General features: G+C 40.0%; 1 long non-coding RNA gene across 2 annotated transcripts; it reads left to right on the forward strand.

The window, feature by feature from the left end:
• Positions 1-8103: 8103 nt before the first annotated feature.
• LOC139083564 (uncharacterized) lies at positions 8104-38116 on the forward strand. Of its 2 annotated transcripts, XR_011540401.1 has the most exons (5): positions 8104-8322; positions 10605-10831; positions 21804-21985; positions 34666-34811; positions 37700-38116. It is a non-coding gene; the product is annotated as an uncharacterized lncRNA (long non-coding RNA). The 2 variants fall into 2 exon arrangements; XR_011540400.1 differs by lacking the exons at positions 8104-8322; positions 10605-10831; positions 21804-21985 and having other exon boundaries at positions 34450-34811.
• Positions 38117-72089: the final 33973 nt, after the last annotated feature.

The following is a 72089-nucleotide window of genomic DNA, read 5'->3' on the forward strand; positions in this document are numbered from 1 at the left end:
GTTTTTAGGAAATACACACTAAAATATTTTGAAGTAGAGTGGTGTCACATCTTCAACTTTCTCTCAAATATTTCAGAAAAAAATATGTGTATATGCAGAGTATATATACTTAGAGAGACAGAGGAGAGAGATGGAGAGGAAGAGAATGATAAAGGTACTGTAGAGAAACTGGATTAACGGTATACAGGAATTCTTTACACTATTTTTGCAACTTTTTGGTAAGTTTTGTATTATTTAAAAACAAAAGTATTTTAAAATTAAAAAAATGAAACACTGATGCCTGAATCCTGCTCCTGGAGATTCGGACTTACTTCCTCTAGGATGGAACCCTGGCTTCAGGACTTTAAGCTCTCTCCAGCTGATTCTTATGTGCAGGCAGGGGTGAGAACCACGAGCCTATGCCGACCCTGGTGTCTAGAGATACAGAATCTCTAAGCTACCCATCGTTTACGGAAATTGTTGGAGTGGAGGGCGTTGGGATTAGAGATTTAAAAAACAAATCATCTCTGAGAAGAGCAGTTCAGCATTGTCCTAAATACAGACACTCAAGGGCCCAGCAGGTCCTATAAACGTGTAAAGCAGCAGAACACAAGATAACAGGGAATGGTGAGAACATGTCTGAATTAAAGTCATTTAATTCTCCTGAACAATCCAAAATTGGCAGGCCAATTCGAGGGCAGTAGGTCAAATTGTAACATCTGAACCTGGAAGAATAGAGAAGCATGGTCATGATTTACAGGCATAGAAATTAGACAGTACTTAGATTCCTCTGAAAATATTCCTATGGTCTCTGTGGACCAGAGACTATGTTTAGGCAGCAGGTTTATATTAAATTTAGCAAAGTATATATTTAAGAAAAATTTGGATATAAGATACTATGTCTTTGATAACCATTTCCATTAGGCTAATGTTGGCTGCAAATAACATAAAACCTCAACTTAAACTCGTTTAAACAATAAAGCAATTTAATATCTAACAACACAGGCAGTCTAGCAGCTTAACAATGTCCTCAAGGAATCTGGGTTCTTTCATCTCTCTGTTCCATCTTCTTTAGTCGGTCACGTTTGCCCTCTAGCTAAGTTCCCTCACAGTCCCAAAGGGCAGCAGAAGCTCTAGGCCTCACATTCAATTGTGGCCACATCTAGGAAATGATCTTTCCTTGCTTTTGCCTGCTAGAAACAAAGAAATCTTTTCCAGAAACTCTTAAGTAGATTTCCCCTTATGTCCCAATGTCCTAAATTGGGTCACATGCTCATTCCTAAGCTAAGCATTGAAAAGAAAATGGGATTTCCAGGTTGGACTTAGACTAAATAGTCTCTGCCTTGAGGATGGGGTCATTGTCCCTTGAGATATGAGGGCAGCAAGATGGATACTACTACAAACTTGGGGTGGAGGTAAGGAATGAGCATTAAGTAGTCAAACAGTAGAGTCTGCAATAACTGTTTTTAATCAGACATTTCTCTGAGATTAAGTCAGACTTTCACATAAGACGGTGTGGTCTGTGTAAACAATCAGTCCAAGTAGAGAGACCGGCAAATTAAGCAATTTAAAAATTGAGAGATGTGGAATGCAGTGAAAAAAAAGCACAAGACTAACTAAGAGATTTGGCTTACATTACCCAGCTAAATGACCTTGATCGAATCACTTTATTTTTCTAGATCTCATCTATTTTTTTCACCTAAAAGATGAGAGTTGGGCTGGATGGTGTTTAAGATCATTTCCAACAATAACAGCCCATTAGCCTATAAGCACTGTTTACTAAGCTCTCCGTAAGAGAAATGAACTGAAGAACTTGCTGTTTGTGAGGATGCCTCTCAGAGTAAGTATTTCTACAATGCAGACACAAAATGAGAGAAAGGCAAATACTTTACAAGCAGAATTAGAACCTCCAGTTTTTTCTCTGGCATGTAAAGAACTTGGAAGTCACCACTCCATTCCAACAACAAGTAAAAAGATGGTTGAACAAAGAGAAAAATTAACCACTCTTCTTAGATTTGTCAGAAATAACATCAATGGCAAACTGATGCGCCAAAAATTGGACTGATAAACAAGTGGATACAGAGAATCACAACTTGCTAAACAAAAACCCACAAGTAAAGGCTTCTCAAGAATCAGTGTGAGGGTAGGAAAACTTAAACTGCAACCAACAAACTGCTGGGGGCTCAGCATGGACAACTCCAGAGGGAGGGGCCCAGTCATAGGGGAGCCCCCGACACTTTTGTAAATTTAACCTGCAAAAGCTCTACCAGATTCTCACACTGAAGATTGGAGGAAAATCCCCTTGTGCTTCCTGCAGATGGAAGGGAAAGTAACATTTTGAAATACTCCGAGTGTTCTGTTCTTAATAAGGTCTGCCCTCAAGAGAAACTATTTTACCAGAGCATAAACTATCAGGGTTTTTTCAGAGCATAACTGACTTGAGGGAAGAGAAATACCCAACTCTAGCCTTTCATGTCAGAGAAGGGAAATACCCAACTCCAGTCAACAATAGCCATCCTGTACCACTTAAAGAGATGGGAAACCTAGAGGCACTTGTGAAGTTCATAGCTAAGGGGCACAGGCTGACTAAAAGACTAAGATCTAATCATAGGATTAAAGAATGCCTCCCCTCTCCACATACCTTACTACCACTCCACAAAAGGCCTATTTACCAGTGTACCAGTACATCATGTCTGGCTTTCAACAAAAAATTACAAGGCATACTAAAAACCAAAAAATACAGTTTGAAGAGACAAAGCAGGCATCAGAACCAGACTCAGATATGGCAGGAATGTTGAACTTAGACTGAGAACATAAAACAACTATAATTAATATACTAAGGGCTCTAGTGGATAAGATAGACAACATATAAGAAAAGACGAGGAATGTAAGCAGAACGATGGAAATTCTAGGGAAGAATCAAAACGAAATAATAGAGATCAAAAACACTATAATAGAAATGAAGAGTGCTTTTTGATGGGCTCATTAGAGGAGTGGACACAGCTGAGGAAAGAATTTCTGTGCCTGAGGCTATGTCAATAGAAACTTCCAAATGGAAAAGCAACAAGAAAAAACTGAAAAAAAAACCCAAAACAAAATAGAATATCCAAAAACTGTAGGACAACTATAAAAGGTATGATGTCTTCATGATGGGAAGACCAGAAGGAGAAGAAAGAGAGAAAGGATCAGAAAATATTTGAAGCAATAATGACTGGAAATTTCCCCCAAATTAATGTCAGATATTAAACCAGAGATCCAGGAAGCTCAGAGAACACTAAGAAGAATAACTAAACTGTTCCTAAACTATGCCTAAAACTACACCTAGATGTATCATATTCAAACTGCAGAAAATCAACAATAAAGAAAAAAAGTCTGGAAAGAAGCCAGAAGGAAAAAAACCTCTTACCTATTGAGGAGTAAATAAAGTCCACCTTCCATATCACAGCTTCCAATCCATGGATTCAACCAGCCATGGATCATGTACTATGCTTATGGTTTATGATTCATGTTTTGTTAAATTTGTGCATATGGAACCCTCATATATAAAGGGCCAACTAGGGGACTTGAACATCTGCAGATTCTGGTATCCATGGGGGGGGGGGGGGGCGGGGCTCCCAGAACCAATCCCCTGTAGATACCAAGGGATGACTGTATAAGAATTATATCTAACTTCTCCTCAGAAACCATGCAAGCAAGAAGAGAATAGAGTGAAATATTTAAAGTGTTGTGAATAAAAACCAACCAACTTAGAATTCTGTACCCTACAAAATTATCCTTCAAAAGTTAAGAAGAAATACAGACTTTCTAAGACAAAAATTGAGACAATTTGTTGTCAGTAGACATGTCTTGCAAGACACGTAAAAAGAAGTTTTTTAGAGAAAAGGAAAATTACATAGGTCTGAAACTCAGATCTACGTAAAGAAAGAAAGAGCATTGGAGGAGGAATAAGTAAAGGTGGAATAAAAACTTTCATTTTTCTTATTCTTAATAAAATTCTTATTCTTAATTGATCTGATAAATTTCAAAATAATAATATTAATGATGCATTCAAGTACATATGCTTGTATATGCTTCTGTATAAGGGAAATGAATGACAGCAAAAATACAAGAGATGAGAAGGAGCAATTAGGATTATTTTGTTATTATAAGGTCCTCACACTATCCATGAAGTGGTATAATGTTATTTGAAAGTGGACTTGGATTAGCTGTAAATGTATATTGCAAACTCTAGAACAATCATTAAAAATGTAAAAAAAGAAGTATATTTGATATGCTAAGAAGAAGAGAAAATAGAATCATATAAAATGCTCCATTAGAACTACAAAGAGAAGAAAAAGAGTGAAAGACAAAAATAGGAACAAAGAACAAGGGCAATGAACAGAAAATGGTAACAAATATGGTAGATATTAATACAACTATATCAATAATCACTGTCTAAAGACACCAATCAGAAGATAGAGATTGTCAGAGTGGATCAAAAAACAAGACCCAACTGTATGTTGTCTATAAGAAACCCATTTTAAATATAAAGATACACATAGATTAAAAACAAAGGGGTGAGGGCCAGCCCGGGTGTTCTAGTGGTTAAGTTCAGTGCACTCCACTTTGGTGGCCCAGGTTCAGTCCCCAGGCATGGACACACACCACTCAACAGTGGCCATGCTGTGGTGGCAACCCACATACAAAATAGAGGAATATTGGCACAGATGTTAGCTCGGGGTGAATCTCCCTCATTAAAAAAATTAAATAAATAAAAAATAAAGGGGTGAAGAAAGGTATACCATGCTAACATTAATTAAAAGAAAGAAGGAATAGCTATATTAATTTCAGACAGAGCACATTTCAGAGCAAGGAAAATTATGAGGACTAAAGAGGGGCATCACATAATGATAAAGGGATCAATTCTCCAGGAAGACATAACAATCCTTAATGTGTATGCGCCTGATAACAGAGAGTCAAAATGCTTGAGGCAAAAATTGATAGAACTGCAAGGAGACATAGATTAATTCACTATCCAGTTGGAAACTTCAACACCCCTCTATCAAAAATGGACAGATCTTTCACGTAGAAAATCAGTAAGGACATAGTGAAACTCAACAATACCATCAATCAACTGGATATAATCCCCTTCTATATACTACTTCATCCAACAACAGCAGAATAACCTTTCTTCTCAAGCTCACATGGAACATTCACCAAGATAGACCACATTCTGGGCCGTAAAACACACTTTAAAAAATTTAAAATAGAAATAACTCAATGTCTGCTCTCAGACCAAAGTAGAATTAAACTAGAAATCATTAACAGAAAAATAGTTGGAAAAATCCCCAAATACTTGAAGATTAAGCAATATACTTCCAGATAACACCTGGGTCAATGAATAAATCTCAAGAGAATTTTTAAAATATGTAGAACTAAATGAAAATATAACTTATCAAAATTTGTGGTATGCAGTGAAAGAAGTGCTTAGAGGGAAATTGATAGCATTGAATGCATACATTAGAAAAGAAGAAAGATCTAAAATTAATAATCTAAGCTTTCACCATTGGAAACTAGCAGATGGCGTCTTTCAAGGAATTGGTCCGCAACAGCTAAGTTATCAAATTTGTTCGCATAGAGTTTTCATAGTACTCCTCTATTATCCTTTTAATGCCCGTGGGATCTGTAGTGGTATACCGTCTTTCTTTTCTGTTATTAGTAATTTGTGTCTTCTCTTTCTTTTTATTAATTAACCTGGCCGGAGGCTTAATGATTTTCTTGATCTTTTTAAAGAATCAGTTTTCGGTTTGGTTGATTTTCTCTATCAATTTCTAAGTCTTTGTTCACAGGTGACATGATCATCTATGTAGAAAATCTAACAGAATTGATGAAAAAAAAGCCCTCCCGGAATTAATAAGCAATTGCAGCAAGATTGCAGGATACAGAACTAATGTACAAAAGTCAATTGTCCTATATACCATAGATGAACAAATGGCATTTGAAATTAAAAACATAATACCTTTTACATTAGCATCCCCCAAAATGAAATACTTAGAGGTAAAAATCTAACTAAATATGTATATGATCTATATGAAGAAAACTACAAAACTCTGATGAAAGAAATCAAAGAAAAACTAAATAAATTGAGAGATATTTCTGGTTCATGGATAGGAAGACTCAATATTGTCAAGATGTCAGTTCTTCCCATCTTACCGTAAATTAGAGAGCCCAGAAAGAGACTCATATGGATATATATGCAGATATAGTCAACTGCTCTTTGACAAATGAACAAAGACAAAACAATAAAGAAAAGACAGTCTTTTCAACAAACGGTTCTCGAACAACCAGACATCCACATGCAAAAACATAAATCTAGACATAGACCTTACAACTTTCACAAATATTAGCTCAAAATGGATCACAGACCCAAATGTAAAACACAAAACTATAAAACTCCTAGAAAATAATGCAGGAGAAAATTTAAATGACATAGGTATGGTGATGATTTTTCAGATATGGCACCAAAGGCACAATCCATGAAAGAAAGAACTGATAAACTAGACTTCATTAAAATCAAAAACTTCTGCTCTGCACAGGACGCTGTTAAGAGAATGAGAAGACAAGCCATGGACTGGGAGAAAATACTTGCAAAAGACATAAATGATAAAGAACTGTTATCCAAAGCATACAAAGAATTCAAAAACTCAATAGTAAGAAAATTAATAACTTGATTAAAAAATGAGCAAAAGGCCTGAACAGATACTTCACCAAAGAAAATATACAGATGGCAAATAAGCATATGAAAATATGTACAACATCTTATGCCTTAATAGGGAATGGCAAATTAAAACAACAATGAGATACAATGACATGCCTATTGGAATGGCCAAAATCCAAAAAGCTGACAACAGCAAATGCTGGTGAGGATATGGATCAACAGGAACTCTCATTCATTGCTGGTGGGAATGCAAAATGGTACAGCCACTTTGGAAGACAGTTTGGCAGTTTCTTATAAAACTATGCTTATTTTTACCATAGGATCCAGCAATTGTGCTACTTGCTATTTACCCAAATAAGTTGAAAACTCACGTCCACACAAAAAACTGCATACAAATGTTTATAGCAGCTTTATTTATAATTGCCAAAACTTGGAAACAATCAAGATGTCATTCAGTATGTGAATACATAAAAACTGTGGTATATCCATACAATGGAAAACTAGTCAATGCTAGAAAGAAGTGAACCATCAAGCCGTGAAAAGACATGAAAGAAACTTAAATGCATATTACTAAGTGAAAGATGCCAATCTGAAAAGGCTACAGGCTGTATGATTCCAACTATGTGACGTTATGGAAAAGGCACAGCTATGGAGGCAGTAGGATTAGTGGTTGCAAGAGGGGAGGGAGGAGGGAGGGATGAACAGGCCGCGCACAGGGCATTTTTAGGGCAGTGAAACTACTCTGTATGATACTATAATGGTGGAATCATGTCATTATATATTTGTCAAAACCCATAGAACGTACACCACCAATGTAGACTATGGACTTTGGTTGATGATGTGTCGGTGTAGGTTCATCCATTATAACAAATGTACCACTCTGGTGCAGGATGTTGAGAACGGGGGCGCTGTGCACGTGCAGGAGCAGGAGTTTTATGGGGAATCTCTGTATCTGCTACTCAATTTTTTTGTGAACCTAACACTGCTCTAAAAAATAAATTCTAATTTTTTTAGGCATATAATTAAAGCTAACTCTGTCAGACCCCGAGATGTAAATTTTATATAATAAAATGCGAATTTTCTCTTTTTGACTTGAAGCCTTGTCTGTTACTTTCTTCAGGAATGTCATCACAAATAGATTTGTCTGGGAGCTTGATGAGTAAGAAAAGCTATCTGAAAGTAGGCAAGGTTCCATTTGCATTTCACTTGTCTCCATGAATGTGTGCAAATTCTTCAACCTCTTCCTTCCCAAGAGGAAATTCAGACTTTTTAAAGATAAGCATCTGATTATCTATTTTCTTTAAAAATAGCATTTTAGATATTTCCTGTCCTTAAGATGTTGCTGTTGAGCAGATAACAACTTGAACCGTGCTATGTTAGAACGGATGCTGAAAACTAAATGAGCAAGGTTAGTGCTGACATCTACTGTTAGAACTTGAGGATGTGCCACTTTGTCACAAGCAGTTCCTTCCTAAGGAGACGGGCGTTGTGTAGCACTAGTTGCGGGTGCAGGGGGTCAGAGCGACTGGAGGAGAGAATCACCCAAAGCTCCATCATCCTGAAGAAGGGAGCAAGGGAATGACTTCGCGCTTCTTGAGATAAACATGTTGAAGAATCTGGAGCAGAAGATAAATTAATGTCAAGAGGTATTTCCGAATCCTCATCCGGGCGTCTTCCTAAGGCTCTGGCGTCTTTAATAAACCTCCCACTCTGTTTCTCTTGTAATGTTTCTGTCTCTGGCGCTTTAAAGAAAAGGCAGATGTGGCTACTGGGTTTCAGAGCTGTCTGTAGGGGAAGGAGAGAGAGAAAGAGAGGTTGGAAAGCTTCCCTGAACTCGGTCTTTCTCCTGCTCTCCGGCGTTGCTCTAGATTATAAATTGGCTATCTACCTTTTGTTTTAGTCATCTTTATCTTTGTCTGGAAATATTTTCCACTCCAACCTGGGAAATAGCTATGGAATTATGTCACTATGCCTATTTTAAAAGGTGCGTGTCATGTGAGGTCTCACACTCCATCACTCACAGTTACTTATGTGTCTCAGGAATAGCTATTACCTAAATGGGTGAGAAGAGACCCAGAATGCACTTTGTTCCAGTCCAAGAGCAACACGCCTATCCTCACGATGTGCAAAGGGAAACAGCTGTGTGTTGCAACTGTTGTTAGCCAAGGACTTACGTAAAAATTGAGAATGACGGTGTCAGTACCTGATGTCTGTTCAACAGTGTTGTTCATTCCGGGGGAAGGTTGGACAGGCCCGAGAGGATCGACAAGAGGACTCGGGAGCTGTTAATGCAGGTCATCGACCGCCCTGAAAATACAGCTCGTGGTTCTGTGGGGTCTTCTGGTGTTGCTCTCCAGTGCTTGTCCCTTGCTATTGTCCTTCCCTTCTCTGATGGATACAGACTCCCCAACAACAATAGGCTTGTTCCTCAGTACCGTGAAGGACTAACTATGCCCCCACGTGGAGAACACAAAGAAATCACCCACTTTGTTGCCCTCTTATTCACTTGATTTCTAGGCAAATAGGCTAATTTAACTGCCACTTTTTTTTAGTTTTTCTATTTTTACAGTATGTTATTTGAATATTTAAGATGAGATTAATCTTAAGAAAAATTGCTGATGGTACCTGACATTCTTCATGGAAGATCTAAATATCTTAAAGGATTTGTGTGCTTTTGGGTAAAATCATAAAAATACTTCTTTTATTCATACAGATCTGATCTGAGCACTCTTTGTAAAACTGTTCTTATTCGGTAAGAACAGTTGGCATTTGGGAACCCACAATATGCTATAACACTCTATAAGAATCTGTTTCATAGACCCGTTTATGTTCATGGAAACAAAAAACTTTATGAAACATGACAGAAGAGGTGCGTTCAGTGAGCTAATCAGCTGTTTCTACTCCCGTGATGCTGTTAGAGGTGGTAGTCAGTGCAGGACAGCAGTTAAAAATCCCTGCTCTGGGGGCTGGCCCCGTGGCCGAGTGGTTGGGTTCTTGCGCTCTGCTGCAGGCGGCCCAGTGTTTCGTTGGTTCGAGTCCTGGGCGCGGACATGGCACTGCTCTTCGGGCCATGCTGGGGCGGCGTCCCACATGCTGCAGCTAGAGGGACCCACAATGAAGAATATGCAACTATGTACTGGGGGGCTTTGGTGAGAAAAAGGAAAAAAATAAAATCTTAAAAAAAAAATCCCTGCTCTGTCAATCATGCAGTGTATGAATCTTTGGATAACTTACTTTGTGCTCAGTGACTCAATTTCCTCATCTGTAAGATGAGGCAATAAGTTAATATACATGTAAAACACTTAATGCTGTTCCTGGTGCTTTGCAAGTTCTCAACTAATATAAGCAGTCATTATTATTAAATGTAAAAAGTTGCTGGTCATATCCTATCTTAGAATAAAAGAAACATCCCAAGTGATTGGCTTGTCTTTCCCATGTAAATGTAAATTAAGTCCTGGGCTTAGAAAATATTTGATTGACTGATAGAATCTCTTTATTTAGAGGATATTAGTATTCCTCTAATTTTCTCTAGGGAAGATTTGTTTTTTTTGAGATTAGCCCTGAGCTAACTACTGTCAATCCTCCTCTTTTTTGCTGAGGAAGACTGGCCCTGAGCTAACATCCATGCCCATCTTCCTCTACTTTATACATGGGATGCCTACCACAACATGGCTTGCCAAGAGATGCCATGTCCGCACCCGGGATGTGAACCAGCGAACCCTGGGCCACCGAAGCAGAAAGTGCAATCTTAACCACTGTGCCACTGGGCCAGCCCCAGGGAAGATATTTTTAATATAATTTTGTTTTGTCAAAAAAAGATAGTTTTTTTTAACTTTGTCTCAATTCTGTTTTATTTTGGTGGTGGTTTGTTTTTGCTTTCTTCTAGTATTTCAGTCTATCTTGTGCTCCCATGTTCTCCTCATTTAAGGGCGCTTCCCGGGCCTCCATCTCCTGTTTTGACTGTTTGGGCTCCAACTTCCAGGATTTTAAGCAGGTTCCCTCGAGGCCTTACTGTGAAAAGAGATCCCAACAGGACAGCGAGCACCTGTGTTGCGGGTGTACAGAAAAGGAACACAGAATTGTTCGACCATCTGCAGTGGGCTCCTTCCTGGTGAGGGATGGAGAAAGGAAGAGGAGCGATGCCAATGACATTAGGTTGAGTACATGTGACCCCTCAGCATTATCTCCTTCTCCCAGACCCACCGCCTCTGTGAGTTGTGTCCACTAACCTGGTGTCTGCCTGGTACCCAGGATGAGCACCTACGTTTTCTGTTTCCTGTGTTTAAAAGACGTTTTAAAGGTATTCATTAGTCCTTTGTCTCTTCTTTATAGTATGAGTAAGTATATGCTAACTAACTCTAGAAGAAATTTAGAAATACATGTGTGTTCACTCTATCCCTCCCACGCCAGTTATTAGGCATTCTTTGTCACCGCTGATATTTGTCACCACTGAAATTAAGAGCTAGCTTTCCTCTACTTCTCTGCCCAGATCACTGCTCTGGCCTTGTCTTTTCTGAGCTCTCCACTTTTCTACTACACATTGCTTTCTTCTTTCTTTCTTGTCTTCTTAACCAAAGCATCATCATATTGAGGGCACACTGAGTCACATGTGACATTTGTGTGGTAAAAGATCCCAATTAGATTGACTCAGCTGATGGTGGTTTGTTTCAGGCTTGATTCGACTTGGCATTGAAGTAAGCTTCATGCCCTTCAATTATGTGAAAAGAACAGATAAGATTAACTGGGAGGGGGGTTTCACGAGACTGCCGCCAGTCGTTGCCGTTGACCCTACTCCATATGGTGGGACTCCTACTGTCCTGAGTGGCTCAGAAAAATGCCCAGCACAATTTACTACACTAAAGTGCCCTCTACAGTTCTGGTACACCTATATTTTTCAGCTAGTAATAGGCCCAAATTTTTCCTTAGTTTTAAAACACACCTCTGATACGCATACTTAGCTTGAAACCAAATATTCGTTTGGAACCCAAGAGATCCCACTGTTTCATTGTCCATCCCAAATGAGATGGTTTGCAGTGCTTTCTTGGTCAAATTTTTCCCTGAAATGGTCTGTTCCAAAAGCCCAAGTCATATTTCATCAATGGCAAGCATTTCTTCAGAAATTGCTGCTACTCTAAATACCAAAGACCTTAAAATAGCTTTTGAACTGGCATTTTTACATCTCGCAGTTTGTTGTGATGAAATCACTGATCCCACAGAAACAAATACTTAGCTGAAGATGTTTATGGTAGTGCTATTTATAATAGTGAGTTATTTAAAACAGTCTGTCAAATGTGGAATAATGGTTACATGCTCCTGATACCTCTATACAAAGGAATTCCATGCCACCATTAAAAATGATGTTGTAAAAGAATATTTATTGACATGGGAAAATATCTTATAAACTGTTAAGTGCAAGAATTGATGTAAAGGAATTTACATGGAGTATATACAGTATGTTCCCATCTTTGGAAAATATGTACATAAATGCATAGAAAAATTCTGAAAAGCTTTCAGACAAAATGCCAATAGTGGCTAAACCTTGGGTGGTGGAATTATAAGAATTTTAATTTTCTTCTATTTCTTAATTTGTATTTATTTTACAATGAACACATGATAATTATGTATTTTTTAAAAGACTTCCCCAAAAAATCACTGCTTCTTGTGAGAACCACCAATAGATGTCGTTTCAGTTCTTCTGCCATGAGAAATGTATAAGGTATTGTGGGAACTACATGGGAAATGAAACTATGTGGGAAATGAAAGAAGTGTACATGAAGGTCATTCAGAGGGTTTTGATGTATAAAACACCAGCATAACCTTGTTACACACAGGTTTGATCTTATTAAACAAATTTATCCAGGTGGGTTCATATTTTGCAAGATATTTTTCTATTGACAGAGCTTTACTCATCCGTATTTAATGGCTCTCTGTAATTTGCATAAGCACTACAACCTTCTGCTACACAGTTCTTCAACCCATAAAAACACTTGAAGCTGCAATAATTTTGTTCTCAAGGAAGATGACACAGGATTTTTGGTCAGGTTCTCCAGACAGCATGGCAGTTAAAGAGGCTTTGCCTGCTCTGAGCGTGTATAGAAATTAGGAGGCAAACACCAGATGATGAAGGAAGTGCGAATGTAGCTGAACCGGGAAGGGTCATTACAGTCTCCAACTGCAGATGTGAGTAAGTGTCTCGTGTCCTGTCCTACTCTTGGCCTGTGGGCAACAGAACCCCAAAGATCCAGATGCAAGTCAAGCCACATGAACGTAAAGCATATAAATAAAAATCTGAAATCCCTCCATAGGTTGTTACATATTAAGCCAATCATTTATACAGAGGGCATTGAATTAAACAAGAAGCATACTCTTTTTATCTAAAGCAAACAAACAAGGAAGAAAACATCAACTCCCTGGTGATTTATTTTCTCACCATAGCATTTCAGTTTCTGATGGATTTTGGTACACATCTTGCATGTTCATCTCTGTAGGAATTTCCCTTAAAGGTACCAAAAGAATTGATGCTGCCGATGGACTATGAGGAGAAGAGCTGAGAGTCATTTACAGAACTGCTGTGAGTCCAAGACAGAGGATGGAAAAACCCAAGCCTCTATAGATGTTTTCCAGAGTTTTTAGAGTTTAAGATTCTCTTGTTTAATTCCCAAAGCAGCAATTCCTAGCAGCATAGGATCCCTGAAATATTTAGAGGAAATGATTCCGAAGCAGAAAGGAATAAATCATCCAAGAAATAATCAGAATTAAGCCTCATGTCAGTAGGTGGCATGCATACACTCGTCTATTCAACAAACATTTATTGAGCACATGCTTAATAAATCATGGGGCCCAAAGATGATTTCCGATGTGCATATGTGACCCGAGACTATTCATTCAGCGGACGTCCTTGGTCATAGGCACTCTGCATGCAAAGTCCAGTTTGAATGAACATCAAGGGCAGCAGTGAGAAAAGAAGGGGCAAGGATGCAACATACAGTGTGTATGTGTGTGTGCCTAAAATGGAGGGAGAGCCAGCAAAATTTAGCTTTCCCTTCTTTCCAGGTATCTTTGCCTTGGGAGCTGGGAAAACACTGAAGTATCTCCTTGTCCTTGTCAGCTCTCTTTCTCAAATAAACTCTGGGGCCTAGGATGATTTCTAGGTTTATTCAAAGCTTCCAATTATTGGGGTTATTATTATTTTAGACTTCCTGCCCTGTTCATGAACTGGAGGTAAACTTGCAGTGTAAGTATTTTCTGGAACTAAAAGAATGACAAATTCCTCGATAAAGAGAGGCTCAAAATGCTTTTGCTTTTGTTTGGGTCAGATTTCTTTGCATTACATCATATTGAAAAATATTCCGAATGAGTTATACAAGGAAAAAATTATCTGGAAAAACACAGAGGAAGTTTAATCATTGAAATGGCACTTTCACATTAACTTCATAAAAGGAATCATTAGGTCAATGTGGTTTTATGTGGATTAAATTGTGCTAAATAAAGCACCACGGGGTAAAAAAAAAAAAAAAAAAAAGCCCAAACAAAGGAGGAATGGGTCAAGAAGAAGTTAATTAAGTAATTTATTTACGGCTCAACAATACACCAGACAGTAATCCAAGATTCTTTTGTTACAGATGGTATTTTTCACTGCTTCCCTTGCCTCCTGGTACTTTGTATTTCACATGATTTTAAAAGCAATCCATTCCCAGAGGGTCCAAACGTACAGTCATTTTGGTCTCGCTAATCCACGTGTGCACACGTGTTCCTGCACATCTTCCCTACGTAATAATCACAGATGAGCCAGAGGGAGCTGGACTCAGCATATTCTTCAAGTGCTGTCTGGACAGTGTTGTAAAAATGATGTGCACTGTTGTTTTTTTCACCCATTCTCAGTACTGAGAGTTGTGGAAATTACTATTTCTGAGGACAACATCTGTTCTCATTAAAGAGAAGTAAAATGTTCTTAAGACTCAGCTAGGTGTTTCATTAAAGGTGATCTATGCCATAAGGTATGAGGTGTATCATTTACTCACCTTGAGATGTTACTATGGATGTGCCTTTGTGTAACGTCTGATGGATATAATACAGCGCACTAAAACAGGATCCTTCAATTTAAGAGCTATGTCACTGTGAGTTTGGGAAAGTTACATTTCTCAGGAAGTGTTTAGCTTCAAAGGCTTTCTCTCCCCTTTTAAAATGTGGTAGTATATCTTAAATAGATATACATGTATATGTGTGTGTGTGTGCTTAGATATATAACAGGCGCATAGAATAAAACAAGATAGGTATTATGAATACTTGGAAGTCATGCCACAATAGGAAGTTAAATTGCCTCTGGCAGTTACATTTTAAATCCACACGTTACCGAGATGTGCAGTCAGTCCCCTGAAAGAAAAAGTGTGTCATCCAGGCTGTGGCATGTGGGCCATGAGAAGACTTCCAATCACATGATGTGTAAATAACCAGGGGCCCCCCTTCTGAGCTCTGAAATCTTCAGCACGTCAGTACTCAGGCCCAGCCTCCCACAGGCTGCTCCCAGCCAATGAGTGAGTGCGGCAGGAATGCTAAGGCAGATCCATTCCTGGGAGGTGGAATTCCTACAGCCCACTTTGTCTCCAGCCACCCTCCTCCCATCCCACCCCTGCCCCCAGTAGCCTTGATGAACCTTCTTAGACTGTGTGGCCATCTAGGACACTTCCACTTTCTCTCCTCTCCCTTTCTCCTTCACTTGGGATCAGACTTGCATCATAGTCTCATGGCCTTCCCAGCCTTCTCCGGCTCCCTACCCCCAAAAAATCCATGCATGTTTAATGCCATCTTGACATCTGCTTCCTGGACTAACATACGTCCAAATGAAACCTGATTAATTAGTGTATTAATACATCTCAGGAAAAAATGTTACTCTCAGAAAGACGTTGGTCAGCTCAGAGAGCTCTGTAGAAGGTGCCAAAGAAAAGTGGAATGTCTCAGCTCATGCTCCCCTGACCAGAGCAGAGGACGGGAACACTCCAGCACAAAGACTGTCTTCATTGTGGAATGGGTATGTCTGGTGCCATTAAGTATTCTGTTCATCTGACTAACACACTTGGCTCTGAGATCTTGCTACTCATCCCATGTTCAGTTGCTATTTAACTTCCCAGTAGGTCTCTCTTTAGGGAGAAGATGTGTGCAAGAACCTGGGTCCACAAGGGAATTCTTGGAGATTTTGACAACAGCATACTGGAGACTCAGAACTGTGACTGCTGACTGGACCATCCACCGCCAAGAGCAGTAGCACTGGATACTTGAGTAGGGGTAGAGGGCAGCCTGGTTTCTGCAGGGGTGATTGGGCAGGCTCTGCGGAGGAAACCGTGATGGTGTCTGGCATGTATTCAGCAAGCAGTAAATGTTGGCAGTCATTCTTGTTATTGAGTTGTGGGTAAATTGTCATCTAGAGAGAGAAACTTTAAGATTTCTTCTAAACGTTAGTTTCTTAGCTTCCTAGGGTTGCCATAAAAATGTAACACAAACTGAGTGGCTAAAAATAATAGAAATTTGATTCATAGTGCTGGAGGTTAGAAGTCTAAATCAAGGTGTTGGAAGAGTTGGTTCCTTCTGAGGGTTCTGAGAGAGAATCTGTTCCATGCCTCTCTCCTAGTTTCTGGTGATAGTGTCGGCATTCCTGGGCTTGTAGATGCATCATTTCAATCTCTGCTCCCATCTTCGTACAGCATTCTCCCTGTGCATCTCTCTGTCTTCGCATGGCCATCTCCTTATAAGGATGCCAGTCATGTCGGATTAGGGCCCTCCCATTCCAGTGTGACTTCATCTTGACTTATTACAGCTGAAAGTGCCCTATTTCCAAATAAAGTCACATTCTGAGGTACTAGGGGTTAGGATGTCAACATATCTTTGGGGGACACGATTCAACCCATAGCAATCAGATTTGATGATTCTGTAAAATTCCCCAAGAGCATAATTCCATAATGGATGATAAATATAAATTAGGATGTAATTAGAGATGTGACTGACTTTATAGTTGATGTTTCTTCAAACTGGCTTAAAGAGGGGGTGGTGTGTAGAAGAGAGAAAGAGGGGCCTCTTGTAGGAATGGATTCTAGAGAAGGAAGGGGGCCCAGAGAGCAGGTGGCTAATTTCTACATAACAAAGGATTTCCTTTGCTGCCCTTGAGCTCTTGACAGATTTAGGCTAAGGGCTGTGCCCTGAGTAGTTCTCTCACCCCACACCTCTGACCAATTAGATACGCACGCTTTGTCCAACAGTCCAGTCTCCACACATTTCCTTCTAATTCCTTTGCCTCATACCCTTTGTCCCTCTGGGAGGCTAATGCAAATAAATATATCTACTGTTCTGCAATGTTTAAATGATGAAAAAGCACTTCTAGTTGCCACATTGAAGTCTCCTTGCAATGTTAGATTGCTTGCTCTATTTTAGCCTATTAACTATGGGCAAAATAGATTAACTATGTTTTACTTCTCTACATTAGGACGTTAACATCTGACTCTCAGATAATCATTTAAATGTGTGCCACTGGAAATACGATTCATAATTACCTCAGTATTTACATTCCTCAGGGTTGAAGCATAGCAATTTGAACAGATGCTGTTTAAGAATTAATATGGATAGATGGAAATGACAGAGAATTCTACAAAGGCCCAGTGGTTTGGGGAGCTATTCTCCAGCAATTCCTTGTGTTTGATTTAAAAAAAAACAAAACAAGGTAGTGTTGGTGCTCTTAGGCTACTCTGCATTTATGGAATTTTCCAGTGGGGTGTATGTATTCAGGTCACGTACACAGTGAGATTTCCTGCAGTGACAGTACAGATAAAAAGGCTGTGCAACTTGGTGATAATTGTGCTCCATTTAGGCAAACCGTCAGCTGGTGCATTTTTACATTGTCTCAGAAGCACAAGAAATGCTTTTGTGTGCCTATCTTAAATATGAATTCATTAGCACCCAAAGAACAATAGGATGTGTTTTGAAATGCATTTTAATGAGAAATAAGCATTGACAGGGCTTCAGAGTTCATGTTTCTATATCAATTTAAAGCCATTAATTAATCAGTGGTTATTTCCTCAGTAAAATTTAGAAGTAAATAAAACTTTTCCTCCCATTTTCTAGGAGTGGCTTCCCCGAAGCCTGTAACATATTTTGGCTATCCATCATCCCTACCTATTATTATTATTATTGGATTAGAGAAGAAGGTTTCGTGTCTCCTAACCATAGAAGGAGGGGATGGGGGAGAAAAGGAATATTAAAGTAATCTATGTTTTTTTAGTTCAAGGTGTGACCTAGAGTCAAGATGAAAGATTGTGTACTGTCCATGAAATATCTGTGGTTCTCACCACTCCTAGTTACTAAGCATCAATGTCCCCTAACACTTTGAGGTATATCTGTTAGACTTTCAAGTCTTTCTAGAAGATAATCTCCGTGGTGTGTAGTACCATGCTGGTGAAGTGTTGGTTTTTGACTCACTGCATATCAGCAAAGATGCCTTGAGGATTACTCAAAGATGTGGAAACTACTACAAGTATAGTTGGACTGGTGCAGCAACAAGTCAGCCATTGCAAGGAAAAGATGGGTGCAGCACGGAGGCTATGAAAGTTTAAGATGTTTCTTGTCATAAACAAGACAGAAAAGGCCTAACATAATTGAAAGTGTTTAACATTAATTTCCAAAGAATTTAGTCATAAGCTAGACTACCCCCTGGAAAGAGGCTTTTGCAAATAAAATCATTATTAAAATATTGTGTAAATTCCCAAAGTTGAAATAAATATAAGGGGAATTACCTTTTATACGTAGGTTCTCTTAGGAAAGAGAAAGACTCTCATCTCTCTCCTCTCAGTACCTCATGGCGTGTTTAGCTCTCTCTTCACATCTACATTATCCCTGGCTCTCTAGTGTCTAAAATGGTAGCCACTAAGCACGTGTGACTATTTATACCTAGATGTAAATTAATTAAAATTAAATAAAATTTAAAATCCATTGCCTCAGTCACACCTACCACATTACAAGTGCTCAATAGCCATATGTGACTTATGTGACTAGTGGTTACTCTATTGGGCAACACCAATTATATCATCATTTCCATCATTGAAGAATTACTTGCCCTTCACTCTCTAGCCATTTCTCAACAATCTGGATGATAGGCAGCATCTATCACTCTGCTTTTCTATTAATATCCACTTTACTGATTATAAAACTGAGACTCAGAGAAGCAAAGATTCATGTTCAGTTTCACATAATTAATAAGCAGCAGAACACTCAATCCCAGCTCAATTGTCTCCAAATGAGTTCTTTTGTTTTTCACCATCATATCACTTCTACTCTGAGTCGGTAATAAGTTTTCTTTTCCATATTGGAAATAAAGAATAAATAGTCAAAAATACCACCATTTAAAATAAACACTCCAAAATCAGAGTTAAATATTTGGTTTAACTAATCAGAGAGAAATCTGTGTCATCAGTCAAGTTATCAGTATATTGAAAGCCTCAGTGTAGTGCTCAAGATAGCCATTGCCTTTTCAACCTTGTAATTTCTTTTGATCTGATGGTCGAAAAATGCAATTTTTGCTTGTTTTAATTTTCTCCATAGAATATTCAGTATGATGAAATGAGTAGAAGATTAAGAGATAAGAGACCTGGGACATAGCCCAGGCGGTGCAACTAACTAACTGGATGTGACTGAAAAAGTCAGTTCCATTCTGAGTCCGCTGCCTTAGCCATTAAAGGACAATTTAGATGAGTTTCTATATTCAGGGTTGATAGTTGCTTGATATGCTCCAGTGTGGCCACACTGTTTATTAAATTATTGAAATAGCGCCATACAGTTGGTAAACAGCACCCCCTCCCCAGCCCCCTGGATCTTCCCCGGGGATCTTCCCATCTTCCCATGATATAAAAACTGAAGGGTTAATGCCAGGACAATACAGGCCTCCCAGGACCGTGCTCCAGCCCACAGCTGGCATTCATTCTGAATGTCAGTTTTCATGTTGTAATGGTTATTAAATATTTTGTATATATATATATACATCCTGCATGCATCCAAATATATGTGCACAATATTCCCATTTATCCTGTGTATAGGTCGTCTGTTTGGTTTAGCTTAAGTTTGAAATCTAGACTCGAAGTTGGTAAATTATTCAAGATGTCTATCAGGCTTTCAGCAAATGAGTCAAAAACCGTCATCCCTCCGAGGAACAGGAAGGCAGGAAAACGAGGACAGGGCTGCAGTGGTCGCATTCTGGTTTGCTCTCCATATGTCGATATAGCTATAAGTTCTGGGAGCAAATTCTTGTTGTCTGAATCATTCTACATCAATAGTCAGCTCGGCCTCTTGAAAGTATTTAGATAATGGATCACCCCCCTAAAAAGCTAGAAAAAAGAGCTTAAATTATCATCTTTGACATTTAATACATTTCAAGATCATTGAACCAGATTCTCTTCCTATGATTCACTTTATACTTCCTGAACCAACATTAATTTACCTCTTAAGACACCTGACAACTTCGGGGAAAGAAGTATAGAGCATCTAATAACTTATTCATAAGGTTCCAGTCACTGCTGATTTTAAAAGACATATCTGTTAACTTCTCATTCAAAGGTCCCCCTCTCCGCCCTCCCTTAAAAGTTAAAAATGCAATTTCTACAGGACTAAGAAGGAGCAATTTTTAGATTATGTTTCAATCTAAATTCTCAAGTTCAGAACTTGTGCTATTAGTCTTCCAAATACTACTTTTGCTAAATAATTAAGGGTTCTTTCAATCTTTCTGTGCAGACACAGTCTCAGCTTATCTGCTAGTTTTCCTCACAGTAGCAAGATGGCTGCAGAAGCTCTTGGCATCACATCTTCACAAACCAATATGAAGAGATAAGTAACATTTCTCAGAAGTCATCCCAGAAGGCTTATTCCACATCTCGTTGTCCAGTATTGGGTCTTTCCTAAGACAGTTATTGAAAGAGAAGAAGGGATCTCCATGACTGGCTAAGATGAACCAAGATCTAAGGCTAGGGCCAACCTGCTCGCAGCGTTCATGGAGGATTGGGTTCTGTTAGTGAGGAAGAAGATATGGGTGTTGTTGGGTAGGCAATTGTTAGCATCTGCCACACAGAATGGCCTTGTGGGATACACATTATTATTTCCCCCAATTTGTAGTTGAGTAGACTGTAATTTGACATGGTAAACAAGGTGCCCAAGGATGAGAATTGGTCAGTGGTAGGGCTGTGATTTGAACCAAAGTCTGTCTGGCACTAACGCAGGTATAACTGACAACTATGCTCTACTCTCTCTTGGCCACACACTACGTTCACTCAAGATTTTGGCTTCTATCTCTTCACTGCCATCGTTCTCAACATCCTGGGGGATTTTGATATTTGTGTGGGTGACTCATAGAATCCTAACCCTAACATTTCCTGACACAACTTCAGTGGCCTTTGATTCCACTTCACTGTAGCCTCTCACTCCCTTGGCTGTACCTCTGATAACTATTCCAGTGTTGAATCTTAAGTGCTAATGTTTCATGCTCTGACACAACCTGCATCCTTCCTGCCTTTCCTTATTCTTACTCCTTCCTATTTCTCCTTCTTTACTCCCACTATGCCTGTTCTGTAAGCTCCGGGAGTCCTCCAACCTCCCTTCCATCTGGAATGTCTATTAGAATTTATGAACTTTCAGGCATCTCAAAGCCCCAGTCAAACCCTCTTGATGGGGTTCAGGACTCACTACCCCAAAATATGGCACCTTGGGATAGTGAATATTCTAAGCTGAAGGAGTTTGAGAAAGTGGCAGAAGCAGGAAGTTCGCTCTGACCTTCTCCCCTGAAATAGGTCATAAAACCCTCATGTGAGAGGTGCCCTTCTGTACCCAGAGGAAAGAGCATGCTTGTCTCAGAAGACAAAGGGACCCGGAGAAGAATCCTAGCAAACAGGCCTTGCTAAGTTCCCCCAGTTTACAATTCTTACCCTATTCTTTGACCTGTCAGATCTCCCAATGACTGTCCACTCTTCATCAGACCGAGCACAACAATACTTGAGTCTAACTGTTTCTTCAGGTCTCTATTTCCTTAAGAAGGCTTCACGTCACATAAAACTTACACTAAATAAATGTGTATGCTTTTCTCCTTATAATCTGTCTTTGTCAGTTTAATTTTCAGACCCAGCCAGGGACCTAAGACGATCAAGAAAAACGTTCTTCTCCCCTATGCTCTCATCTAGAAGAGAAGGAAATGGAGGCTCAGAATGCTGATCTGAGTTGCCTGAGATCCCACTGCTAGAAATTGCAGCGAGAGACTGGGATGCTGGTCCCCTCTGGTTCCAAGTCCAGGCCAGTGTTTTATTTTGTTTTTTTCCCCCACTCTATCCCTTTAGGTTGAGTCTTTCCTTCTGGTAAGGATTTAAAAATACACTAGATTTAAACAATATTTTAGGATATTAGCCATTTGTACTAAAGTATAATATACTTTATATTTTAAAAAGATTTTACAGCATGCTTTGCTAAGGTCAGGAAAAGGATGTAGTGATGAGATGCCCCAAAGATAAAAACCCTTTTTGCAGATTTCCTCGCTGATGGGAAGTCAGTAAGTGAACAGTCAGAGACAGGCAAGTACTCACACTTGGGGAATTTCAGGCGGATAGTCACAAGATAGATGAAGTTCTCGAACGTTCTCTTCAAAATAGATGTTGTCATGAATTGAATTGTGTTAAGATAAAGACAAAGGCTCAGGAACAAAGTGGTGTTGCATTTTCCTTTGTAGCTGACCTCTGGAAGGCATAGCTTAGATTCCTACTTTGAAATTAAAAAATAAAAAGACCCAGCATAAAGTGTAATATGAAAATACTCAGTGCTACTCTATTTCCTGGAAAACAGGATTTCCTGGGAGTATGAATGCTTAATTTCATTGATCTGAAATGACAGATTTAGGTAATCTGGAGATGTTGTTGTCAGTGCCGTGGTGCCAATTCCAACTCCTAGTGACCCTGTGTACAGCAGAGCTTTCAGCATTACAGCAACATGCAACTGCCACAGTATGACAACTGACAGACAAGTGGTGTGTAGTGTGGTTCCCTGACGCGGAGACCAATCTGGGCCAGCGGTGGTGAGAGCGCCGGATCTTAACCACTAGACCGCTGGGGCTGACCAGTCTGGTGATGAGACCTTAGTATTTCCGAACACATACAAACGTTGCTCTTTCTTAATGCACTAGATGGGTCTTAGTTGTTTACTGGCTTGATCAGAGTCGTATTGGCTCACACAATAATACCACTTACACTGAAATTGGCTTCAAGAAAACACAAAAGTGTTGATCAACAAATGAGCGATAAGATATTGAGGGTCACAAAGAATTCCCTACTTTGGCTTAATTTGTATTGACTATGACTCATCTTCTGAAACAGACTTTATCTGTGTAATCGATAGTCTTCCAGTTTGGGGTGAGGTGATAGGATAAGGATTTTGGAAGATGTTTTTGACTGTAAGAAACTTCGTAAGTACCCATCACAGTTCTCAGTTAGGCTAGGAACAGAGAGTATCCTGATCATTTAAAGTATTTGTTTAAATTTTATATAATTACTGTGGCCTGAGAACAGATCTCCAGGCCAGCTTCAGTACCGTCCCCAGCCCCGCCCCGCTGGGGAAAAGAGAGAAAGAAGAAAGGAGACAAAGAAGGAGGAGGGTACAAAAATTCTGTGTTTAATTGCGGCTGTAAATGCCAGCAGATGACTCAAGATCTGACGGAAGTTTTCGCTGTGAATCACAGGGAGGAATGTGGAGAAACTATTTTCAAGACTTCCACATCCTTGGAAGATTTTCCTCAGTGGTAAGCATGCCAACAGTGGCCATCAGTCTTAGATCAAAAATATATGCTGTCTGGCACACTGGTCCTTGGTCACTTCCAATCTCTTTGGAGTCTGGGGCTATTTTAGTTGTGCCTTTTGGTTGTGTGGGTATCACAGACACATTTCACTGCTGCTCTGTTCCGGAACTGGTCTATCTTTTGGCCACATATCTTGCAAACAATTCATGGAGGAGACAGAGGAATGGACCTCAAAATTCTGGAAATAAGGAAAGTAAGATTGTTTCTTGAAAATTAAACTAAGAAATAAGTCCATCATAATTTGGAGAAAAGAGAGAGGTATAAAGTCCCACCAAAATCATGGGCAAATCTGAGTTTTGTGTATCTAAGCAATGGCAAGAAGTGGATTTATCCAGTCTACCTGGCCAGTGTATTTATATGATAGAGATGGACATGGTGGGCTGTCAGTGTCAATGCTTGTTGCATATTCTGTTTGCTTAACTAATTCCCCTTGTTCCATTTCCAGTTCCCCAAAGTAAAATTCTCATGTATTTTGCACTGGTAAGACTGACTTGAATGTGGGGGTCTCCTTGACAATTATATTTCTCTTTAAAATTTAATAGATTGGCATCCTGTGTTTCTACCTTATGATCTTTTTAGTTTTGTTAGCATAAGGTACATCTCTAAATCCAAAGAACTCTGGGTTACTGATGAGTTTCAGAGACCACAGATCTGAGATCATTTCCTAGAAAGTGGTAGCTTCCTTCCCTGAGATGGTCTCCTTGTGAGGACCTGTCTGGGCTGCTAGCCAGCCCCCTCTAGGCAACGCCCCACCTGTCTCTTGAGTGCGCCTGCTTCACTGTCTGTCAACCAGCCTCAGGAGAGATGCCATCGCTACCATGTTCTTTTCCTCAGGGAGTCCTTCAAACACTTCGTTTGGCAGTCATTCCTCTTCCGGTAAGGCCTTGTGGTGCTCAGCTCCACAGTTGGATGATTTGGCCCCACCTACAATGGAAGAAGGAATATAAGTAAATCAGAGAGAGAAGAAAAAGCAATCACTCAACCCAATGGAAAATCCATTGCTCTGGTGATGTATAGGATTAAATGATTGTAACACTTTTTCCTGGGAGTTTCGTGTGCATGGATCAAAAGTAGACTCTCCTTCCTTTATAGAATGCTTTATTTCAAAGAACTCATCAACCTCAAGATTTCTCACTTAACCCTCAGGCTTTCTTGCCTAATCCGATTCCATAGCTGTCACGTCAAATTCATCTTTAGTGCTAGGAAATTCAACTATGCAGTGCACTTTTTCTCAAGAGAAAATTGTAACAGGGAGCTTTATGGATTGTCTTTATTTTATTAGATTTGTCATCCAAATTTAACTTTTTGTTCGTGACCAGAAAATGTTTCAAAATATAAAATGCTCAAATTAGTGTCAACTTTTCAAATGTGAAGTCAATATAAGTTTCATACCACTTGGTAACTTGTGTTAGTGTTGACTTAATAATCCACGAGACTTAGAAAAGCAATATGCTTATTTAAGATAAAAGTAGATATATATATATATATTTGTGTGTGTGAGGAAGATTGGCCCTGAGCTAGATCTGTTACCACTCTTCCTCTTTTTGCTTGAGAAAGATTGTCTCTGAACTAACATCTGTGCCAATCCTCTATTTTGTGTGGGATGCCACCACAGTGTGGCTTGACGAGCGGTGCTAGGTCCACACCTGGGATCCGAACCTGCAAATCCCAAGTCACCAAAGCAGAGCACATGAACTTAACCACTATGCCACCGGGTTGGCCCCAAAAGTATATTTTCAAAATAAAGAGGCCTAGGCATGTATGTCACTCTGCGCATAGCTCCCCTGTGGATCACACTCTTCAGTTTCAATATTTCAGAGCCTCTCCTGGTTACCAATCATTAACTGTTGTCCTTTTAGCTACCAAGAAGGCTGTGTTATATCACAGATTATCCCTGACTACTGAAATGATTAATTTGGGGGTGGGAGGTGGGGAAGATTTAAAAAAATATAAACTCTACTGAATTCGAGTAAAGTTACTTTGTAACCGTTCAAGTTGTCATAAACCAACTAAATCTAGGCAAATTCATTTAATAATCAGAGAAAAGAAATAGTGACTAAATCAACGGAACTCAAGCAGCGCTTCAGATCGTCTGCCACACAGCCAGCATTGTGGGATATACTGAGGAGTTTCAAGCATTTTACAGGAAAGGGGCTCATAGAAAAGATGGGACAACTAGGGGCACCGTCAGCTCTAGGTGCAATTGTAGTCTGCTTATCATTGCAATTCATATTTTTGTGCATTTCTTTCCTCTAGAGATGGTGAGTGTCATAGGCAGTAGCAGCTGAATTCATTTATGTTTCTACATTCTCAGCTCCCCTCCACCCTAGCTATCCATTAGCTCTCAGCGCAGTGATGGGCATGAATAAATAGAGAAATAAGACATGAAAGGGATGCATAGAGGCTGCAAACTATGGTCCTTCCATTTCCTCCTACAAAGTAGATGCCCGAAAGAAGTCTTCAGGAATCAGCCTCTCCATAGCTCAGCCTGGCACCACCCTCTTCTTCTCTCTTCTCCTTGTGCCTGTGGAGCCATCAGGTCCACTTCTATGACTAGATGGGCTGATCGATTCGAACAACTAGTTGATACAGCTTATAAAAATAGCCACACTGGCCTTGTCGGCACAATCGAGATTTCAGGGAAAATGAGTAGTGGTCTGAGTCAGCTGCTCATGAAATTCAAGCAGGCAGGCAGGACAGTAAGGACAGAGAATTGATGGTGACCAAAATGTCCCCAGACAACACAATACCCACTGAGGAAATGGAGACAGAGATAAACAAGTGAGTAGAGGAAGGTGCCAGGGGATTTTTAAAGAAAATAATTTCAGCTGACATTCTATTTTAAAAGATTATGTCAACCTGCATTTATTGCAACATAAATAGAACAATTAATTTAATGACTTTTAAACATGACAAGTAACATGGTGATTAGAGTGGTATAATTGTCCGCAAAAATTCCCACTATTACCAGATTTAATTTTCTAATAGTGAACCTCACAGGCCTTTGGGAGAGTCTGCAGTTGGACCAATGTATGGAATATTTTGAAGCCAGAAAAAAGATTTTATTCTCTGTTAGGGTTTCTGTCTAGCTAGTAGATTTAATCAGAATGCATGTGTGATAATCATTAGTTCTCTCTCATCTGTTTAATATCCATTTGGCTTAAAAATCAGAATATTGTATCTTTAAGAAATTTGAAAGAGTCAATTCTGTTGAATCCTGCTGGTTATTTTTTACGCAACTGAGTGTGTGTGATCACGCATACCTGCAGCGGGTGTGTGGATACCCACTGTGTATTTTCCTTGCTAGTACCAACCAAAAAGTACGAGAGGCAGGAGGACAAAGATGACTCCAATACTTGGAATAGTGGTTCCCATGAAAGTGGAATATGCATTACCAAAAGTGGCGAAAGTATGTGTGCATATTTGTGCCAAAGGTTCTGCAGACTCAGTGATTAGCTTCAGTAATTAATTGGTCGATGGGTGATGTTAATGCTTTTTTGGGCTTTTAAAATTAATACTTGTAGTAGTAGATACTTGTCATAATAAATACTTTTAAAGTTCGAGAGGAGACCCCATCCCTGCTGGGCAGGAAGAAGGAGAGGTGGGGGAACTTACCTCGACTGCTTTCCCAACAGAAATGGACCCCACTGCCTCAGGGTGTCCCTTCTTACAACCGGGACTAACAGAGCTTAGTCACAGAGCGATTTCACAAACCTCGACATCAACCTGTGGGGTCTGAGAGAGGAGGAACCCGAGGCACCAAGATCTGAAGGCCTCTCTCAGGAGAACACAGCAAGGGATAGAGACCGGATTTAAATCCAAGTGTTCTCCGGACCCCAAGCCCTTGCCAAGGGATCACTGGACAAATCGCAGGCAGATAGCACTCGTTTCAGACAGACAGCAATGAGGCAATGTGAAATCTGGGAATGTAAATGAAGGCCAGCTCCTAAAACTTACAGGCATCTTAACTGATGAGACCTCTTAAGATCCCCCCAAATTTCTTAAAACTGTCAGTTATTATCCACATAGCATTATAAAAAAAAGAACTTTCAGATTTAAGGATTTTAATGGCAGAATAAAATTCATCCTAGAATAACAAGAAATTTTCAAAATAATGTACATATATTTTTTAAAACATTCCCAAAGCTGCTTTGGGAACCAGAAGAGCATAAAAAGATTAATAAAATTAAGTCTGAAAAGACCAGAGATTCTGGGAGGGAAGAGGTGGTTCGATGCTTTGAAATTACACTTAGGCTAAATGACTGGAGAAATACGATGGTAATTATATTACAGTACAGTCTCCTCAGGTCTGAGGACATCAGCCAAGGGCCAGAGTTTCACTCTGCATATCTCAGGCTTTTGTTGGAATAGTTTTCTAAATTTTTGTCTTCTTCAGAGAAGAAGAAAGCAAACTAATGTCAGGTTTTCCTCTAGAGGACACACAGACACACACGCACACACACATACCCCACACCCTCCTACTCATAGATCCTGTGCAGATGAATTTAGTAGACAGACCACCCCCTCAGGTCATTCTCTTTAAAAGCCAATTCAATGGGTATTTTTTAAAGACTTTTTTCTCTAAAGATCACTGAGATAGTCTTTGAAAGGTTGTAAAAAATATGCCGAGCACATTGTAGATGCTTGTTGCATATTTCTTGGCTAAGTGAAACAGCGTGGCTTGAAGGGGGAGAGAAAGGGGATAGCGAGGCCAATTAAGTGACTGTTTCAACAGTCCGGCAAGCAGTGATGAAGACTTATTTGGAGGCAGTCGGAAGAAGAGGACAGACACCAGGGCCACCAGTAGAGTGGACTTCCTTATTGAATATTTGGTATCTTCCCACAATCTAGAGAAACTATTGAAGACTCTCCATTAAGTTCCTTTATCTACTTCTCTGACCTTACTCATTCTCTGTGAAAAGGTTTGTTCTCTCCTAATCATCTGGGAAGTAATCAAAGCTAAAACACTTAACTAAAATCAATTATATTCCAATAACATTGGAGGCAATTGCTACACTCTTCATGATATATTTTACAGATAAAACATTCATTCATTTAATGCAGTCAGGTCTGTAAAGTTTAAAATCAAAGCTAAAAAAAAAAAAAAGGAGTTTTTATCCTCAGGAAACAACAATATCAGAAGAAAAAAAGAAAAGAAAATGTCGGACTATCTATCACTTACGTGAATTCTGGAAGTGCATGTATTTGCCAATTACATTTTGATACTTTGAGAATTTAGGGAGAGTGGCTCCTAAGCAGTCTGAGCCCTGTTGTTGAGACTGGTTCTTGGATGAGCCAAACTAGATCTCTCAGGAAGAGAAGTTTTTTCTCTAAACAGAGTGCCAGTTCCCTTTGAACTTGGTGACAAATGTGAAACTGAGTCCTTGGTTCCTTCTCTAGATTCACTCCTGTATACAGAATTCATGAGAGTCTGCTAGGATTTGTCCTCAAAAATTGCATTGGCTTCATCTGTTGATGCCTGTGGACTACTTTTGGTTGGGGAGGCAGAGAGTAAAAGGAAAAGAGGTCACCTGCAATCCTAATGTAGACTCTAAGGAGTTCAGGGAGAGTTTAAGAAATTGGAACTAGTGTTAGTTCAATTCAATGATTGTGTATAAAGTGACGGCTATACGTTTATCAATGAGCCTTGCAAAAATTCTTACATTAAATTGTTGTCATAAGATTTTTTAAATTTCTGGTCTGTGCATTTGATTTGTTTTCAGCATTCCTTCTTTTGATGCATCCTAATTTGACAGGATATGTTGTCTCCATTCTCATGAGTAGTTAGCACAAAGAACTCTCATCCTTGTTACCTGTTATCTTCATCAACAAATAAGAGGCATAAACTGCAAGAGAAGCAAAAAGTTTATTTGGGGTCTCAAGAATTGCAATTAGGGGAGCATAGATTCAGATAGAAAGCCAAATAGTGTCTCACTAGGGAGTAAAAGTCAGGGGCTTTTAAAGGCAAAGAAAGGAGGTTGTATTACAAAGAATTTTAATTAGAGTTGGAGGCAGAGAGCTAGTCTTGGGTAAACATTGATTGACTATTGATTCTATTTTCAGAAAGTCCACAATCCTCAGTCTTTGTAATCCAAATGTCCGTTCTCTTGCTGACTTCTCAAACAATCACTTGTAAAACAATTGCTGTTTTGGCCCCGTCCAAAGGTTTGGCCGAGTCCAGGGTTCAAGACAACAAGGCAGTTTCTCTGGAAAGGCAGCTCTGACACCATTTAAAATGGCTCCACTATAGTCAACTTTGACTTCTCTTATGTGTGTCTTATTATCAGCTGGTTAGAGGTGCTGAGAAAGAGTGCTATCCTAGAGACAGGATTTGCTATCAGGCAGAAGTATCCGGTAGAGAATTAACCACATATGCTTGGAGTAAAGGGTTGTAGTGTGTTGAAAGGAACAGTTAAGGCTACAGAAGGATATTTTAAAATTATGGCTCATGTGCAGCATCTGTAAAAGTATGTCAGTGTTCCTTCCACTTATGTGGCCTGATACTTACGTCATTCACTTCAAAGTTGGAAATGGCCTTATCAGTATTCTGCTTTTATTTTGAGGATTTCAACTTTTTCTTTTCCCATATGCCCATGTAAATGAGCCATGGCTGTAGGGGTTGGTAGAGGGCAGTGGAGGAGTAGATGAACTCTCCATCTGCGGAAATAAAGCGTTTGACATATGCTCCAGTGCAGGACCTGGATAGGTCATGTGGGATGGAAAGAATTGCAAACAATTCTTCTTAAGGGCACTAAGGACAAGCCAGAATGACTCCCTGGTGCCTTTGAGGTCCATGTGCACTCCAAGTTCTGGAAATAGAAAGGGTTTCAGCAAGTTCTGCCAGATGCCTTGTCCTGGCAGGTTTTCCTCTTATTATTCCCCTTGACCGCCGCAGAGCAACTCCCCCATTGCCATGTGCAGGTCAGCAGCTGTGCAATCAACAAATCAATCAAATAGGCAGCCATTGGCTTTTAGGAACTGGCTCCAGGGCCACAGTAAAGGCTCCTGTGAGGATTATGCTCAGCCAAATCTGCCAAGGGCACAATGAGAAGGATCTGTCCTGGGAGATTTTATTGTTCTCAGCTCCGAGGCATTTCTCTATGAAACTTACAGGGGTTGTTTTTGACAAGAAAGTATGAATTCGGGGTATTTGGTGTGAATGCATTTCCTCTGCATTTGTCAGGGTTGAAATGATTAAGGCCCATATGTAGCAACTTTTTTCTGGATTGGGAAGTGATTAAAGCAAGGGTGGAGACACCTGGCCCTAGTGCGTTTGATTTCCCATCTGTATCCATGGTGGCTGCCGCTCATCCATCACGAAGTTCCATCATAGAGTTCCCACTCAACCCAGCCACAAAGCTTTCTCCATCCAACATTCCAGGAATTCTATTGGCATTGTATGTGAGATGCAACTTCTTTGCCTAGATTAGGGAGCTCCAGTTCAGGCTTATTCTAAGAAAGCTATATTTAGGACAGGATTCCTTAGCTGACCCCTGACTTGCCCTGGAGAGGAAACCAAACCTTGGAATGATCCAGAAACTCACCCAGGCTTTCAGAAAGTATCAGGGTAAACAATGCCAACTGTCTCTGTCTCATCCTAGGTTGTGTTAATCATAAATCTGGATTTATTTCCAGAGAAGAAAAATGCCAATCTTACCTTTATTCAGGCTGCACTGTCTCATTTCAGACTGTGCTACAAGAGAGTCCATAATTTTTGCTTTAGTGAAAAAAAAATGATTCTGCGTGACTTGTAATGCTCTTGAGTAATTAGGTGAAAATTACTTTAGGTAGTTCCTTCTCCAGAAATAATCGGATTCATGCAAGCAGGAGTGGCAGAAGGAGAAATTATGTGTATAAAGTATTTCTGTTAAGGTAACAACATCCATTTAACCAATACTTATTATGTGCCAGGCACTGTTTTAGTTGAAGGCCAACAGAGAAGAACAGCACAAGGGTCCTGCTTTTCAGAAGATAGAGGGTGAACCCTAACCAATAGTCAACACCAGTGTGTACCTGTTGTGCAATAGGGACTATATGCGCGATAAGGAAAGTATGAACCAGATGCTATGAGAGCCCAGAGAAGGAAGTGCCTGATACCTGGGACCTCAGGAAAGCTTCTCAAAGGAGGGAAGCCATTGAACATACATTATGGTTTCATGTTAGATATTCTCTGGAGCATGGAAAGAACGTCAACCAACTCAAACTCAAATGACTCAATCTGTGCATAAGACAACTTGTGGCTTTGAAAGTTTGCCTCTCGGTTCTATAAAAGTTCACAGCTGCAGAGCTCAGAAGAGTTACAAGGATTCTGCTTCCCCACTGTCACATTGTGATCCTGGTTTAATGCTACATGGAACTGTCTTGACAAGGTCTAGATCAGGTTTGATTTTGGCTTTGGCTTTTAGCATACAGTGTATTCTCCTTCACACGTCATGTACTCAGGTCACACCATGACCTGGTCCAAATATGAGGGCACCACTGGTTTTGCAAATGATTGAAGCATTACTCAGAACCTGCGGGGGATAAATCAGAGGGCTGTCTGAGTTCTAAGAGCTTTACTCTCAGGATGGCTTGGCTTCTCTTCATTGCAAGCTATTGAAGCTATTCCGGATAAGCCTTGGCAGTCAAATCTGGAAAACCTCAGGAGCCATTGAGATGATCTTTGCGGAGCTCCCACTGGTACAGCCAGGGCGAGGATCCTGATTTAGAAGTTTCTACTTTGGGTGAGGACACACCACCTTGGTCAAGAATTCAGTGTGGCAATAAAGTGAGTCATTTGCGTAAAGTGAGTGCCGGCAGGTGCTCCTGCCCAGTTACTGCCCGAGGGCTTCCACCAAACACTCCAGGCTGCCCCACGGCCAAGGGCAGGTGACAGGGTAGAATTGCAAGGTCTTTCGCAATGGCAGAATTTTGAACCACTTCGTTTTCTCTCTTAGAAAAATGCACAAAGTTGGGGGGCTTTTTAGTTATTGCCACAGCGTTGAGGAATTTCTATAGCCTGGTTCTTTTTATCTGGAAGCATCTCTTTGCTCAGAATGGTCTAGCCCTGCAGTGGATTTGATGATTTTTACTTCAGGGTTGAAAGAAGATTCGTATTTGCGTGTTATCATTTGTCAAAGCCCACCTAATGTGGGAGCCGCTCAGTAGGCCTGTTTTGTAGTAGATGCTGGAAAAGCTTTGTAATTGGAGTCCAAAGACCTGGATTGAAGCCTCTAGCTCTGCCCAGTATTAACTGTGTGCCCTAGGGTGAGTGACTTAACTTCTGTGAAACTCCAGATAATTACGCATGCACCATGGGCAACAGCTCTAAACCTCAATTGTCATTTTTATAAGAGAAAGTGTCCAAACTATAACTGTTTTTCTAACATGTATACAACAGTTTATTTCCTTTCGTTTTTTTTTTTTTTTTTTTTAAGATTTTATTTTTTCCTTTTTCTCCCCAAAGCCCCCCGGTACATAGTTGTGTATTCTTCGTTGTGGGTTCTTCTAGTTGTGGCATGTGGGACGCTGCCTCAGCGTGGTCTGATGAGCAGTGCCATGTCCGCACCCAGGATTCGAACCAACGAAACACTGGGCCGCCTGCAGCGGAGCGCACGAACTTAACCACTCGGCCACGGGGCCAGCCCCTTCCTTTCGTTTTTTAAGGGAACATTTTGCAACTAATTTTTCCTGGAGGACTTGATAGAAGACTATGCTAGGTGACTTGATATATCTCATAGGAGCATTACTGAGTGATTTCTTTAGCCACTGTGCCAGGCATTAAACTAGGTGCTGAGGACACTGCTCTGTCCTCAAGGACTTTACAGTTCTGAGAGGGAGAGAGCCAAGTAAAGGGAAACCTACAATGGAGTACAAGGCTGTGGTGAGATTCATCCATACGGTGCCAGGACAACGACCAGATAGAATGCTCCTCCTGTTGGATGTACACAACCCCGCCTCAGAGGTAGTCTTGCAAAAAATTGAACTTGAGGGGCCGGTCCAGTGGTGTAGTGGTTAAGTTTGCATGCTCTGCTTTGGTGGCCTGGGGTTCCCCAGTTCGGATCCTGGGTGCAGACCTACACACTGCTTGTCAAGCCATGCTGTGGCAGTTGTCCCACATATAAAGTATAGGAAGAGGGGCATGGATGTTAGCTCAGGGCCAGTCTTCCTAAAAAAAAAAAGAAAAAATTGAACTTGAATTTGATCAAATCACTAACAATTTACAGGAAATACAGGGAACAGAGGAAATGATACCCCAGGAATGCAGTCGAAAAAATCCAGATGGTGGGAAACTCTACAGGACAAAACACTGTCTTTTCAACAACAACATAATTTGCAAGGAGGGAAAAAAAGGTGAAGAGGGTACCTACAGATTAAAGAGATTTAAGAGACTTATTAACAATTAAAACGTGTGGATTCTTATTTGGACCCCGATTCAAATACTGTTGAAAATAAAAAAGACTATTATAAGAAAATTGCAGAAATACAAGCACTGATAAGATCATTGATACTAACAAATTATTACTGATGCACGATTGTGATAATGATAATGTGACTCTGTTTATAAAGCAGATCCTTGCTATTTAGATATACATGCTGAAATATTTACAGATGAAATCATATGAATCTGGAATCTGCTTGAAATGATTCTGGGAATGCGGTGGAAGTGGTTGAGAGTATGGAAGAAGCAAAATTGACTCTGAGTTGATCATCGTTGAAGTTGGTTGTGGGGTCTATGGTGGCTTATTATGTTATTCACCCTATGTTTCCATATGTTTGCAATGCTCAAAACTGAAAATGTAAAAAGAGAGCAAGGCTGACTGCTTCAAATATCCTGCTGAAATATCCATACCTTTCTAAGAGCACGATTGGCTCTGGTTCTGAGGCAAAGCCTTTGTGTATCAGCCTGTGAGTTATTCACAGAGACTGTCAAGTGGACGGTTCCTCTGGGAGTCCAAGGGGCAGGTGCTATAATGGGTCCTTGACCAGGGCAATCTTAGGGCAATGTTTGGGGAGCGAGCCCAACTACGTTGGGTTTAGGATGACTGTTGACCAGGAAGTGAAGACAATTAATGTAGACTTCTGTTTTAAGGAGCAGGGAGAAGATTTGAGTTAGAAGGGAATTGGGATTAAAATAGATTTTCCCTCCCAGATAGAAATGATTGAAGTTGTGGTAAACGTAAACAAGACGGAGCCAGCAGATAAGCAGCGGCACCCCAACAGAAGTAAGGAGTAGAGTGACATCTGGAGGAGACAGGAAGAAAGGAGTGTGAAAGAGTTGGGAGTTTGAAAATACTGGTAAGTACTTAAAACAGTAGTTGTGGGCTTTATATCACCCTAAATTAGAATTTTGTATCGTATATATCTGATTATATCAGAAATGACTTGCAATAACTTATGAAAAAGATAACTTATTACAGGACTCCAGGACTGTCTTACAGAAACTTACAGGAGAAATGCACCTGCCTTTGGGGAAGGGCTAACGCCAGGAACTGGACCTGTGCTCTTCTGTCCCTTGTCTCTATGTGTCTTTGTACATGTGCTTCATTCTCTCTAGAACTGGCGTGGAATCTGGCCACTCCATATTTCTCCAGAATATAGGTTATAGCTACTCATGGCAAAGTAAACATGTTCCAGTGTGTTACAAATTCCCAGCAGAGTCAATCTAATTGTACTTCCAATCTAATCAACTATAACCAGGGAGCAAGATCATAAATAGGAAGAAGCAACCAGAGGCCCACAAACTGGGCTGGAGAGGGAAACAGTTGTGAAAGGAGAGAGGCTGGGAACAAATTCCAGTAGGTTTCCACTAAAGGTTTAAATGTAAAAATAAACCATGATCACACAGCTACCAGCTGGAAAGGGAGGAGTATTTTAATAGCCTTTCAGATAATTGTGAGTATTCTTCTTTGATGTGATATGATAACCTGGCAAGTGACTTTTTTTTAAGGATTCGTTGTAATATGGAATATGAAACTATATTAAAGAACATATTATGCATTTTAAAATCTATTGGTCTATCTTTAAAACAAAACATGAAAATACTAAAATAATACACCAATAAATAACTTTGTGAAGTTTAGGGAAGATCTTCCCAAACATGACACATAAAAATGGAAAGCTTTAAACATCAGGAAACACAATCAACGAGAGACAAATGATACTCTGGAAAAAGTATTTGCAGCATACATGGCAAAAGAGTTGACATTCTTAATGAATAATGAACACAATTAATGAAATAATTATACATTAATACAAGAAAAAATGCACATTTAAATAGAAACAGATAAAGGAAACGGCTAGGCAACTGACCAAAGAAGAAATTCAAATGGCAAATAAACATATAAAAAATGTTAAATTGAGTAATATTCTTTAAAATGAAAATTAAAACTATGAGCTACCACTTTTTCCTCATCAGAGTTAAAAATAGGTGAAAAAGAGTAGTGCTGTGTTGATGTGGATGCGGACAAATAAGAACCGTTATGCACTCTTTTGGGGACTGTATTCGTTTCCTATTGCTGCTGTAACGATTTACCCCAAACTCGTGGCTTAGAGCAACACTTACTCTCTTACGGTTCTCAAGACAAGAAGTCTAAATGGGTTGGCAGGATGATGTACCTTCTGTTGGCTCTAAGGAGAGGCTGTTTCCTTGCCTTTTCCAGCTTCTAGAGGCTGCCCTGATTCTTGGCTCACGGCCCCTCACCTCTCCAACCTCTACTTCCATCATCCCTTCTCTTGCTCTGACCCTTCTGCCTTCCCCTTAGAAGGACACTTGTGATCACATCGGCCCCCCCAGATAATATAGAATCATCTCCCCACCTCAAAATCCTTAATTTCATCACATCTGCAAAATCCCTTTTTACCAATAAGGTAACATATTCACAAGTTCTGACGATTGAGACGTGGACGTTTCTGAGGGGAGGGTCATTATTCAGACCACCAGGAGGACTGTTTCGGTATAAACTTTCTGGAGGAAAATTTGGCAATATATATCAAAATCCTTATAACGTACATTTCTTTGATCCAGTAATTCTATTCTAGGAATTTATCCTAAATGTTAATTAAATAAGTGCGCAAAGCACAGGATCTGTCTGTAGTATTTTTTTAATAGAAAAACTTGGAAATAAAAAGCAAGATTTGGATTAAATATATTGTACGTCATCCAAATAATAGACTATCATACAGCCATTACTAGTGATAATCTGATTTATATTTATCAATATGGAAAGATCTCCACTGTTAAGTAAGATCTCCAAGTACCAAAAGAGTTGACATAGTATGATTCCATTCTGTAAATGTATATTATGTATATATGTATACATGTATGTTTACATAACAAATCAGCAAGGATATGCACAAAAATTCTAGTGCAAAATATTGTTGAGTTGAAGGATTTATTACTTTTTCTTTTTGTTGTGGAAAATGGAAGTGAGACCTGACTGGGGTGTGTAAAAGGATGGGCAGGATTTAGCTGAGTTTGAAGGCCATGAATCTGCAGAAAGGACCACAGGAAGACCCTTGAGGATATTAACAAGTGGCTGGATCTTAGAATCTGGGTGGGCGAGGGAAACAACAAAAGTTCGGAGGGGTCTTACAAATCAGGAGAAAATGGATGGAGGAATGGAATGGAAGTCTCTTTCTAGAGAACATAATCTCATTCTCTGCTGCTCAGTTTTTGTAAAAAGTAAGAAATAATATTCACTAAGAATTGTCAGAAGAATGTAAAGCCCCTCCATTTCTCTTCTAGAAGTTTTCTCTAGATAAAGTCAAACAAGCAGCTAGAACTCTGTACTGAATAGAATTGTCTAGGAGCCTTTGAAATCACTTACCTTAAAGGGCATCGGCGCCAGAGCTTCAGCCTAAATGAGGGGTGTGAACAGTAACAGCCTAGAAAATTCCTCGTTGCCTTGACAGTAGAGCCTGCTGCTGCGCTCAAGGTCACCACCCTGGAGCCCCACCTGAGAAATTTCAAGACGTGACTTCTACTAAACAACTGGTATCTTGTATCCAATGTGGCGAATCTGGTCAGGTTTCTCTCTTCAGCTGCTAGAAACCTGACAGCAAAAATTGTGGCCGCTTCTGTAATTGCGTCTCACCCAAGAGCATAATCTTCTCATTGTCTTCCATGAGCTGTTCTATTTTTACTTTTTCTTCACCCTGATTTCTTTTTTTTTTCCCTTTTTCAGGAAGATTAGCCCTGAGCTAACATCTGCTGCCAATCCTCCTCTTTTTGCTGGGGAAGACTGGCCCTGAGCTAACATCCATGCCCATCTTTCTCTATTTTATGTGAGACGCCTGCCACAGCATGGTTTGCCAAGTGGTGCACAAGTCTGCACCTGGGATCCAAACCAGTGAACCCCAGACCGCTGAAGCAGAACGTGCGAAGTTAACTGCCGTGCCCCCAGGCTGGCCCCACATTAATACTTTTTAAAAGCATCATTTTAATAACTACATAATATGTTTTAATGGGCGTACCACAATTTATTTACTATAGTACATTTAAGGTAACACAGTTAAGATAAATAACACTAATAAACATCACCATCCATATATTTTTCCTACATTTCTCATAGTTTCCTTAAAATAAAATCCTATAAATTAAATACTTTATGTTCTTATTGAATTGTGCTTAATTTTGTGAGTTGATTTACAATATCTACCAACATCAGATTATGTGAGAATTCAGTGAGATGAGGTATGTTCCTATTTTCCTGAGCTAAGTTGGAATAAAAGTTGTGGTCATACAAACACTTGAAGAATATTAAAGATCTTCTTGACCATTTCTTCTCCACTAAAAAAAAGGGAGGAGGGAAGGAACAACTTTTGATGTGGGATCCTTCCCAGATTTTAAATTATTGTTCCTTTCCTCTGGGTTCTCTAAAGTCTTGCCTTAATGACCAGACTCTCTCTAAAAACAGGCTCTGAGACTCTGACCACAGAGGGAAGGTTCTCTTACAGTCTCTACACAGTTAAGGAAAAGGCAGAGACCAGGGAGCCCTGATCCAGTGACTTGCAGAGAGAAATTAACCTTCAGTTTTTTGGGGTTTTTTGAGGAAGATTGGCTCTGAGCTAGCATCTGTTGTCAATCTTCCTCTTTTTTTCCCCCCTTCTCCCCAAAGCCTCAGTACATGGTTGTATATTCCAGTTGTAGGTCCTTCTGGTTGTGCTACGTGGGACACTGCCTCAGCACGGCTTGATGAGCAGTGCACAGGTCAGCGCCCAGGATCTGAACTGGCGAACCCTGGGCCGCCATAGTGGATCATGTGAACTTAACCACTCGGCCACAGGACTGGACCCAACCTTTACCTTTTCAAGGTAGAGAAGAGAAAGAAGTTTGTTTTTCTTAGACAATGCCTGACCTTCTTTGTAAAGTCTAATTCTATTCTTACATGTTGTAGACAAGAATGTTTCAAAGTTATATCCTATGTAAGGTTAAGTCACTTTACTGAGCTTGAAAAATACTGATTCATTCCAAACTCTCCTACCAGTAGACTGTACAGTTGTTCATAATTGAGGAAATTGGATTAGAATGAAGCTTCACAGAATCCAAGGAGAATTCCTTATTTTTCAGTTGCCTCCATGTCCAATTGTGTGAGGCATAATTCTAAGATGGCCTCACAATTCCAGACTCCTGGAATAATGTCCTGTATAATCTCTTCCCCTTTCACGTGTATGGGACTTAGGAATATGGTAGGATTTCATTCCCATGATTAGGTTACATTATGTGACAAAGGTGAAAGGATTGCACAGATGTAATTAAGGTCCCTAATCTGCTGACTCTGAGTTAATCAAAGGCATAAAAACCAAACAATCCAATTAAAAAATGGGTAAAAACTTGAATAGATAGTTTTTCTAAATAAGATACAAATGGCCAATAAGGAGATGAAAAGATCCTCAACATCATTAATCATTAGGGAAATGCAAATCAGAACCACAAGGAGATACGTCTTCACACCTAGTAGGAAGGCTGTTATACAAAAACCAGAAAAAAGCAAGTGTTGGTATGGATGCACACTGTTGGTAGGGATGTAAAATGGTATGACTGCAATGGAAAACAGGTAGTTCCTCAAAATTAAACATTGAATTAGCATTCCATCCAGCAATTCCACTCCTGAGTATATACCCAAAAAAATTGAAAGCAGAGATTCGAACAGACGTTTGTATACCAATGTTCATAGCAGCATTAGTCACAAAAGCCTAAATGTGGAAACAACCCAAATGTCCATTGATGGATGAATGGAGAGACAACATATGGTATATACATACAATGGAATATTACTCAATTTTAAAAAGGAATAAAATTTGAATACATACTACAGCATGGATGAACCTTGAAGACGTTATACTAAATGAAATAAATCAGACACAAAAGCACAAATGCTATATGATTCCACTTATATGAGGTACCTAGAATAGGCAAATTCATAGAAATACAAAGTAGAACAGTGGTTATTAGGGGCTAGGAGGAGGAAGAAATGGGGAGTTATTATTTAACAGGTATACTGTTCAGTATAGGATGATGAAAAACTTCTGGAGATCAATAGTGGTAATGATGATTGCACAACAATGTAAATGTGCTTAATGCCACTGAACTGTGCACTTAAAAATGGTGAAAATGGTTTGGCAGGGTGCATTATCCTGGGTGGGCCTGATCTAATCAGGTGAGCTCTTTATAAGAGAGCTCATGGCTTCCCTGAGAAAGATTTATAGCAGCAGAGATGCTCTCCTGGATTTGGAAGAGTAAACTGCCATGTTGTGGGGAGGGCCATGTGGCAGGAAATAGCAGGTGGCCTCTGGGAATTTAGGGCTTCAGTCCTACAGCCATAAGGAACTGAATTCTGCCACCAGCCAATGAGCTTAGAAGAAAACCCCAAGTCTCAGGGGAAATCGTAGCCTCAGCCAGCATCTTGATGTCAGCCTTGTGACATCACTGAGTAAAGAGACTCTGAGACTGTGAGACTCTGAGTAAAGCGTACAGATAAGCCTCGACTCCTGAGCAAGAGAAACTATGAGATTATAAATACATATTGTTTGAAGCTGCTAAATTTGTGGTGATTTGTTCTGCAGCAATAGAAAGCTAATAGACAGACACTGCTGTATTTATCAGTTCTCCTCATTAATTAGACAAAATATAACTGTGCTACTCTCACTTTTGTGCCTCAGTAAAGCAGGGCCCTGAGATGAGGACTTGCCTGTGTGTCTGTGTGGTTCCTTTGCCCATCCCAAATCTTGGATGCATATATTTTTTTAAGATTTTATTTTTCCTTTTTCTCCCCAAAGCTTCCCGGTACATAGTTGTGTATTTTTAGTTGTGGGTCCTTCTAGTTGTGGCATGTGGGATGCCGCCTCAGCGTGGCCTGATGAGCAATGCCATGTCTGTGCCCAGAATTCGAACTAGCGAAACCCTGGACCGCTGAAGCAGAGCGCTCGAACTTAACCACTCGGCCACGGGGCCGGACCCAGATGCATGTTTTGATTGATGATGATTGTCCTCAATGTACAAGATCCTGTGCTATCCCCCCACCCTACCGTCGCTCCCTCATGCACTGGAATCATCCTGAAATGATTTGTAACATTCCCTTCATCCCTGGCTCAGGGTGTCCTAAGGTCTTTGGGACCAGCGGTCCCTAAATCACATGACAGCTTTTCCTGTTGTGATAATAGGGTGAGCACAGTGGCAAATCGGTGGCTGGTCTGCTGCAGCAGCTCAGGTGATGCATTCCACTGCTGCCCCCCACACTGACCTCATGCCCGAGTAGACCAGCTTTCCCCTGCTTCCATCCACAGACACAGTTATCTTTCAGGCTCAAGGAGCCTCAGCATCCCACCCTTCACAGAACCAGCACCTTCTCCCTTGCAGGCCAGTGGATCCTTTTTTAGATTCTCAAACACAAACATCTGATCATCCACCTTTCTCAGGGGCTTGAGTGACGACAGGAACACAATGGTGGTGGTGGAGAGGGGTAAGGAGCTGATGTCATCTTTCACACTTCAAAGGTATTCAGCAACCCTGGGACGACCAAGGTCACACACATAGACACACTTCTTCTCTGGAAGACCATCTCCTCACAGATTTCCAGCCCCGTGGTTACCCTCGAATGAACCCCATCTCCAAGAGGTTTGTGGGGAAGCCAGGAGAGAGGAGGCAGATCGCGCATTCTGTCACATGCATCACTGGTTTGGGACAATTATTTTAATCCCCGTGATAGGAACATGTTCATATTTCCATGTTTGCACAATACTTTTCAGTCTACTTAACTTGATATCCAAGGACACTATAAGCCAATATCCAATTTAATAGTTTTATTAAGAAAACAGTAAAGAAATAAACTTGAGTCAAATAGATGGCCTCATACAAATGGTATCTCCAATACCGTCAGAGACCAAGCACGTGATGGACGACGCTATTGTAGTTTTCTTTAAAAAGAGCGCCAGAGCACTGCGTCTCTAACACCCTCCCAAAGGTGACTAAATGCTAGCGGATAAACTTATATCCTCACTAGGGACAGAACAGCTCATTTCTTACCTTAAAAAAAAATATTTTCTGGCTTCACAGGTTTTTAAAGAGCCTGTGCTTGAAACTGAAATCATACAACACGCTGGAGCAGGGACAATTCCTGAGTGTTGCTGGGGCTTCTTTGGAAAGTTACCCACATAGAAACAATGAAATTTCACTTGAGTGTAGAATATATTTGCAGAGAAAAAGAGAATGCAAATGAGATTGCAATCAGAAGCACCGTATTTCCCATTTTTAAAAAAATATGTTTTTAGAAGTGCCTTGTTTTTCAAGATAGGCAAATAAGGACATGAAGACATACAAACACTCAAGCATTGACAAAGAAAACTTCTTCTTTCGTGACTTTTTATTTATTTCTCTCTAGTAGACCAAACTCCAACCTGTATATTCAGGACTGGAGCGAGAACCAGGATGGAGAAAAATTTTAAGGACTTTGTGTAAAGAAGGTCTTGCTTCCCTCCCGAGGCCAGCGAGAGATGGTGAAGCAAGCAAGGATGGAGCAACACCCCAAAGCTGTGACACGCAGGCCCCACCAGCGACTGGCCTTGGGCCCCTTCACCCCCGTCACTCCCTCCACCACCTCCCCAGGCTCTCCCAGCTCCCTGGGATCCCAGGCTCTCCATGCCCGGCCCAGTCTGCGACCAATGCCTGGGCTAGGCCTGGCTGGTGTCTCCTTGCCCTCTAGGCCTTTGCCTCTTCCTCCAGGGAGTCCTCCCTAATGCCCTTCCCAGACTGAGTCCGTCTGTGCTGCATGTGTCATGTCTGTGAAACGTAGAGGACATATGGCTCCTCCAGTAGGGGCACAGGAGTCTGGGAGGGAACCAGTGGGAGGCTGGCAAGAGGAAGCAAGGAGAAGCCAGCACAGATGCCTGAGCAACTGACTGAAGCCTTGTCGTCTCTGACCTTGGAAGTCAGGCCCTCACTCGGTTACCTGATCTCACGGCTCAATTTGCAACCGGAAGCACATCATCGGCTCAAACGAACGTTGGTTGAATGAATGAACTGGAGGAAAAGAACCGGGGAGGCAGAGGGGGTCTGAAAACCTCGGGTCGGGTCTGCATCCTGCTGTGTAAAATGAGCTCACACGCGCACTGCAGGAGATTCCAACAGCCTGGCCTGGGGTCTCCTCTTCCATCAGGGCTCAGCTGAGCCACCGCCTGCCCCAGGAAGCCTTCTCTCAACCCCACAGTTCACTGGGGGTGGGGGCAGGGGCACCGTGCATAAGCTCGTTGTTGGAGGGAGTAATGGACCAAGTCCAGAAAGTTCCATTGCAAGATGATGAGAGTCAGGGAGGCAGGGTGGCCTCATGGGCTTTGCCATTTTCTTTTTCTTACCTTGTTAAATTAAAAGCAATTTTCAAAAAAGTGAAAAGAAAACTCTCTCCCAATAAAAGGATCTTCCAGCTGGAGTTGGGATCCTTCCTAGGAGAGTATCAGTATTTTCTCTGTTCTAGGGGGAGCGCTGGAATATATCCTGGGGCAGACTCTCCTTTTGTTCCGGAGGACTGTGAGCCGGTTTGGTTTGAGGTCTATAAGATTCTTCATTGTTGTGGGGAGAAGTCCCAAGGAAAGCCCCAAACCAATGAAGTGATCCTACTGCAGATGTTTCAGAGGGAGGTGTTGAGGGCTTTTCTTAGCGCTGTACCTTGACGTGTCTTCTTGACAGGACTAAGCCTCTGCAGGATCAGAGCCACCATGGAGCAGCATGGAGACTGGGCAGAGAAATCAGCCAGCTCTGCTCACCGGTCCGTGAGGTGCTAGTCTTCCCAGAGAAAGGGCAGCTTTTTCTAATTTTCACGATGTGCCATAGAGACTAGAGTTTCTGAGAGACAGTATACAACCCCTGAGACCATGCCAAGAAGGACCTAGGGATCTGATCTGATCTCTACCATTTACCAGAGGAAAGACTATGAAGAGGAAGTAAACTGAGTTTGGTTTAGAAGCGCTGGCTCCTTGATTTTGTTGCCCAGACGTGGTATTAAGCCTGAATAACCCAGCCTGCAGGAAATGTGTTGTCAGCTGTTGAGAGTGTCTTGTCTGAGCAATGGAGGAGGGAGATGGAGTGGGCAGACGGTATGCTACGTGGAGGGTGGGAGTGCTCCTAAGCCGATGGGTGCTCCCACTGCGAATCAGCCTGGGATAGGAAAAGAAACAGGTCCAGGAAGGGGAGAGGGCTCTCTAGAGCCAGAGAAGTTGAGCCTGGATTTCGGGTAGGAGGACACCAGCAAAGATCCTTGCAAGATGGCAGCTGTCTGAGGATCAAGGAGAAAGAAGACCAATAGGGGATGACCTATAGGAGGGTGCGGATTAGGCACCTAGGAAGAGTGATAGCTGGATATTTTTTGACCACATTACAGTCCATTCAGCAATCTCCAAGCCTTCAGTGAAGTTTATTTAGCTTTGAAGAAATAAAGAAGATGCCTGGACCTGCGCATTGGGCCACCGCAGCCTGGACAAGCCGTTACACAAGAGGGGAGTTGCGGTTTGGAGAAAAATGACTGGCTAAAGGGACGAATGCAGGGGAACCATCTTCATGGGACAGATAAGCATTCTTTGAGGACTATCAGAAACACTTGGCGAGGGCAACCAGAAAACCAGGACTTCATGCAGTTGTTCAAGTCAGGAGCTTGGATGAAGTTAGTTGGTGTTAAAGGAAAGGTTGACTCTGGAAGGCTAGAGGTGGTGGGGACATGTGAGATCCCCAGGGGAGAACGAATGGCTAGAAGGGAAGGGAATGTGGCATTGCTGACTCCAAAGTGCCACAACACATTTTTCTTTTAGCTCTCAAAGTGAAAAGCTGACAGTTCCATTCCTATAAGGGGAAGGCATTTTGCTAGATGGAATCTCATTTTCATTTCCTCTCTGTTGTCACTGAAACACTGATTACTTATAAACATTTGTGCAAGAAGAATTCAGATTCAGATTCTTTGTTTAAAAATTACATAATTTTTAAATTAAATACGTTCTTCCAGTACTCATTCAAAGACAGAAAAACAAATCAGATTTTATGTTTTTGCCTCTGTCACTGGTTCGATATTAACTAGTTACCTGCCTGTTTTTCTGTCTCTCAGTCATCTTAACTCAAATGCCTGCAAAAAGCCAATACTGCTTAGTGTTAAAATAAAATAAAAATCCCACTTCGCATATTATTTTATTTTATATAAAAATGCATATTACTTCCAGATGGTCAAGTCTAACCCAACCAGAAAAAGGCTTATTAAAATAATGCATAAAATCTGAGGAAAACAAATAAGACTTAAAAGCAAAAAGAATAGTTATTAGAATTACAGATGCGTAATTTCCCTGGAATGCTAGTGATCTGAAGTAATCTAAGGAAATGTTTACTTTGGTCTACTTGCAACTTAGTATTACTCTATGGTGATTTGAAGTGTTGACACTGAACCAATAAAATAAACGTCTGTAATGAAGTCATAGATGTAAATTCCCACTGCAATTGAACAAGATGCAGAGAATTCCACTCTAAAACACCACTGCCAAGCACTATGGGGACCACTCATTTCTATTTGTTTTCAACAAACAAAATTTAACATAAATTGTAGGTATTAGCAAACTAATATTTTTTAAAAACTTGAAAAAAATTTTTCATTTTCTCCCAAAGCCCCGCAGTACATAGTTGTGTATTTTTCATTATGGGTACTTCTAGTTGTGGCATGTGGGATGCCACCTCAGCATGGCTTGATGAGTGGTGCCATGTCTGTGCCCAGGATTCAAATTAGCGAAATCCTGGGCCACCCAAGTGGAGCACGGGGCCAGCCCCTCAAACTAATATTTTTAATAAATAATGAGTAGGAAGACAACAAAGCTGCCAAAATTGATATGCAAATTAGTCCACAAATGAGCATTTATTGAGCTCCATTCATGGGAGGGCACAGAACTAGATGCTGGAGTTGAAGATGTGCGTGGGACATATGTCATTTCTGCCTCACAAGGCTGACTGGCTAACCTGACATTGAACAAAGAAAGGTAATGAGTTACACAGAAGTGTATGGGTGGCCCAGATGTGGGTAGCATGGAGGAAGAAGCATCAGTGAGGTGTGTGCAAGCTCAGTGCCCCGATATATGGGCGGTTAGAGTCCATGAGAAGGGGAGACATCAAAAACATTTCAAGAAATAATGGCAGATTTACTTTTCCAAATTTGATGAAACTGTAAACAGAGTCAAGACATTCAGCAAATCATAAACACAAGAAACATGAAGAAAACTACACAAAATTACATCATAATCAGAATTTTCAATAAAGTAGTATAAAGGGAAAAACTTTAAAATAATGTGAGAAGGAGGGGGAGGCATTACAGAGATAAGAAAGACTATCAATTGTTATTCAGAAACAGTGCACACACACATGTATGGACAGCTAATTTTCGACAAGGAAGCCAAGAATATACAATGGAGAAAGGAAAGTCTCTTCAATAAATGGTGTTGGGAAATCTGGGCAGCCACATGTAAAAGAATGAAAGTAGACCATTATCTTATACCATACGCAAAAATTAACTCAAAATGGATTAAAGACTTGAATGTAAGACCTGAAACCATGAAAATTCTAGAAGAAAACATAGGCAGTACACTCTTCGACATCGGTCTTAGCAGCATATTTTCAAGTACGATGTCTGACTGGGCAAGGGAAACAAAAGAAAAAATAAACGAATGGGACTACATCAAACTTAAAAGCTTCTGCATGGCAAAGGAAACCATTAATAAAATGAAAAGACAACCTAACAATTGAGAGAAAATATTTGCAAACCATATATCTGATAAGGGGTTAATATCTAAAATGTATAAAGAACACATACAGCTCAACAGCAAAAAAACTAACAACCCAATTGAAAAATGGGCAAAAGATCTGAACAGACATTTCTTCAAAGATATACGATGGCCAACAGGCACATGAAAAGATGTTAAACATCATTAACTATCAGGGAAATTCCAATCAAAGCTACAATGAGATATCACCTCACTCCCATCAGAATGGCTATAATTAACAAGACAGGAAGCAACAAGTGTTGGAGAGGAGGTGGAGGGAAGAGAACCCTCATACACTGCTGGTGAGAGTACAAACTGGTGCAGCCATGATGGAGAACAGTATGGAGATTCCTCAAAAATTTAAGACTAGAACTACCAAGCAATCCAGCTATTCCACTGCTAGGTGTTTATCCAAAGAACATGAAAACATAAATGCGTAAAGGTACGCATAAATGCATAAGGTACCTTATGTTCATTGCAGCGTTATTCACGATAGCCAAGACTTGGAAGCAATCTAAGTGCCCAATAAAGGAGGAATGGATAAAGAAGATGTGGTGTATATACATAATGGAGTACTGCTGAGCCATAAGAAACAATGAAATCCAGCCATTTTGGACAATATGGATGGAACCTGAGGGTATTATGCTAAGCAAAATAAGTCAGAGGGAGAAAGTCGAATACCATATGATCTCATTCATAAGTGGGAGATAAAACAACAAACAAACAAACACATAGAGACAGAGATTGGATTGCTGGTTACCAGGGGGGGGGGGAGGAGGGCAAAAGGGGGTGATTAGGCATATGTGTGTGGTGATGGATTATAATTAGTCTTTGGGTGGTGAATGTGATGAAATCTACACAGAAATTGAAATATAATGATGTACACCTAAAACTTATATAAATGTTATAAACCAATGTTACCACAATAAAAAATAATTTAAAAAAACTTTCAAGTGAGCACACAGTGGAACAACATTGTTAAAATAATGGGGGAAAAACCTGTCAACTGGCTATAATTCTAAATCTGGTGAAAATATCTTTCAAAACTGAAGGCAAAATGCATTTTCAGACATATAGAAAAGCTAAAATAATTTACCACCAAGAAACCTTCACTATAAGAAATGTTAAAAGAAGTCCTTCAGGCAAAGAAAAAATTATACCAAATGGAAGTCTGGATCTACTCAAAAGAATGAAGAGTCCTGAAAATAATGAATACGTGGATAATAATAATTGTTCTCTTATTAATTAAATCTCTTTGAAAGTTAAGTGATTGTTTAAAGAAAAATAATATACTGTAGAGAGTTATAAAATATACAGAAGTAAGATATGTGAAAACAACACTACAAAGAAAGGGAGGGGAAAAATGGAAGTACACGGTTACATTGTTCTTATACTTAACACAAAATGGTATAATATCACTTTAAGGTAGACTGCGATCAGTTAAAGTTGTGTGCTATAAACCCTAACACAGCCACTAAAAACACAACAAGGACTTACACCAACAAGCCAACAAAGGAGATAAAATGGAGTCATTAATAAAAAATTAACCCAAAAGAAGGCAGAAAAGAAAGAGAAATTAGAAAAAACAGATGGGACAAATAGTAAATGCAAGATGATAGATTTAGACACGACCAAATTAAATTTAAATAGTATATATAGCCCAATTAAAAGGCAGAGATTGTCAGATTGGATTTTAAAAAAGCAAAACCCAATTATACACTGCCTACAAGAAACACATTTTAAATATAGAGATACAAACAGGTTCCCAGTAAAAGAATAGGAAAAGATTTAGCATGCTAACACAAGTAAAAAGAAAGCTGGAGTGGCTATGTTAATACCAGACAAAGTAGATTTTAGAGCAACGAATATAATCTGGGATAAAGAACGTCATTTCATAATGATAAAGGAGTTAATTCATTAAGAGGATGTAACAATTCGAAACACTTATATACTAATAATAGAGCTTCAAAATACGTGACGCACACACACAAAAATGATAGCATATCAAAGAGAAATAGAGAAATCCACAATTACAGTCAAAGATTTAAACAGCGCTATTGACCAACAAGACCTAGTTGACATTTGTATAATGCTACACGCATTATCAGCAGAGCATATATTCTTCTCAAGTGCACACAGAACATTTACCAAGATATACGATATTTGGGGCCATAAAATAAGCCTCAGTAGATTTTAAATCATTCAAATTACATAAAGTATGTTCTCCATTAGTGATAGAATTAAATTAGAAATAAGTAGCATAAGCATCTGAGAAATCCTCAAATATTTGGAAGCTATATAACACACTTCTAAATAACCAATGGGTCAAATAAAAACTCAAAAGAGAAATTAGAAAGTATTTAGAACTGAATGAAAATAAAGGCACCACATACAATATTTGTGGAAGGCAGCTAAAGTGATACTTGAAGGGAAGTTTATAACACTAATACCCATAAGAGAAAAGAAGAAAGGTCTCAAACAACAGACCTCAGCTTTGACTTAAAAAAAAAGAAAAACGAGTACAAATTAAAGTCAAAGTAAGCAGAAGAAAAGAAATAAAGATCAGAACAAAAGCCAATAAAATAGAAAACAGCAGAAAATCAATGAAACCAAAATCCAGTTCTTTAAGAAGATCAATAAATTAGTAAACTTCTCACTAGACTAATTAGGGAAATGAAAATTAAGCCACAAATTACCAATATTAGGAAAGAGAGAGGTGACATCACCATAGACCTAACATATTAAAAGGATAAGAAAATATTATGAAAAACCTTATATCAATAAATGTGACAAGTTAGATGAAATGGAAAAATTCCTTGAAAGACACAAACTAACAAAGCTCACTCAAGAAGAACTATATAACCTGAAGAGTTCTATATGCATTAAAGAAATAGAATTTTTAATTAAAAACCTTCCCACAAAAAAAATTCCGGGCTTAGATGGCTTCACTAGTGAATTCTACCAAACATTTAAAAAAGCAATATCAGAATTCTTCACAAACTAGTCCAGAAAATGGAAGAGGGAGGTATGTTTCCAAATTCATTTTAGGAGACTAGGCTTGCTCTGATACCAAACCCAGACAATCACATTACAAGAAAAGTAAAACTACAGACCAACATCCCTAATGAACATAGAAGCAAAAGTGACCACAACTGATAGGGGCTTATTCCAGGAATGCAAGGTTGGTTTAACATTCAAGGGCCAATCAATATAATTTTTCCTCTTAACAGATTAAAAAAGAAAAATCATAAAACCATCAAATAAACACAGAAAAAGGATTTGATGAAAATCCAACATCTATTCGTGATTAAAACAAATCAACCAACCCACCTCTCAGTAAACTTAGGGAGCAACTTCTTCAATCTGAAAAAGGACCTCTCTACAAAAGCCCTACAGCTGACATTGTACTTAATGGTATGTTTTCCACCTAGCATAAGAAATAAGACAAGGACATCTGCTTTCATTACTTCTATTCAGAATTTTAGTAAAGGGTCTAGCCGGTGCAATAAGGCAAGAAAAACAAGTAAAAGAGATCCAGTTTGGAAAGGAAGAATTAAAACTATGAGGTGCCTCCCTTGCCTGGTTGCTTCTCAGTCTTCCACTGTCTATAAGTAATGCCTCATTGATTTGGGGCTTGATTTGGCCCGGCGGTCCTCTCTGTGACTCAGACCCCTATTTTAGCTACAGGCCCTTGAATTCTGGTTATGACTCCCATTTGGTCCCTGATTCAGGAATTCCACCCTGTGGGCTTGGACTTGGTGTTGTTTCACTCCACCGCTATTACTCACTCTGGTCAACTTCTGAGCCAGGCTGTCAGGCAACTTCCACGTCCCACTTTCATGTTCCATGTCTCATGCGAATCAAGGCAACTCAGAGGAAAGTAGAGTAAAGCCAAGCCAAGTCAAGTCAAAAATCCTCTCTTCTAATAACTATGCTTATAGATACCATTACTCTGATGCAGCCTGAGAAGCATTGACTTTGAGGGCTCCAGATGTTACATGGGGACAGTCTTCCCTCAGCATTTCCTTTACTCTAATACACTCCCATGCTGTGGGACTTCCACTGCAGTGAGAACTCAGAACATAAGTCTCCAGCCACATGTCTCCCCTATGAACTTCCCCCTTCCTCTTCCCACAATTTCCAAGGCCAGGACAGGGGCACCCTTTCAGCCTTCTCAAGATCACAGCTCTATGATTCAATTAGACAAGACTGTATTTTGATATGTCAAAGTAGGAGCTCTAAAAGAGTGATGTCAACATCATGGTGGAGTGAGCTCTTCCCTTAGTCTCTCCTCACTAAGATAAAATGAAAAATACATTCGTAAACCAACAGAGGACATTCACACAATGCAATAGGCATCTGAAAGATCCATGCAGCCATACATCTGAAGGTATGGTGGCTGCCCCCCAGGAGGCAGTGGAAGGAGGTAAGCAGATCTCCTCTCCCTCCCCAGCAGCAGTGATCTAAGGCATAGAACCTTGTGTGGCAGCTGGCACATGACTTTGAGAGGAGAAGGGGAAAAAGTAGTCCTCTGCAGGAACGCTTTCACTCTCAGAGTTGCCTGCCAGCCCATAGGAACACTCCAGACCAAGGTGGCAAAGCAATTGAGGTGGTGTCCTCACTAAGCTGAGCTGCTCAGGAAGGCAGACAGTGAGTTCAGAGTGGGAGTGCATGGGAAAGAAAGTACCCCTGCCCCCCTCCTGCCTGGTGGACCAGCTCAGCCGGTCAGCCAGAGCAGGGGATCCCTGCCAGAGTGCCTGCTTCTATATATGTAAAGCATCAGCAGCCAGTGGGCAAATACAGACAGGCCCTGTGAGCACAGCTTCCAACTGGACAGGCAGAACTGTCAGATGTCACAGTGGGCTCAGAAAACACAGCTTCTACCCCCTCCAGTGGTGGCAGGTGGAATCTGCAACCAGATACTACCACTATGTGACAGTAAAAGTCCACCCCATCAAATAGCATGAAGAAGTATATTAACACTCCAGACCAGAAGGGAAATGACAAGTACCCAGAAATCAATCCTGAAGTCACAGAAATTTACAATCTAAATGACAGAGAATTCAAAATATTTATCATAAAGAAAATCAACAAGTTATAAGAAAACTCAGAAAGACAGTTCAATGAACTCAGGAATAAAATTAATGAACAGAGGAAATTCTTCACAAAAGAGATTGATACTATTAAAAAAATAAGAAATGTTGGAGATGAAGAACACAATGAGTGAGATAAAGAAAAATATGGAGTCCTTAAAAACAGAGATGATATTATGGAGGACAGAATTAGTAGTTTAGAGGACAGAAATATAGAAATGAGTCAGATGGAGGAGGAGAGACAACTAAGTCTTAAAAGAAATAAATTCTCTGAGAAATATCTGGCTCAATTAGGAAATGCAACATAAGGATTATAGGTATTCCAATGGGAGAAGAGACGGAGAAAGGAGCAGAGAGCTTCTTCAATGAAATAATAGCTGAGAAATCCCAAAGCTGGGAAAGGAGCTGGAATTACATATAAATGAATCTAATAGAACTCCTAATTATATCAATGTGAAAAGACCTTATCCAAGACATATATTAGTAAAACTGGCAAAAGTCAACGACAAAGAAAAAATATGAAGGGCAGCAAGGTTGAAGAAAATAATCTACAAACAAACCCTTATTGGAGTTTCTCAGTAGAAACCTTACAGGCTAGGAGAGAGTGGAATGATAGCTTCAAAATCTGAATGACAAAAACTTTCAGCCAAGAATACTCTATCCAGTGAAACTATCCTTTGGATACAACGGAGAAATAAAACTTTCCCAGATAAATGAAAGCTGAGGGTTCATCACCACAAGACACCACATACAAGAAATGATCAAGAAGTGCCTCATACCTGAAAAAAAAGAAAGACTTTACAAAGCCTTGAGCAAGAAGATAAATAGACTGACAAACTCAGAAAATTGCAGCTCCCTATCAGAACAGGTTAGCAAACACTTAATTATAATAGTAAAGATAAAGAGAAGGAAAGCATCAAAAATAACTATAATCACTTCATTTTAATCACAAACTCACAAAACAAAATGGAGTAAGTTGTGACAACAATAACTTAGATGAGGAAGAGGAAAGGGATGGAAACTGCTTAGGCCAAGGAGATAAGAGGCTATCAGAAAATGGTCTATCATCTACAAGATGTTTTATGCAACCTTATGGTAACCACTAAACAAAAAAATCAGAACAGAAACACAAGTGAAAAATAAAGATAAAACCATCATAGAAAATCACCAAACTGAATTGGCAGTCAGAAATACACAGAATGGAAAACAAGAGAAATACAGAACATCTGGAAAACAAGAGATAAAATGGCAATGTTAAACCTTGATATATCAAAAATTACTCTAAATGTAAATGGATTGAATTCTCCAATCAAAAGACACAGAGTGGAGGCCAGCCCAGTGGCATAGTGATTAAGTTTGCATACTCTGCTTCAGCTGCCCAGGGTTTGTTGGTTTGGATCCCAGGCATGGAACTACACACTGCTTATCAAGCCATGCTGTGGCAGGCAGCTCACATATAAAGCAGAGGAAGATGAATATGTATGTTAGCTCAGGGCCAATCTTCTTCAGGAAAAAGAGGATTGGTGGCAGATGTTAGCTCTAATCTTGAGGAAGGGCTAATCTTCCTCAAAAAAAAAAAAAAAAAGAAGACACAGAGTGACTAGATGGACTAAAAACAAGGTCCAAAAATATTCTGCCTTAGAAAATACCTCTCAACTCTGAGGACAAACACAGGGTCAGAGTGAAGGGATGGAAGATAATATTCCAACCTAATGGCAAACAAAAGAAAGCAGGTGTTGCCAAACTTATATCAGACAAAGTAGACTTCAAGATAAAAAAGGCAATGAGAGACAAGCGGGGCAGTATATAATGATAAAAGGAACACTCCAACAAGAGGACATAACACTTATAAATACATATGTACCATACACAGGAGCTTTGTGTACTTTGGTACATAAAGTACATAAAGCAACTGTTAGCAGACCTAAAAGGAGAAATTAAAGGCAACAAAATAATAGTAGGGGATCTCAACACCCCACTTATACCAATGGATAGATCATCCAGGCAGAAAGTCAGCAAGGAAATAGTGGAATTAAATGAAAAACTAGACCAGATGAACTTGATATATATATAGAACACTCCATCTAAAAACTGCAGAATATACATTCTTCTCAAGTGCACAGGGGACATTCTCAAAGATAGACCATATGTCTGGAAACAAGACAAGCCTTAATAAGTTTAAGAAGATTAAAATCATATCAAGCATCTTTTCCAACAATAATGCTATGAAACTAGAAATCAACTACAAGGAAACAGATAGGAAAGTGACAAATATATGGAGACTAAACAACATGCTACTGAACAACCAATGGATGAATGAATAAATTAAAGGAGAAATCAAAAAATGTCTGGAGACATATGAAATTGAAAATGGACCATGCCAACTCATATGGGATGTAGCAAAAGTGATCCTAAGAGGAAATTCATAGTAATACAGGCCCACCTTAGCAAACAAGAAAAATCTCAAATAAGTAATCTTAAACTACACCTAACAGAACTAGAAAAAGAAAAACAAACAAAGCCCAAAGTCAGCAGAAGGAGGGAAACAATGAAAATTAGAGCAGAAATAAATAGAAACCAAAAAAGCAGTAGAAAGGATCAATGAAACCAAGAGCTGGTTCTTTGAGAAGATAAACAAAATTGACAAACCCTTAGCCAGATTCACTAAGAAAAAAAGAGTGAAGGCTCAAATAAGTAAAATTAAAAATGAAAGAGAAGAAATTACAATGGATACTACAGAAACACAAAGGATTAGAAGAGAATACTATGAAAAACTATATGCCAACAACTGGACAATCTAGAAGAAATAGATAAATTCTTAGACTCATACAACTTCCCAGAACTGAATAAAGAAGAAATAGAGAATCTGAATACACTAATTACAAGTAAATAGATTGAAACAGTAATCAAAAACCTCCTCAAAATAAGTCCAGGACCAGATGGCTTCTCTGGAGAATTCTACCAAACATTCGGAGAAGACTTAATACCTATCCTTCTCAAACTCTTCCAAAAAATTGAAGAAGATGGAGCACTTCCTAACTCATTATATGAAGCCAACATCACCCTGATCCCAAAGCCAGATGAGGATAACACAGAGAAGGAAAATTACAGGCCAATATCACTGATGAACATAGATGCAAAAATCCTCAACAAAATATTGGCAACCCAAATACAGCAATACATTAAAAAGATCATACACCATGATCAAATGGGATTTATACCAGGGATGCAGGGATGGTTCAGTATCTGCAAATAAATCAATATGATACACCATATTAACAAAATGAAGAATAGAAACCACATCATAATCTTAATAGATGCAGAGAAAGCATTTGACAAGATTCAATGTTTATTTATGATAAAAACTCTCAATAAAATGGGTATAGAAGGAAAGTACCTCAACATAATAAAGGCCATAGATGACAAACCTACAGCCAACATCATACTCAATGGTGAAAAACTGAAAGCCATCCCTCTGAGAACAGGAACAAGACAAGGGTGCCCACTCTCACCACTCTTATTCAACATAGTACTGGAGGTTTTGGCCAGATCAGTTAGGCAAGAAAAAGAAATAAAATGTATCCAAATTGACAAGGAAGAAGTGAAACTCTCTCTGTTTTCAGTCAACATGATTATTTATATAGAAAATCCTAAAGAATCCATCAGAAAACTATTCGAAATAATCAACAACTACAGCAAAGTTGCAGGGTACAAAATCAACTTACAAAAATCAGTTGCATTTCTATACTCTAATAAACTAAAAGAAAGAGAACTCGAGAATACATCCCATTTACAATCACAACAAAAAGAGTAAAATAACTAGGAATAAATTTAACCAAGGAAGTGAAAGACCTATACAATAAAAACTGTAAGACATTATTGAAAGAAACTGATGACGACATAAAGCAATGGAACGATATTCTATGCACATGGCTTGGAAGAATAAACATAGTTAAAATGTCCATACTATCTAAAGTAATCTATACATGCAAAGCTATCCCAATCAGAATCCCAATGACATTCTTCATGCAAATAGAACAAAGAATCCTAAAATTCTTGTAGGGCAATGAAAGACCTCAAACAGCTAAAGCAATCCTGAGAAAAAACAACAAAGCTAGAGGCATCACAATCTCGCACTTCAAAATATACCAGAAAGCTATAGTAATCAAAACAGCGTGGTATTGGTACAAAAACAGTCACACAGATAAATGGAACAGAATTGAAAACCCAGAAACAAAACCACACACCTATGGATAGCTAATCTTCAACAAAGGAGCCGAGAACATACAATGGAGAAAAGAATGTCTCTTCAATAAATGGTGTTGGGAAAAATGGACAGCCACATACAAAAGAATGAAAGTAGACCATTATCTTTTGCAATACACAAAAATTAACTCAGAATGTATTAAAGACTTGAAGGTAAGATGTGAAACCATAAAACTCCTGGAAGAAAATATAGGCAGTACACTCTTTGACATCAGTCTTAGAAGCATCTTTTCAAATATCGTCTACTCAGGCAAGAGAAACTAAAGAAAAAAATAAACAAAACAAATGGGACTATATCAGACTAAACAGTTTCTGCAAGGCAAAGGTAACCAGCAACAAAATGAAAAGACAACTCACCAACTGGGAGAAAATATTTGCAAATCATACATCTGACAAGGGGTTACTCTCCAAAATATATAAAGAACTCATACAACTCAGCAACAATAAAACCAAACAACCCAATCAAAAAATGGGCAGAGGATATGACCAGACATTTTTCCAAAGAAGATATACAGACAGTCAACAGGTATGTGAAAACATATGCAACATCACTAAATCAATAGGGAAATGCAAATAAAAATGACAATGAGGTATCACCTTATACCTGTTAGAATGGCTATAATTACGAAGACAAAACATAACAAATGTTGGAGAGGATGTGGAGAATAGGGAGCCCTCATACACTGCTGGTGGGAATGCAAAATGGTGAAGCCACTATGGAAAACAGTATGGAGGGGGCTGGCCCCCTGGCTAAGTGGTTAAGTTCACATGTTCTGCTTCAGCGGCCTGGGATTCACCACTTTGGATCCTGGGTGCAGACCTACACACCGCTTATCAAGCCATGCTGTGGCAGCACCCCACATAGAAGAACTAGAATGACTTACAACTAGGGTATACAACTATGTACTGAGGCTTTGGGAGAAGGAAAAAAAAAAGAGGAAGATTGGCAACAGATGTTAGCTCAGGGCCAATCTTCCATAAGAAGAAAAAAGAAAATAGTATAGAAATTTATCAAAAAATTAAAAATAGAAATACCATACGATCCAGCTATCACACTACTGGGTATTTGTCCAAAGGACATGAAATCAACAATTCAGAGACCTATGCACCACTATGTTTGCTGCAGCATTATTCACAATAGCCAAGATGTGAAAGCAATCCAAGTGCCCAATGACTGATGATTGGATAAAGAAGATATGGTACATATATACAATGGAATACTAGTCAACCATAAGAAACAACAAAATCGTCCCATTTGCAACAACATTTATGGACCTTGAGGGTATTATGTTAAGCAAAATAAGCCAGACAGAGAAAGACAGACACCACACAATTTCACTCATATGTGGAAGATAAACAAACACGTGGACAAAGAGAACAGATTAGCGGTTACCAGAGGGGAAGGGAGTTGGGGGGTGGGCATAAGGCATAAAAGGGTACATATATATGATGACTGAAAAATAATAATATTCAACTGAAATTTCACAATGTTATACATGATTATGACCTCAATAAAATAAATTTTTTTAAAAACACGGGGGCCAGCCCTGTGGCCGAGTGGTTAAGTTCATGCACTCTGCTTTGGCAGCTTGGGGTTTGCAGATTCAGATCCTGGGCACGGACCTAGCACCACTCATCAGGCCATGCTATGGCGGCATCCCACATGGAGGAACTAGAGTGACTTACAACTAGGATATACAGCTATGTACTGGGGCCTTGGGGAGGAAAAAAAAGGGGAAGATTGGCAACAGATGTTAGCTCAGGGCCAATCTTCCTTTAAAAAAAAAAGTAGGAGCTCTATGACATAGAAATTTCTCCTTCTCTTAATAAAGCCCAATTTTTAAGACCATCATCTAAAGATGCAGGAAAAGTCATCTGGTTAGAGACTCAAAGCTGATCAATGGTTTATTTGTTTATTAATTCATTCATTCAACAAATATTTATTGTCAAAACTACTTTCCTGGGTTGTAGATACAATGGTATACAGGAAAAAAAGGCCTTGATGTCATAGAGCTTATAGTCTAGTGAGAAGGAATAGAACATATAATCAAATAAATATATAATCTAAATTCAATGTTATGTTTTATGAAAATAAACAAGGCAGGGTAGGTGATAGAGAACAATGGGGTAAGAGAGGAGATGGGTGCTATTTGGAAAAGAGTGATCCAGCAAGGTCTCAGTGAGATAAATTTAACTTGACACCTGAATAAGGTGACAGAGGGATCTAAACACAGATGTAGAGAAAGAATGTCCAGGCACAGGGCAAAGCAAGAGCAGAGGGCCTGAGGTGGGAACTTGCTTGCAGAGTCCAAGGACCAGCAGGAGGCTGGTCAGAGGCTGGGATAGCTAAAACAGAAGGTGAGAAAGGAGAGGTGGTTAGAGGGAAACCTGAAGACACAGGCAGGGGCCAGATCAAACTGGACTTTGTAGACCAGCTGTTTTCAAAGCCGGGGACCCATGGGGTTTCCCGAGATCCTCAGGGGTTCCACCTTTTCCCAAAGACTTTCCTGCGTGAGGCTTCTTCATGTAGTTCAAACAAAACAACATATTGCGACAGATTGAATGCAGAGGCAAATACGAGAATCCAGCTGTCTTCTTCCAATCCACATATGAAAGAGATTGGCAAAAATATAAAGAACGCCCTTCTCCTCACTATAGCATTTTTGTTTCTGAAACACATGCCTTTTTTTCATGAAATGTTATTTATGTTAGCGTGTAATAGGTTTATTATTATTATTTTAAATGACTTAACAAATAAATATTTTTAAATTTTCTTGGTTTTAATTTTTCGTGTATTACATATCAGTAGATGTAGGCCACACAAACAAAAGCTCTTCAGAGGCCTCAATGGTTTTTTAAGAGTAAAAAGGGGTCCTGAGAGCAAAATGTTTGAGAACCGTTACTGTAAGACATAGTTAGGATTTTATTCTAAGGATGATAGGAAATCATTGGGAAGACCTGAGCAGGGGACTGATTTATATCTGACCATGGTCTTAAAAGTATCTATCTGACTGCTGAGCAGGAAATTAACTGCAGGGAGGGAAGAGAAGACACAAGAAATGATAGAGGTTGCTGCGTTAGTCCAGGCAGGAGATGACCGTGGCTTGGCCTGGGATGACATAAGCGGAGGTGGTTAGAAGTGTCAGATTAGGGATATATTTTGAAAGTAGAGACAGTAGAATGTGTTGATTAAATGGATGTGGAGTATGAGGGGAAAACAGCCAAGCCTGACTCCCAGGACTCTGGTCTAAGCCCACGGTTGGATGGTGATCCAGTCTACTGAGAGGAGGACAAAAGGTTAGAAGAGTTTCCAGGTACTTCCAACGTCCTCTCTCCCTGGGGCGAGAAGCTCATGAATTTCAATCTTGCACTTTGAAAGGGTAAAAGGAGGGGCCGGCCCTGTGGCTGTGTGGTTAAGTTCACAGCTCCGCTTTGGCGGCCCAGGGTTTCACCGGTTCGAATCCTGGGCGCAGACATGGCACCACTCATCAGGCCATGCTGAGGTGACGTCCCAAAAGCCACTACTAGAAGGACCTACAACTAAAATATGCAGCTATGTACTGGAGTGATTTGGGGAGAAAAAGCAGGAAAAAAGAAAAAGATTGGCAACAGTTGTTAGCTCAGGTGCCAATCTTTTTTTTTTTTAAAAAAGAAAGGGTAAAAGGAAATAAAAGGGAGAAACAAAAAAGCATCTATTTAATGTTTGCAAAATGTTACCCTCCATTACATTATACATAGTCTAATCTTAACTATGTTAAAAAAATTCATAGAAAAAAGGTTTGAAGGAAATACCCAAATGTTAAAATGTTAACAGTGGTTATCACTGATCAAAGATTTACTGATGTAGTAAGAGGATTTCATTTCCTGTTGTATAGGTTTCTGTATTTTACAAAGCTTTTACAGTGAGTATTTACTATTCATATACTCGGAAATAAATTATTTTTAGAACTGTCTTAGCCCAGAAGCACTAAGTAGTGTATATGAACTTGAGCAGATCTCTATCTGAAGAGAAGGTGTCCTCCTTTGAAAATATGTCAGTGGACAATGCTTTATAGATCAAGCAGAGTTTCCATCCTGGTTCGTCAGGATATTTATACCTGTACAGGGAACTGTTCTCTACCACAATATTTTCTTCAACTTTTTTTTAAATTAAAATTCAATCCAGTTTAGATTTGACTCCTCGGTGTGAGAAAGAAGGCTTCTCGATAGAGGTTCTGAAAGGCCCTGATTAACACAGTTCCCGAAGAAGCATCGGGCTAAGTTCAAAGTGAGCCACTTGTTTCTTGTGTCCCTGTGCTGGTAGAATGAATTCAACGTCAGGTTTCAAGAGTCTTCTTAGAATGAAGACACATTCATCAGCGAGGCTATACATGTGACACTTGAATAAGCAGGGAGCAGATAGAAGGAAGTTCCCACTGTGTTGGTGAGCTGGCTTTCCTAGTGAGCCTGCCATGTCTCCTGGTTTGACAAGCTGCTGACTGAAAACCTTGGTCTGTGTCACTGCTGTGGCCAGAGGTCAAAGTGAGATGGAAAATGGAAATGCCTTCTTCAAGCCTGATAACGCTCACTTTTCTTAGTTCCCTTCACCACCTCAAAAGACTGTCAAGGTAATTTTTTGGTTTGGTATTAAAAGAGCATTTCGTCCCAACCAAGCACTCAGCCATTTTAAAATCAACAAGACTTAGTAAAAAAAAAAAAAATACCTCTCAAATCTCCATAAGGGCCTTTGGTGTTAGAGAATAATGTCCACAACTTGATTATAAAAATAGCCTTAGTCACCGCGGTGGTCCTGGGGCCTCCTGATGTCCAGAGCATTTATGCATCTTTCTCTTTCACAAACTCTACCACTGGAGCAGAGAATCTTCTGGGATACTGGGAGGTTGTGAGGGGTGTGACCGTTGCTCCATGGGGCGATAAAGGCAGCCTCACTGTTGTCTGCAGCCTTCCTTTTCCAATGAGCCCCACTCTCAGGTCTGCCCTCTCACTCCTTCCAGCTCCTTCCTGGATATAACAACCAACTGGTTTCCTGTGCTAGCTGACCATTAAGGTAAGATGGAAAATGTATATAAAATATGTAGGAAACTCAGGCCCAAACCTCCTTGGGTGTCAAGGCCATTCCTTACACCTTATCTCATCACTCCTATTTCGGGTCATGGTTTTATCCAGCCTTGCCATTGTGGGGTCACCTTTCATTTTTCTGCCTGGCTTCTGCCTCGATGCCCATACAGTCACTCCACAAACCTGGAATTCTTCCCTTCTACCCATTTCTCCCAGGGGGGAAAAGAAAACAACTAATGAAGAAGAGAGAAAGTTAAATTAAATTAGGAAGAGTGCATTAAAACATAAGGAATAATCACTACTTTTTCAGATGTCAGATGAAGTGAATTTCCAAAGAAATTGTTGTGCATAATTTCTGGGTTTAGTTAAGAGAAGAAGTGGTAAGTTCATGGTGTGCATGACTGAACGTGTTCATTCACCTACGGGAAGAGTCTTGGGCAACATGGTTTCCTAAAGTCTCTGCTAAAGCTGTGGTTCCATGATTAATACAGGGGAAGTGAATTCAATTCATTCCACAATCTGATTACGTTGACACAATAATCCAGGTGGTAAATACATGGCAGAGATAATAAAAGCACTTGCTAAAATTTTGGAAAGAAAATAAGTAAAGTTGTTCTCTAGGAGGGAAAAAGTGGTCTAATCTATGTATAATGAATGAGATTGGTCATCATGTGGTAAACCTAGAGATGGCAAGTGTGTGCTTGAAGTGCTTTGCAACAACCAAAACTCCAATCAAGGGCATCGTGTAATGTCAGGGAGTCAGGACTATAGTATAAGGGAAAACCTAGTCAGTTTTACTCTACCCTGTCTGGATAAAGGCCATGAGAACCAAAGGATAACGTAAAGCATAGAAGAGAGAAGGCCAGGAGTCCTAAGATAATAGTAGTTGTCAGTCTACATCTTATGAGGAATTTGGCTGAACACAGATATGACCATTTAAATGTGTGTGCTCTGGTGGCATAGGGGTAAGTCACAGAGCCTCATCTCCTCATAAAATATTCCCCCAGTTTATCTACAGTTTTTTTCATTCATTATAGTATTCACAAAGTGACTCGCTAATTATTAACTCAGGTTCCTAGCTACCTCAATATTAATAGGAGGCATCTAAGATAGAAATACAGACAGTCTGGTCGTTAGCAATTAAGATCCCTTACTTTTTCTTTTTCTTTTTTTTTCTTACTTTCTCAGATAAATGCATGTAGTCACTTGAATAGTTGCTCTGCAGAAAACTTTAAATTTAAAAATCCTTTACTTCTTATAAAAATAAAATCCTTTACTGGCACTATGTAGAGAACAACACATACTTTCAATAGGTCGTGAGGAAGATCAAATAGAGAATGTGTAGGACACCTATGTAAGAGCCATAATAGAGCTTTGGTATTTCTCCCCCCTTCCCTCTCCTTGCTTCCATTCAAACTATAATAAATAAAAGTTGCAAACTAATGTTAGCTAATTGATATGGAGTACCTGCTCAGCAATCTAACCCTAACTGTCTGTGTCCGTGGGCATGACATTGATCCTCTCAAGTGATCAGATTCCTAAGATAAACTGAGAGTTTGGAGTAGAAGATATCCAATTTCCCTTCTATCTCCAACAGTCAAAAAGACTAAGTATTTGTGATTGGTCTTTACAGGATCATTATGAATCCATTCAATTGAGATCCAATTATTCTGCTCAATTGATCTTTCTTAATAATAAAATCAAATAATTTAGACAAATTTTCAGGTTAGTACAGCAGCAAGTTAGCAATACCTAACAGACCTCCTCTCAAAGTCTCATTAAAATACCCATGAGAACATGCAAAAGGATGAAAAGCTGACCCCAGCATTGTAAACTAAAGATAAGAGGAGAAGATACGTCAAAGCTCAGAGGGACTTTCCACTAACTGCATCATCAATGGGGAGGGATTGAGAAACACATTCTTGGATGGCACAAACACTACCCTTTGAACCAGAACAGCAAGAACAACCCAAAAGCAAGAGGAAGACTTTGACTCTCCCCCACTACCTGCCCTTAACTCCAGGATGAGGGGTTACACTGACCAGAAAAAGCAGAGTTGTCCTCTGAGTCAACCAAAGTCAACCTCTCTTTTTTCTCCATCAGCAATTCTATTTCTATGTCCATGCAGAGACTACATTTCCCAGTGTGCAGCTCAGCCTGAAGTAGAGGAGGCTGGGTAACAGTGTAATAAATACCAAGTAGGGTTAGGGATAAGAATTGTACTGAAAACTGTGGGTGGCAAGTGTTCAGGGCAGGGGGAGGAGTGCTGTTTTTCATGTACTACACTTTCATTGGAATTGCATTTCAATCACCGTCAGAAATCACAACTCCTTCCAGTAGATGTATGCTGGGCCTTTAAGGTATCATATACAAGACCTATAACCCTGTTTCGCTAGACCTGAGAAGGAGAAACAGCCAGTGCCAGAGTGAGCAGCGAGGGAGACTAAGACCGACTCACTCACTCTGTCTGTTGGTAACCCAATACTGAGGCCTATGGAATTATTCAGGAACATCAGAGAAAGAGGTATTTATACTAAAGAGTCAAGGGAGAGCTTATTTTTTAAAATGATTGCTACAGAAGCAAATAGAATGGTTCTTTGTTTTAAAACATTTACTTCACTTTTTTTACTAACTAAATATTCTCAGTCTCTTTTAGTGTTTGGGAGCTGTTTCCTGATTCATCTTGCTTAGAAAGGTTGTTTTGATGGTAGCTTTTCATGAGAATTATCCAAGATAGTGGATTAACTAGCGTAAAAATATCACCTTTAATGGCTCTGTCAACTGGAATAGAGCAGATGTAATTCATCAACTCTGTGATTGAATGTATTCCTAATTTGAAAGTAAAAACCAAATGGAAACCCCTGTTGTGTTCAATAGTGCATTAGACACAGCTCAGGAAGAAGGATTTTGTTCTGCTTTCTCTTCAATAGGTCACATTGAAAGAATGACTGTAATATTCTAAACTATCATATTATTGCTTTCAAACTGGTGCTGGAAAAGTTGAGAGTCTAGGTATTTCCTTATAAAGTAAAAATTTGAATAAATGAAAGGCAATTCAGAACTTGCCCACTTTTCACTTTATCATCGGGATAGCAGATAGCTATATTTTAGATCCTGTATTTCTCCCCTTAAATTTAGATAATGTAGTTTTAGGAATATGTTCATGATTAAGAGATTTTCCCCTTTTTCCACACTTTTAATGCTTTCCCTGTAGGACTAGAGAGGTGACAGCAACAGCAGGAGTGATCACAGCCAATGGTTGTTGAGCACACACTGCTTGTGTGACCATGCGCCCATGCTGTGCTCAGCATTTCATATACACTGTCTCATACGATCTTGACGATCACTCTAGGAGAGAGGTATGTGATTTTCCCCATTCTACAAATAAGGGATGCAAATATCAAACATCCTGGAGAATGTTCTTTGAGAAAGAAAATCTGTAAGAGTGGAAAGGTATTGGTTCATAGAATATTGTGGTAAATTAAATCTTACATGTAACCAAGAGAATTTCTACCTTAATTAATTAATTAAGTTCAACAAATATTTACTGCGTGCCTACTATGAAAATTATTGGCACAGACCGTAAATAAACAAATGAACAAGTTGTAGTTTCCATAAAGAAAAATGAAACATGACAAAGGATTTGACAGTGATGGGAAATGATCAAGGACTTGGAGGGTGTGGAAAGGGTGGCTGTGGATGGTCTCTCTGAGGAGATCGCTTTTAAATTGAGGGCTCAATGACGTGAAGGAGTGAGACGTGAAAATCTGGGGAATAAGGTTCAAGACAGAAAAAACGGCAGTTGCAAAGACCCTGGGGTGAAAACAGACTTGGTAAGTTTAAGGACCAGAAAGAGGGCCAGTGAGGCTGGATCAAAACTAGCAGGAGGAAGATTGAAGAAAGTTTGGACATGTAGCCATGGGCCAGAGTTTGTAAGGGCTTTAAGTCTGGTAAGGACTCTGGATTTTATTCTGTGTGAGATGGGAAGCTCGCTAGGAGTTCATCCAGGTCTCTGCTCTCCTCTTTCTCCTGGGCACACAGCCAGACCAAATTTCACAGTATAAATTGCACTTAGATGTGGTCATATGAATGAGAACTAGCCAGTGGAATATGAGTGTAAGTGATGTGCAAGACTGGCCAATAAAAATCATCCACACACGCATCTCTGTGCCATTTTTCTTTTCTTGCTCTGTGGGATGGAAATGTTAATAGCAACCTTCAAATCCGTATGTTGAAGATGACAGAATCTCCATCACCTGGGACCCTAGTGGCCACATTGAGAAAAGTCTGGCCAACAATCAGTTCACTTACCCACAATTCTTATGTGAGAAAAAATTAACTTCTATTTTGTTGAGCCGTAACATATTTGGGTCTATGTATTACCACAACCTCATCTACTATACTACCTCTGAATATCCATTTAGACCATTTTTATTGCAATAGGACCCCAAATTTCCAGTTCAGCATATGACTACATGGAATAAAAATTATATTTCTAAGCCTCCCTTGCAGTTTCGTGTGAGAACACAACTAATTTCTGGCCAATAGGATATGCATGCATGTAATATGCACATTTTCAGGGTTTTATCCTTACAAGAAGAGGCACACCTTCCTCTTTTCCACTTCCCGTTGGCCTGAAAGCAGATGCGGTAGCACGGAGCCATTTGAATGTGGATGAGAGTTATACACTAGAGCGATAAGTTATGGGGATCCTGGGTCCCTGATCTGTGGAGGCATCATTAACAGCCTTTCTGTCTTGTTAAAACTGCAGTTATTTGAGATCTCAATTTCAATAGTTACTTATATGTTAAATAATCCAGACTCACTGGATGGTCTTAAGTAAGGAAGACATAATTGAATATAATCTGGTTTATATTTGAAAACTTTGGCTTCTGGGTTTGGAATAAACTGTGGGGGCCATAGTAAAAGCAAGGAGACCAGTTAAAAGCCTATCCCAGGAATCCAGGTAACAGATAATGGAGAAGGCTGAGGGGGAGAGAAGTGGTAGGATTCAGGAAGTGTTTAGAAGTTTGAGATAATGTACTTGGTAGAGATGAGAGATAAGCTGGTTTCCAGAAAGAGAAGAGGAGAGAATGACTCCATAGTTTATGACTTGAACAATTGGATGAATGGTGGTACCACTAACAGAGACAGGGACCACTGGGGAAGAAATAAGATTGGGGAAGGAAATCAAAAGTTCTTTTTTGGCTACTCATCCAAATGAAGATGTCAAGTGAGTTTAGCAGTGTCCATTTGGAGTTTAGGGAAGATACTGAGACTAGAAACATAAATTTGGGGAAATCAAATTAATACATTTCTAAGGCAATGTGGTTAAATCTCCAGAGGTCCTTTTGAAACCACGAACCCAGGTAAACAGAGGCAATATCATGTTGGATTGGCCCAACATAACACTGGATATTTTCTTAATTGGCGATAAAATAGGACTTAATACATAGTATTTTTGTTTATTCTTAGTTGACATGTATAACAATAATTTGAGCTCTGAGTCCTCCAAAAGATGACGTAATATTTGAAAAGACTTAGGGAAAAGAATTATTGGCCTGAGACCCAAGAAGATCACAGTGAATTGTCTTCTACCTATTGTTTTTAATCACGTTAACTATAGAAGTGTTCTTGTCTGTCTTGCACTGTCTCCCAAAGGAGTGGGAAAACCTTCATCACTGGAAGCTCTGCTTGCTGAAGAATAGAAAGAAACGGCAGCTGAACCTCCAGAGGCACAAAATAAAAGACGCACCTCTCCCTGTTTCTCCTCCCCTTTCATCTCCCCCCTCGTAGTGGATACATATTCTCTCAGTAACTATTGTCTATTTTTCCTGTTTTATACTAACCTCACCACTAGCTGCCTAGGAAGGCATTGAATTATAATTTCCTAAGGCTCTAGGACTCATAGAGCCCACATGTACAATGGGTTTAACTACATAAACCTGAATGATGTTTCCCAGCTAATGTAAGTACAATTTTCAAGAGTCTGATCGATACTTTTGAGATGGTTAAAGATGTATGGATGGAACTTTGAAGGGTGGAAGACCAAAATCAAATAGCCTATTAAATTGTGTCTGAGCGGCAAAATGATGTCCTATGTTTTTCCCAATTGTTTTCTCTCTCACTCCCACATTCAATCCTACCTTAATTACTATTGCTACTTTATGTCACCTAAACCAGTAGGTATATTAGCTTCCCAGGGATGCTGCCACACGACACACACACACACACACACTGTATTTTGAAGCCCTAACCCTCAATGTGACTGTATCTGGAGAGAGAGTCTTTAGGAGGTAAACGAGGTTAAATGAAGTCGTAATGGTAGGGCCCTAAACTAACAGGACTCTGGTCTTATAAGAAGAGAAAGCTAGCTGTCTATCTATCTACCTTCCTATCTCTGTCTCTCTCATTTTCTCTCTCTCTGCCATGTGAGGACCCATCAACAGGGCAGCCATCTACAAGCTAGGAAGAGAAACCTCACCAGAAACGAAATTGGCTGGCACCTTGGTCTTGGACATCCTAGCCTTTAGAACTGCAAACAAAAAATTTCTGTTCTTTAAGCCACCCAGTGTGTGGCATTTCATTATGGCAACCTGAGCAGACTATCCAACCCCACATCTAGCCTACTCTCCTTTTTAGCACTATCCTGGAAGGACATATCCTCAGAGTTTTGATGAACATTCCCCAGACTTGCTATGTCTCCTTATTTCTGATAGGTGGCAGCAATAAAGGGCTAAGCAGCAGGAAACAGAGCATGTTTCCTAGAAAGGAGTTTGTAAGAAGCCCAGCTCCTGCAGCATAAACCAAAGTCATCTTTATAGATTTCTTTAATGGAAGTTTCTCTTAAGTCAGAATCGATCTTTTTCCTTGAGTAAATTTGTTTTTTCTACTTTTCCACAAGTCAAGTCCTTGATAAGTGGGTGGGTTTATCGTTCAAGCCCCTGCTCTACAAGCTTTGTTATTCATCATTGCTTTCAGAATACAATCGTGCACCACATAATGACATTTCGGTCAATGACGGACCGCATATTTGACGGTGGTCCCCTAAGATTAGTACCATGTAGCCTAGGTGTCTGGTAGCTGTACCATCTAGGTTTGTGTAAGTACACTCTGTGATGTTCGCACAATGATGACATTGCCTAACAAGGCATTTCTCAGAACGCAGTCCAAAGACCTGTCAATTTGTGGTTGCAAAGGCCTACCTTGCCTCGGCTCCTACTCCTCTTTTTGTGAACGTTCTAACAGGTCCAACTGACACGCTGACTGGCCTTGTTCTTCCCACCTCCACACATTTTTGCATCTCATTCCCTCTGCCTCACATGCGCCTCTCACACCGCCAGCCAGATTGATCTAAACAGCACTTCCTACTTCACCTCCTGCCTGTTCTGAAAAGGCTTTGCTGGCTCCTCCACTTTTTAAAATATTAACCAAGACAATTTTACTTGATGTGTGTGTAAGGTCGATCACCAGTTAAGCCGAAACAATTCTATCCTGAAAGTACAATCATTCACTCCCATTAAGTAGAGTTAAAACAGAGTGCAAATCACCAAGACAGATAAGAACTCCGTAATTGTTCAAATTTTTATTTTCACACATAGTGTGAGAAATGAACTTGGGAATCAACTGAATTTTATGGAAAATGAAACAGCAAATACATTAGACCCATATTAAAATAGAAGGTCAATTAAATTTCCAAACTTAAGGATAGAACAGCCACAGATAAACTTGGATCTAAGAGGTCCAAGTCTTTCAAACTCCCCTTGCTGTGAACGGCTCCAGAGCTCAGCAGCATACGGGAAGCCCTGACAGGTGAGCAGAGCCACGCTTTTCTGGTGCTGCTCTGATAATGTTGTCCACATTAGGATCACCTCTGCTGCACTCAGAAGTTGTCTCTTCATTTGGGAGCTTTCTGGTCTACCCAGGGCTTCCCTCTCTCCAGTGGTACCTTCCCTCATATCCAAGCAGGCAGCTGCATCGCCTTCCTGACTCAGTTTGTGGGAGCTTTATTTTTGTTGTGTCACACTACGCCCAGCACTTTGCATAGGGTAAATATTAAAAAATACTTGTTTTAAATATATCTATATCTAAATATTTCTGTCTATACAAGGGTAATTAAAAAAAGAATGGCAGATTTGAAAGACCTTATAAGGCCTCTTCTGACTCGAGATGCCCTGATTCTATGAAGTTTAAAGTGTATGAAAACACATTGCACGGAGGCTCCCAGTGTTGGACAATAACTCTCTTTACAGTGGCTGCTGCATTTCCCACATTTCTGTCATTGTCCAGAAGAAGGTTTGATAAGCCCACTAGATGATTTGGAATTCTTCCAGGCCTCGTGAGCCCATTGTTTGCAATTTTCTAACTGGCATTTCACAATCATTGGACCCAGAGGAGACAGGCTGAAAATTTGTTGGAAGTGATGGAATTTTCCAGTTTTGGAGAAGCATGCTAATAATTCAGAGATATCTCACTCCTGTCGATGTCCCAACAAAAGGTTAATGAGAATGTAATTGCCTGTCAAAATTTCCCAAGTATAGACTAGTTATCTTTGCTTGAAGATAGCTGAAGACAGTTGTATACAGACTCAAATTAATGTTTAATTTAGATCTTTACCAAAAAATGAAGCCCCAAAGAATCTGCTCTCTTGATTTAAATTTGAACATTCTACCCCTTTTGATTCTCATTTCCGTATATTGGGTCCATGCATGAGAAGTTAATAGCTTTGTGGGACAGTGACATGGAGAGGTGTCCATGTCAGCAGCACTGGGAGGCACAAAGACTGAGTGACTTTGGGGACACCAAAATCTCTGATGCTTCCAGATATAACTTCTTCTGGTCTTCACTCAGCCTGAAGTTTCTATGTTTGGAGTCATATTTATGGAAAAATCAGTTTTATACAGTGGTAAAAAGTATACACACACACACACACACACACACACACAGAGGAGTGAAATGCAAAATTCTAAAAAGATATGGAGGGAGGCCGGCCCCATGGCCGAGTGGCTGGGTTCACACCCTCCACTTCAGTGGCCCAGAATTTCACTGGTTTGGATCCTGAGCATGGACCTAGCTCTGCTCATCAAGTCATGGTGAGGTGGCGTGCCACATAACCCAACTAGAAAGACCTACAACTAGAATATACAACTGTGTACTTGGGGATTTCTGGAGAAGAAAAATAAATTATATATAAAAAAAAAGATATGGAGGTACAAAAAGTCTATAAAGTAGGAAGAAGGAAGAAGGGGATCCCTATAAAGGAAGAAGAAAGTAAAATTTGATAATCTTGTTTGAAAATTTCATTTGATGTGGCTCCAGGTAAAAACCAAAATCTTTTATGCCAAAAAATCTTAAAAACCAAAAGCCTGTATCTGTGTTTCAATATGCTCGGGGTGATGCTATTAGCTGTCATTCTTGTGAGCTATTCAACCCTCACAAACACTCTCCATTCTCGCCTCTTCTCTCCCATGCCCGATGTCTTTGTTCAGCCCAGCATCTCTTGTCAGAATTTTAAAAACAACTTTCTGATGTCCCAGCCTCTACTTTCTCTCCATTTCCATCCAGAGCTAAACCAGATACTCTGCTCTGCTTCGCAAGCCCCAAAGTGTTGTGGTCCTGCAGTAGGAAGTCTCAGCTCCTTTGAGTGGCCTTCAGGGCCCTTGTGTGGGGTCCTTGCTGGCTCACTCTCTGCTCTTCTCCCCAAGCACATTATCCTCCAAGCACAGCCTTAGTCTCCCCGTTCTCTAAACAACTGCCAGCGCTTGAGCGTTCTGTAAACAAGTTTGTGATTTTTCACACTCTCCTTGGGTGTCCTTCCTTTTGCTCTGCCTGGCCAAACCTTCCTAATCCTTCCTGGCCTCACTCAGCTGCCACACAGACATTCTAGGCAGAATCAGACTGTAACCTACATGCATATGATTTCTGAGTCCCAAGCTCCTCCTCCCACCATGGTACCCTGACTGGATTGTAAAATGCAAATTGTGACTCTGAAGCAAGGGGCAAATAGCAGCTGTGTCCCCGTGGCTTAGGTTTCTCTTCACCCCACCTCACCCAACGAGCACAACAAATTCTGGTCACAAGGTACCCCTGCCCATCCCCATCACCTCTGGTATCCTCTTTCTAAGTTTCTCAAAAGGGCCCAAGACTGGGAGGTCAGATTCAAACTAAAATTCTCACATTTCTTGAAGTTCCACACAGGAATTTTAAGGAGCCGCCCCCACTTCTCCTCCTACACTGGTTCTGTCCATTCACGAGGGACCTCAGGCACAGGCACAGTCACGTGGATACCCCAGCCTGCATGTCCAAACTTAACCTACACCCGCCCTCAAGCTCCATCGCTTGGAAGATGGGGCTATTTGGGAAAAGAATTCCGGGGTCATGGGTACCTAGCATATGGTAGAAGGGAGGGCGTGGGCCATTGTCGTCCCAAGACCTCTTGCATTATGGGAGGGGTATGGCCACATCCACCTGGGCCTTCTGATGAAAGCGAGTGGTGGGGGTGGGGTAGGAACCAGGATAGGGGCTTCTGTTGTCCTGCTGTAAGAGGATGAGGTAGTGGTGTGTCTTCAAATAAAAGGAATTAAAGACAAGTCTCACTTGGTGAGCTGTTTGTTTCTCTAGAACAGCAGATCTCAACCAGGGCTGATTTTGCTCCCTGCAACATGTGGCAATGACTGGAGATATTTTTGGTTGACACAATATGAGGGGGCTGGGAATTGCTACTGTGATTTAGTTGGTAGTGACCGAGGATGCTGCTAAATATCCTGCAATGCACAGGACAATCCCATCATAATACAAAAAAAAAACCCTCTGAATGTTAATTTATGAGTTGGCTATATATAATATTATTGCCAAATAAATCTTCTTAAAGCAGAGTTTGGCT

This window comes from Equus przewalskii, chromosome 5, assembly GCF_037783145.1.
Source record: "Equus przewalskii isolate Varuska chromosome 5, EquPr2, whole genome shotgun sequence".
Taxonomy (NCBI): Eukaryota; Metazoa; Chordata; class Mammalia; order Perissodactyla; family Equidae; genus Equus; species Equus przewalskii.